Source organism: Oratosquilla oratoria, chromosome 12 (assembly GCF_046742065.1).
Source record: "Oratosquilla oratoria isolate Oo_2021 chromosome 12, ASM4674206v1, whole genome shotgun sequence".
Classification (NCBI taxonomy): domain Eukaryota; kingdom Metazoa; phylum Arthropoda; class Malacostraca; order Stomatopoda; family Squillidae; genus Oratosquilla; species Oratosquilla oratoria.
Window position 1 is genome coordinate 58534081 of NC_134788.1, and position 72089 is coordinate 58606169.

Below are 72089 nucleotides of genomic sequence, written 5' to 3' on the forward strand. Positions count from 1 at the left end.
GGTGTTTGTGCAGAAATCTACTTGTTTTCCGGGAAAATGGGAAACAAGTGATTTGCTGTAGAAATCAATATCAGATTCTCATAAATCTCTCAAGTGTTGATTTATGACATCTTTGATTGGTGCGTGTGTGGTGGTCCAATGTAAACATATGACAATGAATTCTTGTTGGAAACAATGCTATTGTATCTTACATTATACACCAGTCCTTACCTGTGTCCTATTTCTTCTTTGAAGTGTTCATTTAGCTACTCTTTCACCTTATCATTTTGGGATTAATTTTTACTGGTCCAGTCTTTTTCTATGCTTCTTTGAAACAAATTGTTTGTTCCCCTCCCCTGCTGCATTTTGATTAATGCCTCACAATATTTGTATACACTCATGTTACTCCTATAACATACAGTACTCCCAAAAGGTTAGATGTTAAACTTATTATATGTTTTCTTTCAGGACGAGGGTAAATATCAACATTTCCTTGGAAAATTTATCCAAAGATTTCATATATTAGTCATATGATAAAGAGAATCTCCTGTGGCATATGCAGCATACCTATCTCATGAGTCATTATAAGTGTCACACGATGGCCCACACTGGAGAGAAACTTTTCCAGTGTGACCTTTGTGATGCAGCTTTCTCAGGAACGACTGCTGTCAAATACCACATGATGACCCACACTGGAGAGAAGCCTTTCCAATGTGACCTGTGTGATGCAGCTTTCATACAAAAGGGTAATCTCAAACGACATGTGGTGAACCACACTGGAGAGAAGCCTTTCAAGTGTGACCTGTGTGATGCAGCTTTCTCAGGAACATCTGTCTTCAAATATCACATGAGGACCCATACTGGAGAGAAGCCTTTTCTATGTGAACTGTGTGATGCAGCTTTCTCAGGAACAACTGCTCTCAAATATCATGTGATGACCCACACTGGAGAGAAGCATTTTCAGTGTGACCTGTGTGATGCAACTTTCTCTGGAAAGAGTCATCTTAAATATATGATGACCCTTACTGGAGAGAAGCCTTTCAAGTGTGACCTGTGTATTGCAACTTTCTCACAAAAGAGCAATCTCAAGCGACATGTAGTAACCCACACAGTGAGAAGCCTTTCAAGCATGACCTGTGCGATGCAGTTTTCTCACGAAAGAGTCATCTTAGAAATCACCCTTGAGGAAAGCTTTTCCAATGTGACTTGTGTGATGCAGTTTTATCAGGAAAGACTATTCTCAAATATCACATGATAAACGACACCAGAGAGAAACCTCTCCCATGCAACCTGTGTGATGTAGCTTTCTCCTAAAGGAGTAATTTCAAACAACATGTGATAACCCACACTGTCGAGTGATGTGTCCTGGTTCACCGCATTTGTAACAGATAGGCTCCGTCTCTCCACAGTCCCTCGCGAGATGGTCCGATCGTCCACACCTATAACAACACATCCTAAGTGCCCCCACCCCTTCATCCGCTGTAGTCACCCCTGGACTCCTGCGTTTTCCCTTTTCTTTCGGCCGGTGGACTCTGATTGAACAGGTCTCCCCTCTTCTCAGGTGAGTCATCATACTGGCATCTCGATCCTCGATCTCATATAAGGCCTTTTGATTTCTTTGTCGCTATTGCAACTAACGGCCTGTCCATCTGTATCCTTATGAAAATTCTAGCACGGAGTACCAACACGTTCATGCTCGCAGACTTGGCATAATCTATTTGCTATAGCCCCGCGAATACTTGATTTTGGAAGCCATTCGCAAACACCATTCCAACTACTTGTTCCAAGCCTTTGCCTTTAAGTCCAGCGCATTCTTTATAGCAGATCAAATGACTCGAACGCACACTGTGCGAATGCCTTTTACAGCTTTTCTGCATTTTTTTTTTACTTCTCTCTTTCATTTCTAAATAGATGGCTTATGCGTCGCCTTCCAGATTAAGGGCAATATAGCTCGCCACGTCACTACTAATTCTGCCTTTTTTAAACCACGCGATGACGTCTACATTGCCATCAAATGGCTTTAGGGCTGTATTGCTCATCTTGAATGGTTCTCTCTTTGTGCTAGTCGCCTCGTCCATGCCTAGATAGCTTGTTGTCGCGGGGCGACGTATCACTTACCTTATTCTCGTTACTTCCTGCTTCTTCGTCGATCCCAATGACGAAGACTCTCCTAGCTAATTTATCTTTTACTCATAACGCCCATCAATCCTACATTACCTAATTATTCTCTGTATTTTCTTCCCTTGCACTTTTCTCCCTCGCTCCCTTCTCTCCCCTCGTTCAACACACTGCGTCATACGTCTCAGCCGACGCCCGTTAGCCCTCTTCTACAGGTTGACCTCTGACCCCGTGCCGGGGGTGCCAACTGCACACTCACACTCGCTCCACATTCATACCCCACCTAAGAAGGATTTGGAAATATTATAATCCTTCAATAATATATTCTTTGTATGCTTATACTGTTGAATAACGTTGGTAATGCCATGTGATGTGTATGTCTTCTACGCAATGACATACTTCGAATGGATTATGGTCAAAATATCATGTTTAGGATATAGTACAATAAAAATTATAAAAATATATGTAGAGCTGTAGAAAAACTAAAATAAGAAATATTAGGTACTGGTAGACCTCACATAGAAGAAATGGCGTGAAGCCGCGGCGTCACATAAGGAGCACAAAGCGAAGGGACGCGATTTTTAAGACGACTCACACAGGTCACTCTTGAAAGGTTAATCTCTAGTGTGGGTCAACACATGTCGTTTCAGATTACTCTTTTGTGAGAAAGCTGCACCACACAGGTCACACTTGAAAGGCTTCTCTCCAGTGTGGGTCATCACATGATAATTAAGATGACTCTTTCCTGAGAAAGTTGCATCACACAGGTCACACTGAAAAGGTTTCTCTCTGGTGTGTGTCATCATGTGAAATCTGATAGAGCTCCTTCTTGAGAAAGCTGCATTGCAGACCTCACACTTGAAAGGTTTCTTTCCACTGTGGGTCATCATGTGATATTTGAGATAACTCTTTTGTGAGAAAGCTGCATCACACAGGTCACAATGGAAAGGCTTCTCTCCAGTGTGGGTCATCACATGATATTTGAGAGCACTATTTCCTGAGAAAGTTGCATCACACAGGTCACATTTGAACGGCTTCTCTCCAGTGTGGGTCATCATGTGATATTTGAGATGACTCTTTTGTGAGAAAGCTGCATCACACACGTTACATTGGAAGGGTCTCTCTCCAGTGTGGTTCATCATGTGATATTTGAGATGACTCTTCTGTGAGAAAGCTGCATCACACAGGTCACATTGGAAAGGCTTCTCTCCAGTATGGGTCATCATGTGCCGTTTGTGATTACCCTTTGTTAAGAAAGCTAAATTGCACAGGTCACACTTGAAGGGCTTCTCCCCAGTGTGGGTCATCACGTGGTATTTGAGAGCAGTTGTTCCTGAGAAAGCTGTATCACACAGGTCACATTGGAAAGGCTTCTCTCCAGTGTGGGTCCTCATGTGATATTTGAGGACAGACATTCCAGAGAAAGCTGCATCACACAGGTCACACTTGAAAGGCTTCTCTCTGGTGTGGTTCACCATGTGTCGTTTGAGATTACCCTTCTGTGAGAAAGCTGCATCACACAGGTCACATTGGAAAGGCTTCTCTCCAGTGTGGGTCATCATGTGATACTTGAGAGCAGTTGTTCCTGAGAAAGCTGCATCACACAGGTCACACTTGAAAGGCTTCTCTCCAGTGTGGTTCACCATGTGTCGTTTGAGATTACCCTTCTGTGAGAAAGCTGCATCACACAGGTCACATTGGAAAGGCTTCTCTCCAGTGTGGGTCATCATGTGAAATTTGACAGCAGTCGTTCCTGAGGAAGCTGCATCACAAAGGTCACACTGGAAAGGTTCCTCTCCAGTGTGGGCCATCGTGTGACACTTCAAATGACTCATGCCGCATATGCCACAGGAGATTCTCTTTACTGTATGACGAACATATGGAATCTTCGGATAACTTTTCCAAGGAATTTTTTATATCTATCCTCATCCTGAAAGAAAATACATAATAAATCTAACATTTAACCTTTTGAGAGTATAAGAGTAACATGAGTGTATACAAATATTGAGGGGCATTAACCAAAATGCAGTACGGGAAGGGAACAATTTGCTTCAAAGAAGCTTCAAGGAAGAAGAAAGAAATGGAAGGTTGAACAAATACTAAAAACGATGGAGTTGCACAGAAAAAAAATATCGGGACAGTCAAAATCAATCACAAAATAATGAGGCAAAAGAGTATAAACACTTCAAAGAGAAAAAGGTCACAAGGGATTGGTGTATAGTGTAGACTACAACAGCTTAGTTGGCAAAAAAAAAAAAAAAAAAAAAAAAAAAAAAAAAAAATTGCACTCGACCACTAGACACACACACACACACACACACACACACACACACACACACACACACACACACACACACACTCGGTGGCACCAGGGCCGAAATTATTTCGGTATCGCTGTGCCTCGGGTCGTTACTCTGACTCTCGTGGCCGGGGAGATGGGTGTGTGTGTGTGTGTGCAAGGTCATAGCATTACCCATAACACACACACACACACACACACACACTTGGTGGCACAGTTGGTAGAGCACTGAACTGGGAAGTAGAAGTGCTCCCAGTACCCAGTTCGAATCCTGCCCAGGGCCGAAATTATTTCGGTATCGCTGTGCCTCGGGTCGTTACTCTGACTCTCGTGGCCGGGGAGATGGGTGTGTGTGTGTGTGTGCAAGGTCATAGCATTACCCATAGATCGGACCTACGAGCTCTGAGCTCTCTTCCAGGAGGGAAATAGCTGTCGATCACGAGTCTAACACGTGATCCAAAGACCAAAGACCAAGTGAATACACACACACACACACAAAAAAAAACTTGAGGTACAGACACTAGAGCAAAGAAGAGAGAGAGGAGATTTGATAGCTATTTACAAAATCATGAAAGGCATAGACATTATTGATAGAGAGGATCTAATAAAATGGGATGATAGAAATGCCAGAGGACACGTAAAGAAAATCAAGAAAGACAGCTATAGAAGAGATCTGAAAAAGAACAGCTTTCTTCACAGAGTAATAGACAGTTGGAACAAGTTAGATGAGAAAGTGGTGTGTGCAAAAACAATACATGAATTTAAAAATAGTTTAGGTAAAATGAAATATGAAGACGGGACACCACGAGCATAGCTCCCCCTCCCGTAAAATACAACTAGGTAAATACAACTAGATAAATACACATACACACACTCACTCACACACGCACACAGACTGTGCCTATCTACACCTACAAAAAGCATTTGACAAAGTACCACACAAGAAATTAATAAGAAAACTAGAATCAATAGGTGGCATCGGAGGTAAATTATTAGAATGGATGGAAGTCTTCCTGACTGGGAGAAAAATTAGAGACAAATACTCAAAGTGGGAAGAAATGATAAGTGGTGTTCCACAGGGGTCTGTGCTGGCTCCATTCATGTTTGCCATATATATAAATGACATAGATGAAGGAGTTGAATGTTATATGAATTTCTTCATTCATGTTTGCCATATATATAAATGACATAGATGAAGGAGTTGAATGTTATATGAATTTCTTCGCAGATGACGCAAAAATATTAAAGTAAGAACAGAAGAGGACTGTGATTCATTACAATCAAACCTGGACAAAATCTGGAAATGGACTCAAAACACGGAAAGTGAACTTCAATATCAAGAAATGTAGCATAATGGAGTTTAGAGAAAGTAAAAGCAGAATTTCAAAAAATTATAAAATTGGTGAAGAAATAAAAAAGTGCACTCAGAAAAGGACCTTGGAGTAATAATCAGCAAAGACATGACACTGGATAAACATATAAACAAATTAGTCGGAGAAACCTTCAACCTATCAAGGTCAATGAAAATGCATTTCACTATTTGGATGAAGAAATTATTAAAAAAATATTAGTTACATTGATTAGACCAAAACTAGAATATGCAGAGACCCTATGGACACCCAGTTATAAAAATAATATAAGGAAATTAGAAAGAATATTGAGAGCAATGACAAAGTTGGTACCAGCTCTTTCCAAGTTAACATATGGACAAAGATTATCCAAATTAGAACTACCAACACTGGAGTAGAGAAAAGAAAGGAGATCTACTGACTATCTATAGAATCATGAAAGGAATGGAAATCCTTGATAGGAATGATTTACTAAAAAATGCCAATGGAAAAACAAGAGGTCGTGAGAAGAAACCCAAAAAGGATAACTATAGAAGAGATAGGAAAAAAATAGCTTCCCACATAGAGTGCTGGATATCTGGAATAATTTAGATAAAGAAACAGTGTGTGCAAATACTATTCAAGATTTTAAGAAAAAACTTGATGCTGAAAGATACAAAGACAGGTCACCATGAGCATAGCTCCCTTTCTGTGTAATACAACTAGGTAAATACACACAAACACACACGAACACACAAAAATGCTAGAAGATACAAGAAAATCACTAAATGAGATACTAATGGGTAAGGGTAACCTAGTAATTATGGGAGACTTCAATTGCAAAGAAATTTGTTGGGACAACATGACAGTACGAGGAGATGACGTGTGGGGCAATGTACTGCTAGACATGACCATGGAGTACACAATGACCCAGTGGGTCAGTGAAAACACAAGGTACAGAAACAATGAAGAGCCATCAAATCTAGATTTAATATTTACAACGGAACCTGAAATAGTGGACAAAGTCCACTACAAGACACCAATTGGAAAGAGTGACCATGTACTCATCGAAACTGTACTAAAGGAAGAAGTAGAGATGAAGAGGAGCGAAAAGCACAGGAAAGGAAGATTGATGTACAACAAAACAGACTTTGCAAAACTAAAGACGTTCTTCCAGAATGCAAACTGGGAAAAATTCTATATGGAAGAGACAACAGTGGAAGAGAGATGGAACATACTGTTGGCTAATTACAATGAAGGGGTAAACAGGCATGTACCAAGACAAAAGCGAGAGAGTACATTAAATGTTGGTTCAACAAAAGATGCAGTGAGGCAAAAGACAGAAGGGACAAAGCTTGGAAAAGGTGGAGAAAATACAAAAAACAAAGCAAATGGCAAATTTATATAAACTATAGAAATGAGTATCTTAATGTGAGAAGAGAGGAGAAAAGGAACCATGAGAAGGATATTATAGATAAATGCAAAGATCAGCCCAAGCTATTCTACCGGTATGTAAATGGTAAACTTAAAACCAAACAGGAACTAGTGAAACTACGCCAAGGAAATATAGAATACACAGAAGAATTAGAGATGGCCGAAATCATGAACAACCACTGTCTTCACCAGAGAAAAAATACAAAATTGGGGCATAGATAATAACAAACATTCTCCCCACATGAGTGAATTTACAACATCACAAAAAGAAATATCAGAACATCTATCAAAACTGGACGTCAGAAAATCACATGGAATTGCAAATTGGATTCTAAAAGAATGCAAAGAAGAGCTAACGGACAAAATACACATCATAATAAATAGCTCACTCAAGGAAGGAAAGATACCTAATGACTGGAAAAATGCTAACATTGTACCAATATATAAAGGAGGAAACAAGGAAGAACCCACCAACTATAGACCAGTATCACTAACAAGCACTATAGCCAAAATTTGTGAGAAAATCAAGAATAGATGGGTAAAACATCTGGAAGATAACAACATATTAAACCCAAGACAATTCAGGTTCAGACAAGGTAGATCATGCACCACAAACTTGATTTGCTTCTATTCAAGACTAATAGACATAGTGCAAGAAAGAAACGGATGGGCTGATTGTGCATTCCTAGACTTGCAAAAAGCATTTGACAAAGTACACACACAGAAAACTACTAAAAAAACTGGAACACATAGGAGGAATACAAGGAAACCTACTAAAATGGATGGAGGACTTCCTGACTGGAAGAAAGATGAGAGTAGTACTCAGAGAAAAATATTCAGATTGGAAAGAGGTGATCAGTGGAGTACCGCAAGGATCTGTACTGACTCCAATAATGTTTGCTATCTATATGAATGATATGGATGAGGGCGTGAACTGTTACATGAGCTTCTTTGCTGATGACGCCAAACTGTTAAGGAAAGTAGAAACTGATAAGGACTGTGAGGCACTGCAAGAAGATCTGAATAGGGTATGGAACTGGAGTTAGAAATGGGAAGTGGATTTTAATACTAAGAAGTGTAGCATAATGGAGTTTGGAAAAAGCAAAAACAGAATATCAAGAAATTATACAATTGGAACCAAGGAAGTAAAGAAAGTAGGATCCGAAAAAGACTTGGGAGTTATTATCACAAACGACTTGTCCTATGATACACAGATTAACAAAATTGTCGGGGAGACTTACAACTTGCTAAGATCAATAAAAGTGGCTTTTGCTTACCTGGACGAAGACACGATAAAAAAATTTTGGTTACATTGATAAGGCCTAGACTAGAGTATGCGGCGACATTGTGGTCCCCCAGTACCAAAAAGAACATAAAGAAAATAGAAAGAATCCAAAGAGCAGCTACAAAAATGGCACCTGCACTTGCAAACCTATCATACGAGGAGAGATTGGCTAAACTGGAGCTACCGACACTGGAGGAAAGAAGAGAGAGAGGAGACCTCCTGACCATCTACAGAATCATGAAAGGCACAGAGATACTTGATAGAGAAGAATTACTAAACTGGGACAAGAGAAACACAAGAGGACATGGAAGGAAATTAAGAAAACATAGCTATAGAAGAGAACTGAAGAAAAACAGTTTTCCACATGGATTTTTTAGACACTTGGAACAAACTGGATAATGAAATAGTAAGTGCAAAAACCATTCACAAGTTTAAAAGCAAACTAGACATTGAGAGATACAATGGCGGGACAACACGAGCATAGCTCCCCTTCCCGCAAAATATAACTAGGTAAATACAACTAGATAAATACACACACACACACACACACACATGGCACAGTGGTAGCATTTGCGGCCACCACTACGGTGGTCTGGGTTCAAATCCCACCCAGGGCTGAAATAATTTAAGTACCTCTATGCTGTAAGCCGTTACTACAGCTCTCGTTCGCAGGGAGTTGGGGTGTGTGTACGTGTAAGGCCACAGCATTACCCATAGATTGGTCATTCAGGAGGGTAAAAGCTGACTATGGTGAGTCACACACACACTAAACAAATACAGTATATCATACATCAACATTCGAGAGATTCATGATTCAAATGCCACCAAAAGATTATGGATAAAAGTGTAATTTATTTTTGACATATTTGTGTGAGGAGTAAATTATTTCAAGTTAATCTATCATAACCTGTCCCTACCTGCTTCTAGGTTAGGTTAGATTCACCCCTCATTTATACCAATTAATAAAACAAGCAACATGGTGGGAATAACTTATTGAGTTATAGTTACTCAATGGAAACAGCCACTTAATATGAGTTATAAGTAATTTTCATTAACAACTTATCTGTGCCTGTAGCAATCTTATTTGTAAATCAACCAAACATTTAATTTTCTATATTATGGTGAATGATGCTATTTCTAGGACATTCCAACATATGTTACTTGCCAATATTTCAGGAGTATAATGAAAATATGCAAATACATACATACATATACCAAGGCTTTTTCCCCCTTACAAGGGAGGTAGCCAAAAAGGAAAAGGCATAAAATTATTCCCACCCATTCCATCCCTGAATACATTCCACACCCCTCCACCCTCCCGCTCATCTTAGCACCTCCTGGATGATGGGTCATCCCTGCACCTTGTCTGTGGATATACAAATACAGTGAGGCATTAACCAAAGTGCAGCTACGTAAGAGAACAAACAACTCATATGAAGAAGGAAGAAGAAAAATGGAGGATCGAACAAATATAAAAATTGTGATGGAACAAATATAAAAATTGTGATGGAACAAAGAAACTGCAAAAAGAAACTGGTAACATGAAAATTGACAGATAATTAGGAAGCTACAAGAGTGGATGAATAAACATTACAAAGAGAAAGAAACCACAAGAAAAAATATATATAATTAGAGTATGATGAAGGATACAGCAACACAGTCAACTGTATTTTTTTTTAGAGGGTTATACCCACCCAACAATCAAGGATGTCAGGAATCAGTGTGTGAATCTAGCAAATCCTTTGTTGGTTTCTACAGCAAATCACTTGGTGTCCATTTGTCAGGGAACATCTTTGCCCCAACCCACTCAAACACACAAAAGATTGGTGAGTATACAAGTGAATTTTGGAAGAAATGGCACCACAATCCCATCAACAAAAATATAAAATGTTTGTCTATTTTCTTAGAATGAGAATGAATAATCTAGTCAACTGAACCTTACCTAATTTAGGCTAGACTCAACCCCCTTCCACAGCTGATTCTATCAGCTACTAAAACGAGGCACATGGTGGGAGTAGCTTATGATTATTCAGATACGGTCACTTCAAATGAATTACAATTAAAATTTTGTGAAAATCTGTTTGTGCCCATGGCAATATTTACTGATAAATCATGAAAACATCATAAACTCTATTTTTTTTAGTTAGGTTATGGTGAATGATGCTGTTTCTGGAACCTTCTAATATAAAGAAAATTACCAATTAATATTTTGTGAAGTAATAGTTCCTCTTGTTAGATGGGGCTTTCACCGAATGTATTTGAGTATTCTAGTCCAAATAAGGTATACTCCTGTAACCCTCATCCTTTCCATTAATATCGACTTGACATGAATATAGTAACCTTAGAAACACATTTAATAATTTCTGGATTTTTATCTATAGTTGCTGTAAGTCTAACATGTAAAAATATAAACAATGAATAAGCGCGTAGACAAGAATTCTGCCTACTCTATTGGCAGTGCCTATATGTGACCAGAACTAGCATCAAACAGGCAATATAAAGTGATGAACAGATGAGGAAAATAACCTCTACCGCACAATAAATACATGTACACGACTGCCCATAATAATAATATATACTTATTGATTGCATGTCTGTTGCGTTTCTAAATTCTATTTCACCTCTTGATCTTGCAGATGTCCCAAGAATCTCAGATTATTTCAAGTCTGTACTATGTAACTGCTCATATTATAATACACATTTGCATTCAGTTAAAATGAAGTGGACGTGTGGAGTGAATATAAAGAAAAGTTTTACTTGTAACAATATTATAGCCAGTGCACTCTGAATTGAGAGATTAGGCAGTGAATTTCTTTATTTTGATATTTGTATCAAGGAAAACGAAGTGGTGGCCCGCTAAAGGTACGATTACACTAGTCAACGGATAGGTAGGATTCCGAGCCTAGGGGTGGGTTTTGTTCAACGCTGGAGGATTCGAGTTGGGACCAGTGGCAGCTAAGGGGGGGCGGCACTTTTTGAGGGGCGGCATTTTTGGTCCATGTATGATTGATATAGAATTACGTTAATCAGTCTCTCATAGATGTCAGAAAAGTTTGTTTGTAGAAAGAGGTGATAATTTTAAAGTGAGTAAAATCTTATTTTAACAAGGATATTGATGATTTTGCTAACAGAAAAGCAAAAAAGTTTCTTCATAGAAATAGGTAATTTTAAAGTGATTTAAATCTGAATTTGACAAAAATTTTGTTGATTTTGTTAACAGAACAGCAAGAAAGTATCTTTGTAGAAAGCTGTGATAATTAAAATTATTCAAGGAATCATCATAATGTAATATATAATTACGTATTGTATTTTTTGTTTGTAATTTAAGTGTATATACATGTAAAGTCATGTATATAATATTTTCTTATGTATATTATTTTATACTTGATATGTTTATGGTGAAATAAAGATCTTAATGAATAACACTGGGTAACAGCCAAAAAATCGTCAGGGGTTTCTCAGCTGACTTAGACTAATTTTGGTGTTCTGAGTCCGAATATCACATTGGTTTTGCTCAATCAGGTCAACTTTTTGAGATACAGCCATAGGCCTACCTGACGAGCTATACATATGATAATTTGAAGGGTTTTGAGTTCAATCTTATTTTTCTTGAAGAATATAGCGAATTATTCATATATAAATGGTTGCTTCTGGTGTGTTTCTGTTTGAAATTGACTAATTGACTTATTTCTTTCTTTTCAGGGTATTGATATGGCTTCGGCGCGACGATCATGCAGGAATAATCCTGACATTTTCTGCTACATTTGCGGAGAATACACGCTGTCAATGCACAGGAAGAGCATCACAAGCTTTGTGAAGCGCGCATACCAGGCTTACTTTCAAGTCAAGCTGGGTGACCAAGATAAGTCCTGGGTACCGCACACGGTGTGCATGACGTGCGTGGAATACCTCCGGCGGTGGACGAAGGGCACGAAAACTTCACTGAAGTTTGGGATTCCGATGGTTTGGAGGAAGCCGTCTGACCATGAATCGGATTGTTACTTCTGCGCCATCAATACTACTGGCATCAACCGGAAGAATCGGAGCAGCCTCCAGTACCCCGACCTTCCATCTGCCCGCCGTCCAGTTGCTCACTGCGAAGAACTTCCTGTACCAGCGTGCAGAGAGCTTCCTGACAGCGACGACGAGGCCACCACTGCATATGAGGGAGGAGATACAGAAGAAGAGTATGAAACACAAGATGGTCCGCAGCCCTTTTCACAATGTGAGCTTAATGATCTGGTTCGGGATCTCAGCTTGCCGAAGACTTCCGCCGAGCTGTTGGCCTCCAGACTCAAAGAGAAAAATGTACTCGGCGAGGACGCGCGTATCACGTTCTTTCGCACGTAGAAGGCATCAGGACTACATGGGCTACTTCTGCCAGGAGGAAGACCTCGTGTACTGCCGAGATGTCGCCGGTCTTCTTGTTAAACTCGGCGCTCCTCAATATGATCCGAGAGATTGGCGACTCTTCATAGACAGTAGCAAGCGCTCTTTGAAGAGTGTGCTCATCCACAACGGGAACGAGTTCGCCTCAATTCCTCTTGCGCACTCCACAACTCTCAAAGAGAAATATGAAGCAGTCAAGTACGTGCTCGACAAAATCCAATATGAGCAGCACCAATGGCTCATCTGCGTCGACCTTAAGATGGTGAACTTTCTACTTGGTCAGCAGTCCGGGTACACAAAGTACCCATGCTTTATATGTAAGTGGGACAGTCGAGACAGAGCCCAGCACTATGTGAAGAAAGAGTGGCCGGCGCGAGAGCAGTTAGTACCTGGGGCGAGCAACATCATAAACGAACCTCTTGTTGACCGGGAAAAGATTTTGTTCCCACCGCTTCACATCAAGCTTGGGTTAATGAAACAGTTCACGCGCGCTCTGGACAAGGATGGGAGGTGCTTCAACTACCTGTGGCGAGCCTTCCCTGGAGTGACCATTGAGAAGCTGAAGGCCGGCATTTTCGATGGCCCACAGATACGGCAGCTCATCAAGGACACAGAGTTCGAAAACTCCATGAACACGCTAGAGTGCGCCGCCTGGAGGTCGTTTGTGCAGGTGGTGAACAACTTCCTGGGGAACAAGAAGGAAGCAAACCACGCCACACTCATCAACAGCATGATAAAGAACTTCCAAAACCTCGGGTGTTTGATGAGTATAAATATGCATTTCCTGTTCTCACACATGGAGAAGTTTCCTGAAAACCTTGGTGCGGTCAGCGACGAGCAGGGAGAGAGGTTCCATCAGGACATGCGTCAAATGGAGGAGAGGTACCAGGGGAGGTGGGACGCAGTCATGCTCGCGAACTACTGCTGGTCGCTGAAGAGAGACAACCCAGCAGCTGCTCACACACAGAATTCGAGGAAACGGCGATTTACGCCGTGAACTCCGAACGATAGGGTAGACAGGAAGGCACTGTGGGAGTTACTGCAGATATATGGGATAGGGGGAAAGCTGTTAAGAGCAGTCAAGAGTTTTTATGAGAGTAGTAGAGCTTGTGTTGGGATTAGAAATGGAGAGAGTGAATGGTTTGAGGTAAAGGTGGGACTTTGTCAGGGATATGTTATGTCACCCTGGCTGTTCAATCTTTACATGGATGGGGTGGTGCGAGAGGTGAATGCAAGGGTAGTGGGTCAGGGATTGAAGATGGTTAAAGAAAATGGAGAAAAGTGGGAGGTGAGCCAACTGTTGTTTGCTGATGACACTGCGCTTGTAGCAGGATCAGAGGAGGGATTGAGGAAGTTAGTGACAGAGTTTGGGAGAGTGTGTGAAAGAAGAAAGTTGAAGATAAATGTGGATAAAAGTAAGGTGATGAGATGTACAAGGGGTGAAAGTGGCAGCAGACTGGAAGTGAGCATTAAGGGAGAGCGACTGGAGGAAGTGGATAGTTTTAGATACTTGGGTGCAAATGTGGCAGGAAAGGGAGGAGTGGGGGTGGAGGTAGAATGTAGATTGAGAGAAGCGAGTAAATGCCTTGGTGGATTAAAAAATATAATGAGAAATAGACATCTGGGAATGGATGCTAAGAGGAGCTTATATGAAGGAGTGATTGTGCCAACAGTAATGTACGGGATAGAAACATGGAACATGAGAGAGGAAGAGAGAAGGAGTTTGAATGTGTTTGAGATGAGGTGTCTGAGAAGTATGATAGGGGTTACTAGGCTAGATAGAGTGAGAAATGAGGTGAGGAGGAGAACAGGGGTGGAAAGGGAACTGGGAGATAGGGTTGATGAAAGAGTATTAGGATGGTTTGGACACATGGAAAGAATGAGTGAAGAAAGATTAGTAAAAGAAGTGTGGAAGGCGGAGGTGGAAGGAGTGAATATGAGGGGGTGTCCTAGGATGAGATGGATGGATGGGATGAAAGGGATTTTACAAAAGAGAGGAATGTCTCTGGAGGAAGGATGGGAGAGGACAGAAGATAGGGGTGAATGGAGAAGGGTTGTGTATAGATGAGGCTGTGATGCATGAGCGGGAGTGGGTGGGGGATGGGGGATGAGGAAGTATGTATGAAAAAAAATTGACGCAGCCTAAAGGGATTTCTCCCCGTCTTCTCCTTTTATGCATGGGGGGGACGGAGAGGGATGGTAGCCGAATTTTATGAAGCGGCCTTGCTGTGGAGGTGCTGTGTCTTACGACACTTCTTTTGACCCAGGGCAGTGGACAGGATGCAGGGATGACCCATCATCCAGGAGGTGCCAAGATAGGAGGGAGGGAGGAGAGTGGAATATATGGGAAATGAAATGGGTGGGAGTGATTTCTATGCCTTTTTCTTTTTGGCTACCCTTACACGGGGGGTAGTGATGGAGGAGTTGGTCAAAGAGCACAGAAATGAGCTGACAACTGAAGAACTTTAAGAACTGCACAGAGAGCAGCAAGAAGAAGTGGTTGAAGAACTTTCTTCTTCAGAGGAGGAAAGTAGTAAGGGAAGCATTTCCACTTCAGAAATTAAAGAACTGTGTTATCACTGGGAGAAAACACAGAGTGGTGGGCAAATGGCATCCTAACACTGCTGTGGTCAACAGCAGCAGCAATTTGTTCAATGACAATGTTATTGACCATTTTAGAAAAATTCTGAAAAGTCGTCAAAGGCAGACAACATTAGACAGGTTTTTAAAGGGAGAATCCCAAGATTCTTTTAGTGCAAAAAGACAGAAAAAAGAAAGAACGCTAGAGAGAAAACACCTGAAGGGATGTTACCTGATGTTTATATGGAAGGTGACTCCCCTTCCAAACAGTAACATCAACATCCCTCCTCCTCCTCTCCACCTTCCACTTGTGCCATCAGCTCACCTCAGTATAGGTAAAGTGCAGTCAAGTTTTTATTTCATGCACAGTATTGTATAATTATTGTTTTTTATAGTTTTTATGTATTTCATGCTTAAAGTATTATTACAAAGTTTTAAATAAGCAACCATCTGTGGATCTGGAATGAATTAATCCAATTTACATTATATCTTATGGGAAGAAATGATTCACCATTTGTACAGCTTCCTTGAACGGATTGTGCACGAATAGCGAGGTTCCACATATATATATTTTTGCACCGATTTTCTATTTCAAGAGTCCTTTGTGTGACAATGACAGAGCTGACAGAGCTATTTAATATGTATTTTATATTCATTACATTAATACTATGAATATATATATATATATATACATACATATATAAAACACTAAGGAACAATTACATTCAACCTTTCTAACTTTCAAAATAACTCTAAGTATATATAAAAATAAGTCCAGTACCAATTCTCAACTTTAACTCTACCTTCTAACTTCTTATTTCTCCTCTCTTTCGTTTTCGGCATTCACCCACTCTTTATACACATTATCTAAATTGATTGAATTTCCATATAATTTGTAGCTTTTCACTTATATAAACATATCCAAATGACATTCTCCTAAACGGTGTCTAAGTTTTTTATTTAATTCATTGGACTAAATCCTCACCCACAGTCTGCACTAGAGACAAGACAGGCTCCTCCAATATCCATCAACTTTTCCAAGTCTCAGAACTTCATTTTATATAATCTTGAATCTAATTTTTCTTGCAACATCAAAATAAATATTTCTGTAGCATCAGCAAGAAAATCACGATAGTTGAGACAAAGGGCTGTAACATGTCGACTACCAGATGAAAAATCACATTGACCATTCTTGTACCTCATCCTCAGGGAAACTGTCCTGTTAATGGATGGAACATTTTTCATGATTTCTTCCAGTCATTCACTTGCAGTTCTTCTTCACTTCACACCCTTTGCTTCATTTCAATCTGACAAGAAGATCCACCAGTTCTATGCAATTCTGTTATTTGTATATTTTTCTACATTTGTAAATTTACAAATAGCTACAGATTACAGAATACAACCATGTCTGTGTGTACTATTTACCAAACATAGTTGTTGCCTTGTTTCGTTTTCTGTTGCTTACTTTTCAATCAAAATACAAAGTGGGGTCTTTCCAACAGCTCCCTTTTATCTTAATTATTGCATTGTTTCAATGTTCCTTTATTATCCAGATATCTCTACTATTCCAATGACTTGTAGTAGCCATTTTTCATCAGTATATTCTTTGCTCCTTTTGTTATTCTTGAAATGTAGGTTTCTGCAGGAAATTACAGTGCTTTTCTTTTCAAAATAAAAATTTGAAACATAAAAAAACCCACACACGCACATGGAGTATTCATATTTTTTTTAATTTGAGGGTACAAAACTAATAACATGCTTCTTGATTTATTTCATTGCATTGAGCTGGTGATGTGTAACTGCTGAACATACAAAACATCTCAAAACTATGTGTAAAATTATGAAATTGTACGCCTATAGTTCAAAGGTCATTGACAGATTCTCAAAATCACTTTCATTTTGTTTTGAATTCATTGTCATGATATTAAAGGATTAGTATCTTTGAAATATTTTAATATAAATTTCAAAACCTTGTGCACACACTTTTATCCTTTGTACGCTAGTTGTGAAATGTGTGCAGAAACACATGCACAAATCTTGCAGGGAATATTTTTCATCACACAGCCGTCACACGGCAATGGCTTCTTTCCAGTATGAGTCACCACCATGTGATGGTTGAGAGACCTCTTTTGTGAGAAAGCACAATCACACGGGTCACACTGGAAAGGCTACTGTCCTGTATTTACCTAGTTGTATTTTATGGGAAGAGAGCTATGCTCATAGTGACCCGCTTTTGTACCTTTCAGCATCCAGTTTGATCTTAAATTTTTGTATAGTTTTTTGCACTCACTGTTTCTTCATTCATTTCATTTCAGATATCTATCACTTTGTGTGGGAAGCTATTCTTTTTCAGATCTCTTCTATAACTATCATTTTTAAGTTTCTTTTCATGTCCTCTGGTTTTTCTTCTATCCCACTTTAATGTCTACTCTATCAAGGACTTCCATCCCTTTCCTAGTTCTGTATACGGTTAGCAGGTCTCCTCTTTCTCTTCTTTGTTCCAGGGTTGGTGGTTCGAGTTTGTCCAATCTTTGTTCGTATGTCAAATTGGAGAGTGTTGGTGCCACCTTTGTTGTTGCTCTTTGAACTCTTTCTAATTTCTTTATGTTCTTTTTCATACTAGGTGTCCATAGTGTCACGACATACTCCAATTTTGGTCTTATCAATGTAACTAATATTTTCTTTACCATTTCTTCATTCATGTTGTCAAAAGCCACTTTCATTATTTTGATCAATTGAAAGTTTCTCCAACTAATTTGTTGATATGTTTGTCTGGTGTCATGTCATTGGTGATAGTTACGCTTCTGTGAGAAAACAGAATCACAAAGGTCACACTAGAAAGGCTTCTCTCTTGTGTGGGTCCTCATATGCTTTGTAAGATGACCCTTTAGTGAGAAAGCAGATTCACACAGGTCACACTGGAAAGGCTTCTCTCCTGTGTGGGTCACCATATGCTTCGTGAGAGCACCCTTATGTGAGAAAGCATGATCACAAAGGTCACACTTGAAAAGGCTTCTCTCCTGTGTGGGTCCTCATATGCACCTTGAGATAACTCTTTTGTGAGAAAGCAGAATCGCACAGGGCACACTGGAAAGGCTTCTCTCCTGTGTGGGTTCTCCTATGCCCTGTAAGATTTCTCTTTTCTGAGAAAACAGAATCACAAAGGTCACACTGGAAAGGCTTCTCTCCTGTGTGGGTCCTCATATGCGCTATGAGATCACTCTTTCGTGGGAAAGCAGAAGTGCACAGGGCACACTGGAAAGGCTTCTCTCCTGTGTGGGTCATCATATGCTTAGTGAGACCACCCATCCGTGAGAAAGTAGAATCACACAGGTCACAATGGAAAGGCTTCTCTCCTGTGTGGACCCTCATATGGTTTGTGAGAACACTCTTTTGTGAGAAAGCAGATTCACACAGGCCACACTGGAAAGGCTTCTCTCCTGTGTGGGTCCTCATATGCTGTGTGAGATGACCCTTTTGTGAGAAAGCAGAAACACACAGGCCACACTGGAAAGGCTTCTCTCCCGTGTGGGTTCTCACATGTTTTGTGAAAACACTTCTTAGTGAGAACGCAGACTCACACAAGCCACACTTGAAGGGCTTCTCTCCTGTGTGGGTCCTCATATGCCGTGTGAGACGACCCTTTTCTGAGAAAGCAGATTCACACAGGTCACAATCGAAAGGCTTCTCTCCTGTGTGGGTCCTCATATGCTGTGTGAGATAAGCCTTTCGTGAGAAAAAAGAATCACACAGGTCACAATGGAAAGGCTTCTCTCCTGTGTGGGTCTTTATATGCTGTACCAGACTATCCTTCAGTGAGAAAGCAGAATCGCACAGGTCACACTGGAAAGGCTTCTCTCCTGTGTGGGTCCTCATATGCTTTGTAAGATTACTCTTTAGTGAGAAAGCAGAATCACACAGATCACACTGGAAAGGCTTCTCTCCTGTGTGGGTCCTCATATGCTGTGTGAGATGATATTTTCGTGAGAAAGCAGAATCACACAGGTCACAATGGAAAGGCTTTTCTCCTGTGTGGGTCCTCATATGCAGTGTGAGAGCTTTAGTGAGAAAGCAAAATCACACAGGTCACATTGGAAAGGCTTCTCTCCTGTGTGGGTCCTCATATGCTGTGCGAGAGAACCCTTTTGTGAGAAAGCAGAATCACACAGGTCACACTGGAAAGGCTTCTCTCCTGTGTGGGTCCTCATATGCAGTTTGAGAGAACCCTTTTGTGAGAAAGCAGAATCACACAGGTCACACTGGAAAGGCTTCTCTCCTGTGTGGGTCATCATATGCTGTGCGAGAGGACCCTTTCGTGAGAAATTAGAATCACACAGGTCACACTGGAAAGGCTTCTCTCCTGTATGGGTCATCATATGCTGTGTGAGTAAACACTTTCGTGAGAAAGTAGAATCACACAGGTCACACTGGAAAGGCTTCTCTCCTGTGTGGGTCATTATATGGAATGTGAGTAAACACTTTCGTGAGAAAGTAGAATCACACAGGTCACAATGGAAAGGCTTCTCTCCTGTGTGGGTCCTCATATACTGTGTGAGAGAACCCTTTTCCAAGGAAGCAGAAACACACAGGCCACACTGGAAAGGCTTCTCTCTTGTGTGCCTCCTTGCATGCTTTATGAGAGCATCCTTTTTTGAGAAAGCTGAATCACACAAGTCACACTGGAAAGGCTTCTCTTCTGTGTGGGTCATAAAGTTATTTTTAAGGTGACATTTTTGTGTGATAGCTTTATCTCACAGGTTACACTGGAATGGCTTTTCTCCAATGTGGGTTATCATATGAAATTTGAAGAGATTCTTTTGTCAGAAAGCTACATTACACAGATCATATTGGAGAGGCTTCACTCCTGTGTGGCTCATCGTATGTTTTGTAAGAGAACCCTTTTGTGAAAAGGCACAACTTCACAGGTCACACAGGAAGGGCTTCCCTCCAGTGTGGGTCATCATATGAAATCTAAAATGATTAGTGATATGATTGTGCCACAGATGTCACACTGGGTCCTTTTCATCGTATGACAAGTATGGAATTTGTAGATAGCTCTTCCAAAGAAGTGATGATATTTACCCTCATCCTGAAAAAAAAATGTAATTATATTAGTGACATCTATCTCTGAATGAATGTGTGCAATATATTCTAATAGGAGAATGGAAGTTTTGTGCACAAACTCTTTCATACTCAAGTTTGTACCTAAACCAACCATTCGCACATGCCATGACCTACCATAAAATAGGGTGAAACACTATCATATATTCCATTCTACTTTGTCATTAGAAATGAGGTGAAAATCATCCTATAGCTACATGCATACTCATTCCCCACAACCACAATGACTCAAATTTTGCTCTAGGCTTTTTCATCATGTCATGGGATTTGGAAGTGGGCAATGGCCCAGCTGGCTACAATTATATTTCAATACAACTTCATAACATACCATGTTTGGGCTCACAAGACCTGAATCTAAACCAACTCAAGGAAGATTTATTCAGTTCATCTGACTCAAATAAGTTATACAAGTCACATCGTTTAAGACACACAAACTACAGTTTAGAATGGACATCTAGAACGAGCTCTGGAGTGCAGTGCTTTTTTCGATAAGTTGGAGGAAACACCTAGGTGGTGTCATACTGGCATAGGGGAGCTTTATCAAGTGACCAAAATGATATATTAGAGTAAATTCACTTAGTGGTTAAAGTATAAAATGGAGAATGATGAAGGTAGACGAAAATATAATAAACCAACAAAGAAAAGACTAGAAGCAGGGTTGAATCACCATCAGGTGTCATCACAAAAAAGGGTTGCAACGTGGAAACATCCAGGAGGAATCAAAGGTATGAAAATATAACATTTTCAGGGTTTCCAAAAGTGGAATACTAGGTAGAGGTATAGATTTGGAAAGGGAAACTTTTCTCCCCTTTTTTCTCACCATACACCAGGTAGGGTTTCCCCTGTCAGTCATGCTTTCCACTCTCCTCTGTCTGCAAACAACTCTGTCTCCTCAACGTGGTCTAGCGTCTCCCCTCGGGCAGCCACTGCTTCACGTATTCCATCTTTCCATCGCTTCCTTGGCCTTCCGACGGGTCTCTTACCAGCTGGATTCCATTTGTAGTATTTCAACGGTCCTCTATTTTCCTCCATTTGCATGACATGCCCATACCATCTTAACTGAGCTCTTTCGATAAAATGTAGTATCGCTTCCACGTCCAACTCTTCCCTTATGTCATCATTCCTTAGCCTGTCTCTACGTGTCACTCCCTTGATGAGGCTTAGTACTCTCATCTCAGCCGCCTGTACTCTACTTTTTAATTTTATTGTCAGCACCCAGCACTCACAACCATATACTAGTAGTGGTCTCAGTATACTCTTATATATAAGTATTTTAACTCTGGTAGATATGTGTTTTTCTTTAAATAGAGGGTACATTAGCCCAACATTTTGTGAAAACTTGGCTGTTCGATTGTTTATTTCAAATTCCATACTGCATTTTTCATTTATCATCACTCCCAAGTATTTGAAGTTGTCTACCAGCTCCATTACAGCATCTCCCAATCTCACCTCTATTTCGTCTTTTGCCTGCTCACCATCATTACCTCAGTCTTTCTCTTGTTAATCTTCATGCCTGCATCTTCTAGTTCAGAATTCCATTTGTTAAGCACTTCTTGTAGTTCCGTGACAGTTCTTGTGACCAATGCCACATCATCAGCATATGCCAAGGTCAGTGGTTCATCCTCCCCTACGTTTATTCTTTTTACAATTCTGTCCATGCATATAATGAACGGGATAGGGGATAGCACCCCTCCTTGCCTCACACCTGAATCCACACTAAACTATTTCTCGGATTCCTGAGACCTAACCGCACTTGAGCAATTTTGGTACATACTTATTATAGCTCTTATCAATGGTGGTGGTACTCTATAAACCAGGGCTGCGGAGTCGGATGGTATAAGGTCCGACTCCGACTCCTTTGATTCCTCTGACTCTGACTCCCGACTTCTTAACTCCTTGACTCCTATGTGGAAATCTATTCTGCAGATCCATATACCAGCTTCCCACACCTATTCAGCAAGCATTTTATAAAAAAAATTCATGTACTGTATAATATCTTTTATGTGAAACATTCACTTGTATGATAAATATACTCACATACACACTCAACCAGCTTTATATATATATATATGCACACAAGCACGTACATTCATATAAACATATATATATTAAATATATAATGGTATTATTTATGCTCATGATCATCTACCAGCTTATGAGCACTTTCAAATCTGTCATGGCAGAGTTGCCACTTCAAGCTATATATTTTCTTTTTCCTTTGTGCCCCTCCCCTCCCCCCCAAAAAAAAATCATCTGTTATTTCATTTGTCCAATCTCATAAACCTTCTATCACAATATTAGGGGAAAATGTGACAAATCATGATGAGGAAAAGTTAATGGAGGAAGCCCTACCTAGTACTTACTGTGGAATTAATTTCACCATGTTATCATAAAAACCAGGAATCAGTTCAGGGAGAGAGAACCTTCCCCTGTGCACACTGTTCATAGCTGCTGTTGTTCCTCACCTTTGCAAGTCATCATCAAATGCTGTGACATATGCTCTAATGTCATTCCTATCTGGCCTCTGAGACTGGTCAAAGTTTATCTCAGGCCATTATTCCAGCATGACATAGCTCCTACAAAACAGTAAACCACACAAAAACACTTCCATTGAGTTTTACATACATGAAGACGTACGTGCATAGTGCATACGTAGTGGATATATACTACTGTCTACACTGTCATGTACATGTGTACATGATGGAGTTCTAGATGTTAACATAATTTGAATTAATTAGACTGTCAACAAAGGTAAAGTAGCTAGTTTAAATTAGTTAAAGATAAAAATCATCTCTGTCACTTGACAGTTGACAAATTATTCTGGAATTTGAATTAATAATTATATCTATCAGAAATACATTCCACTGGCTATAACTCCCATAATATAGAATGAATGAAACATTAATACAAACTACATTCTGGAAACTTCTATAAATGGTACATATCCTGTAACTAGCTATAAAAATATTCTATACTGGACAATTATTAAATTTTCTCAACACGAAACATGAATTTTTTTTTAGATTTTTTAAACTTGGAATAATGAGACCTACTGCTTTCTATTTGCACAATAGCAACAAATCATTTCAAAGTGCACATCTATAGACAGTATTTTACAGCTATTGTTGGCTTGCCAATTACTGTAATGGTAAAAATTCAGACAAAGCTTTCAAGAATATAACAAAATATATGTACTGTACCTTGAATACACCCGTATTATTACATTAATAACTAGGTGAAATAGGCTTTATTCATAATTATGCAATTTATAGACTACTCAATTGAAATTTGCAAAAAAAAAAAAAAAAAAAAATGGTAGTTTGCACTTTATATAAGTAGGGTAAACTGATATCATCTTAATGTGATGAAAATGGGTGGTTAGACTAGCCTATGAGAAATATAGGTTAGAGTCCTAGACTACCCTTATGAATAGAGGTAGCCTATAGTCTAGGAAAAACAATTTTGACTATGATTTATGGTTAAAAGAAAGGTAAATGCGGATTATAAGGTTATTTTGGGATTATCTTTTTCTTTTCTTTTCTTTAAAAAAAATAGAATAATCTTTTTTTTTATTATTGCATTAGTTTTATTTTTTATTTTCTTTATTTATCTTTTTCATTTTCATTTTTTTTAAAGAACCCGATAATCAACATGTACCAAAAGAAATAGGTTTTATCTGTATATATATATATATATATATATACATACACACTGTATATATACTATATATACACCCTCTTCATCAAAATTTTAAAAATAATACAAACTGCTAATGATTCGCTAGGTTAGCCTATGGAGATTGCCTAGGCCAACAAACTGAGAGGCTAGTTTAGCCTATCTCATAATCAGCATTTATCATACAACAGGTAGGACCTTACAATTGGCCTAGGCTACATCACTGGGAAAAGTAGGAAACTTTGGCAAAGTAATCTAAATTGTTCTTGCATCCAATTCTTATTGTTTACCAATTCTTCCAAAAAAACATGGCCAAATCATGCAAACTGTATATCTTGTAGGTAATATTTAAGGTCCGGTAGTCACTCAATAGGCTACTATCAATAGTAGGGTTTTACAGACTATTCCGTATACCGGTATATCAATATTTGTCTTTACCAAGGTCACATTACACAATGTACAAGATTTGGCCTAAATATTTTCTTTTTACTATTATTAAAAGATTAAAAGAGGAAGGGAAGTTGATTCAAGTAGGGAAGAAAAGGTAAAAGGCAAAGATGAAAAGATGATAATGGAAGAGGAAGCGATAAGGGGAAGATGGGCAGAATATTTTAGGGAACTGTTGAATGTAGAGGAGGATAGGAAGGGAATGATGATAGCAGTGGGAGGCACAAAGAAAATGACAGTGATGGGTGAGGAAAATGAGGGAAAAATAAGAAAAGATGAGGTAGAAGTAGCGATTAAAATGATGAGAGCAGGTAAGGCACCTGGGTTAGATGGTTGTCATGCGGAGTGTCTGAAGAAGGGAGGTAAAGTAATAGTAGACTGGTTAGTGAGGTTGTTTATTGTGTGTCTAAGGGAGGGTAGAGTACCAGAGGACTGGAGGAGTGCATGTATAGTTCTGCTTTTCAAAGGAAAAGTGTGAATGTAGTAGTTTCAGAGGGAACGGTTTGTTGAGTGTAGTTGGGAAGGCGTATGGGAGGGTTATAATTGAGAGAATTAGGAGAGGAACAGAGGAAGTAATTGGTGAGGAGCAGTGTGGGTTTAGGAGAGGTAGGGGCTGTGTGGATCAGATTTTTGTAATAAGACAGATTTATGAGAAAGCTTTAGGAAAGGGTAAGGATGTCTTTTGGGCCTTTATGGATTTGGAAAAGGCTTATGATAGGGTAGACAGGTACTTGGGGAAAGCTGTTAAGAGCAGTCAAGAGTTTTTATGAGAGTAGTAGAGCCTGTGTTCGAATCGGAAATGGAGAGAGTGAATGGTTTGAGGTAAAGGTGGGACTATGTCAGGGATGTGTCATGTCGCCATGGTTGTTCAATGTGTATATGGATGGGGTGGTACATGAGGTAAATGCAAGAGTAATGGGCAGGGTACTGGAGTTGGTTGCGGAAAATGGAGAAAAGTGTGAGGTAAGTCAGTTGTTGTTTGCTGATGACACTGCACTTGTGGCAGGGTCAGAGGAGGCATTGGGAGAATTAGTGACTGAGTTTGGGAGGGTGTGTGATAGGAGAAAGTTGAAGGTGAATGTGGGTAAAAGTAAGGTGATGAGGTGTACAAGAGGAGAGGATGCTGGAGAGTTGGAAGTAAGTCTTAAAGGGGAGAGGCTGGAGGAAGTGGATAGTTTTAGGTACTTGGGGTCATATGTGGCTGCAAAGGGAGGAGTGGAGGTAGAGGTAAGCTGTAGATTGAGAGAAGCAAATAAATGCCTTGGGGGATTAAAAAAGTAATGAGAAATAGACATTTGGGAATTAATGCAAAGAGGAGATTGTATGAAGGGGTGATTATGCCGACAGTGCTGTGTGGGGCAGAGACATGGAATTTGAGAGAGGAAGAGAGGAAGAGTTTAAATGTGTTTGAAATGAAATGTCTGAGAAGTATGGTGAGGGTTACAAGGCTGGATAGAGTGAGAAACAAGGAAGTGAGAAGGAGAGCTGGGGTGGAAAAGGAGTTGGCTGAGAGGGCTGATGAAAGACTATTAGGATGGTTTGGACACATGGAAAGAATGGATGAAGGAAGACTGGTGAAAGGGGTGTGGAAGGCAGAGATGGAGGGAGTGAATTTGAGAGGATGACCGAGGATGAGATGGATGGATGGGGTGACAGGGAAGTTGAGCAAGAGGGGAATGTCTGTGGAGCAGGGAAGGGAGGTGGCAGAAGATAAGGATGAGTGGAGAAGGGCTGTGTATAGATGATACTATCATGAAAAGAAAGGGAAGGGATGGGAGGATGGGGGGATTTGGGGAGTGGGAAAGTGTGAATGATACTTTGACGCAGCCCTAAGGGACTTCTCCCTGGCCTCCATTTTCTATGTGAGGGGACGGAGAGGGGGGGTCGCCAATTAAGTGAAGCGGCCTTGCTGTGGATGTGCTGTGTCTTGCTGCATTGCTTCTGACCCAGGGTGGTTGGCGGGATGCAGGGATGACCCGTCGTCCATGAGGAGCTAAGATGTGAGGGTGGAAGGGATGATGGGTGGGAGTGGGTTTATGACTTTTGACTTGGCTACCTCCCCGATAAGGGGGGAAAAGCCTTTTGTATATAGATACAATTAAGGTTATGGGTTAAAGCATAAATATCTGGTACACTTAGGCCTAATTTGCAATTGTCTTTATGACATAATTAGTTTTAAATTAGATTAGAATGGTTCGTGATTTTCTTTACTCTGATTTCTATTTTTCATTGCTTCACTTGTAGGCCTATTGTATTCACTAGTATCCATGATCAGTAGCCCGTTTCTATTTCGTATATTTCAAACCACTAAATTTCTTTGATAAATGTATGATTTTCATATTCTGAAGTAGCTCTATCATAATCCAGCATATTTCTATTAAAGGAAAATGAGATAAAACTACCGAAAATGAAGGAAAAGAAAATTCACTGGGAGACACTGCTTCAGGCAGAATCTGCAGCTGTTGTTTGATTACATTAGTTAATACTAGTAGCACGCAATGCCATCACATGGTGGCAGCACGAATTGATGTTTATGTTTAAGTAGAAGCATTGCAGTATAGTACAAAATATTATATATATGTGTATATATACATATATATATATATATATACATATATATATATTTATATATATATATATATATTATATATAGTTTCACTCTCCTTACAGGAAACAACTACAAATACATGACCACAAACACTTTTACCCAGACTGACAATGATAGCTTGTCAGTATTGTGTATTTTTTTAATTTTTTTTTTATCATTGATGGATTGTTTTTTGTTTCCATATGGGGAGACCACTTAGTGTACATATACACTGCACACACTCACTATTGCCTCCAAAAATAAAAGCAAAACCATACAAAAACTGCTAAATTGTGCAACTGGTAAAACCAAACAGGGAAACTATGTTAAAAAAATCATCTTATTGGATTTAAGGAGTTGGAGTCGGATAAAAAATTCCGACTCCGACTCCTAGTACTCTTAGAAATCCGACTCCAACTCCGACTCCAGCTAAAACCTCCGACTCTCTTCGACCCCGACTCCACAACCCTGCTATAAACTGGATCTCTCAGAGCCTCCCAGAGTTTAACTTTTGGGACAGTATCAAAGGCTTTCTCTAGATCAATAAAAACTATGTACAAGTCCTTTGCCCATTCCCAACTCTTGTCCATTATCATTTCTATTGTGAAAATTAGATCTATCACGCCTCTGTTTGATCTGAAGCCGCACATACATATACCAAAGCCTTTTTCCCCCTTACAAGGGAGGTAGCCAAAAAACAAAGGCATAAAAACCACTCCCATTCCATCCCTAACACACTCCACTCCTCTCCACCATCTTCCCTCCCTCTTATCTTGGCACCTCCTGGATGACAGGTCACCCCTGCATCTCGCCCACTGCCCTGGGTCAAAAGCAGCCACAAGACAGCGCATCCACAGCAAGGCCACTTCATTAAATCAGCACCCCCCGCCTTGTAACTTCCACTATCCAAGCTGAGGCCATAGCAGTCCAAGGAGCATTAGAGCAGGCCCTAATATCTCAAGCTGGTCCTGTGGTGATCCACACAGACTCACAGTCTCTGCTAGGCAGCTTACATTCAACGCAGCCCAGCAACAATGTACGCCTACTGATTTAAGAAGGAAATAGGCAAGAATTGGTTTACTATTAGGATGATCGATGAATGGAATAAACTTGGTAACCATGTAGTAAGCGCTGAAACTATCAGTTATTTTAAAAAACGATTTAGACAACTTTATGGATGAGGATGACAGGTGGTGATGGATACGGAATTGCCTAGTGTAGGCCTTATGGTCTTTTGCAGTCTCCTTTATTCTTATGTTCTCCATCCTAGCACTCCTGCTAAAGCTACACCAGCAAGGCAGGAGTGTTATGCTCAACTGGGTGCCGAGCCATGTGGGCGTCCCAGGAAATGAGCTAGCCGACGCCACAGCAGAAGCGGTGTGCCAAAGACCCGAAGTCGATGTTGTTGTCCCTCTCAGCAGAAATCAGTTGTGCATACGCACCAGGGCTCTTCACCAGGTACAACGGTTCCTTCAGCACAGACTGGAGGCAGAGGTATCAGAGAGGGCGAGGTGGTACAGAGCAGTCACAGACTACGAGCCCCTTGTACTTCCTTGCTCCACACCGAGAAAACTTGAAACTCTGCTCTTCCGTCTGTGGCTGGAGGACCGTTGTTTCTGGCAAATAAAGACCAACCCCACGAAAGAAGAAAGATGTTAACATTGCCGCCACCCTGAAGCCACCCTCAAACATTACCTCCAGCATTGCCCCGCAACTGCTTTTCTGAGGAGAGGGACCCCGACAACATCTGAGGGTCTTGTGCGTCACCTATGCAGCCACCTAAGTCAATATGAACTGCGTCGGCTGGTGGAGTGTCAGTCCCCCCTTTAAATCAAATATAATTGATATGTTCCATGTATAATGTATTGCACACACCGTTCATGTAAAGAAGGGTGCATTCACTGCGATGTGCATACATATATAAGTGTGCACATATAGTGAATGTATGAGTGGACGTGGCCAAAGCCACACACTCTCATACGTTGAATTACCCTCCAAACGGGATCACCCTAAAAGCCCGTGGGAATATTATTCCCGAATTACACACATACGCACCCCTAGTAACCCCTAACATACTTCTCAGGTGCCTCATCTCAAAACACATTCAAACTCCTCTCTTCCTCTCTTATGTTCCATGTCTCTGCCCCATACATTGTTGTTGACACAATTATTTCATTTCTTAGTTTGATCAATATTTGCCACTTACCCATTTTTTCCACCTTTTCCAAGCTTTGTCTCTTCTGTCTTTTGCCTCACTACATTTTTTGTTGTACCAGAATTTAATGTACACCTTTTCCTGTTTTTGTTCTGGTACGTATTTATCCACTCCATTATAGATTTCTTTCAATATTGTCCATTTCTCTTCCATCTGTTTATCTTCATTGAAGAAGTTTTCCCGATTTACTTTTTGAAAGAATTTTCTGAGTTTCCCAAATTCTGTCTAGTTGTACATTAGCCTTCCTTTTTTGTGTTTCTCATTTCTTCCCAAATAAATTTCCTCTTTTAGTTCAAATTCAATTAGTATGTGGTCACTCTTCCCAATTGGTCTTCTTGTACATTTTATCCACAATTTCAGGCTCTGATGTAAATGTTAATTCTAGTCTCAACAGTTCCTCATTATTTCTATATCTGGTGTTCTCTTTTACCCAGTGAGTCACTGTCTATTCAATGGTCATGTCCAGTAGTATATTTCCCCAAAGGTCCTCTCCACCCTTCACTGTCATCTCCCAACATATTTCCTTAGAGCTAGTCACTCATAATTACTAAGTTTCCTCCTTTCAGTATTTCATTTAATGCATGCCTTGTGTCTTCCAACATATTATGTTATAAGTTATAGGGGAATAAGCCTACTATGTGTGTTATACAAAGTATACACAAAAATTCTAATGAAGTGGCTTAAATCATACACAGAACAGGAGTTGGGGGAATATTAGTATGGATTTTGGTGAAACAGATCAACTGCAGATCATATTCACACAGTCTGGCAACTAATGGAGAAATATTATGAATATGGTAGGACCCTATATCAGCTATTTGTAGATTTCAAACAAGCATTATGATAGTGTGCACTATCTACAGAATTATGAAAGGAATGGAAATCTTAGATAAGAATGATTCATTGAAATGGGACAATGGAAAAACAAGAGGACACGAAAAGAAACTCTAAAAAGATAGTTACAGAAGAGATCTGAAAAAAAAGAAAAAAATGGCTTCCCACACAGAGTGATAGATACTTGCAACAAATTAGACAAAGAAGCAGTGTGTACAAATACTATTCAAGATTTAAAAAAAAAAACTTGATGCTGAGAGATACAAAGATGGGTCACCACGAGCATAGCTCCCTTTCTGTATAATACAACTAAGTAAATACAGACCATCAATGTGGCACATAATGGCAGAACTAAATATTCCAGCTAAATTAATATCCCTCATTAAAATGTGCTACATAGGAAGCAGATGTACAGTAAGAGTTGGAAGGAAAGATAGAATTTCAATATACACAGTGGCCTTAGGCAGGGATGTATGCTGTCACCTTTATTATTCAATCTTGCACTGGAGAAAGCAGTCAGGCAGATTACCAACCATCCTGGTGGAGCTAAGTTATCCGATGGTCAGATAACCCACCTTGCTTACACCAATGATGTCGATGTGGTGGCTGAGACTGTGGAGGAAATTAACAAGATCTTTACAGTACTCCGGAGAACAGCAGAACAAATAGGCCTAAAATGATATGAGCAGAAAAAAGAAATTATGAAACTAAGTAGAAATGGCAATTACACACCAGGAGAAGAGTAAGCTGGATCACTAAGTGTGAAGAAAGTTGATAAGTTCAAGTACCTGGGATCCACTGTCAGTGAGAGAAATGAACTGGACATAGAAATAAACGATTGAATAGCTGTAGGAGACAGATGTTACCATGCCCTGGCACCTGTAATGAAGAGTCGGACCATCAGTAGAACCAAGATGAAAACATATAACATTGTAATAAAACCAGTCCTGTATGGATGTGAGACATGGACACTGACAAAAGAAAGGGAGAAAAGACTGGTAGTTTTTTAAGACAATATCCTGAGAAGAATCCTCGGCCCAGTATATGATGAAGGAAAAGGGAAATGGAGACAAAGACATAATAGGGAAATTAGAGATCAGACCGGACCATACATTCAGGATGAAATACGGAGAAGAGCAAGGTGGGATGGACACTGCCTCCGAATGGAGGCAGACAGACTACCAAGGAAGGTGATGGAAGGAGGAATAGAGGGCAGACAACCATTAGGGAGACCAAGGTATAGATGGATGGATGGAGTGAGAAAGGATGTGGACAGGGTGGCAGAGGATAGAACCATCTGGAGAGGCATAGCGAAAGCGGTGAAGGGCTGTCCGGCCTGACAACCAGCAGAGTAAGAGAGTAAGTTATGGAATCTCTTGATTTCATAGAATATTTCTATACCTTGTTTCCCTTTCCAAATCTATACCTTTACCTAGTATTGCACTTTCTGTTGTAAACCCTGAAAATGCAATATTTTTGTACCTTTGATTCCTCTGAAGGATTTCCATGTTGCAACTCTTTTTTGGAATGACACCTAATGGTGATGCAACCCTGCTTACATCTAGTCCTCTCTTCATTGGTTCACCATATTTCTGTCTATCTTCACCATCCTCCATTTTCAATTGTTACCACCAAGTGAATTTACCCTAATATATCATTTTGGTAATTTGATAAACATAGCTCCCGTCCCAATATGATACCAACAAGCTGAAAGTGATCAGGACATTCAGGTCATATGACCTGCATCCAGTATCTATGCAAGATTATGTAAGTGAATATTAAGAAATTTTCACTCCCAAGAATATCACAACCAGTGCATATCAAATTTAGAGTGAACTTCATAAATTCTTGATCTTTGTACTCTGGAAGACAAGATGGAGCTCCATCCCCAATAAGAATGTAGACAAACAGGATGCATATGTTGATAAACAAAGAGTCTTGCCAGTCTCATTTATTTTGTAAATCACTACCAATGTTGATGTTAATTTGAGGTACTTACACATGGGGCACATAATACTCAGAATATTAAGAGCTAGCCAGTGATTGTATTGGTCAAAATTGCAGCTGCCAGACCAGCAAACATCTTCATGACATATAAAAGTGTTTGCTTGTCTCAAATTTCTAAAAATTGCTGGAAAAATAACTATTAATTTGCACTACTCATAAATGGGGTTCAAAATACTCAATGATAAGAGAGCCAATGATAGAGGTAAGAATTGCAAATGTGAGACCTGGCCTAATCTTTTCTAGCCCCTTGGTAAATATAAAGATGTTCTACCATCTCTCTCTTTTTTTTTTTTCTAATAGCTACTGACATTACTATTAGTTTGTAGGACTTATATCTGTGGTTCAGAATACATCAGAATGATACGAGCTAGCCAATGGTACTAAAGGTAATTGACGCTGTGAGACTGGCAAACATTTTCATAAATATCCACACTACCCTTACTAGGTATGTGTGTACCTGTGGGTGGCGCTACCATTGCGAATGTAATGTTTACACCACCATCTTTTGCGGCCCGTTTGAATGGGTATGCATCAGTTTGAATGCTTGTAGCATTCAGCACTTGCGCAGGATTATCAAATTGTCTTCTTGTTCTGCAGGTGTATACCCAGTTAAAAAAAAAAAGAAAAAAAAATCACAAATTTAAATGCAAATTTGGCTATTAGCCGTTGCAAATTAGTTTTCCGAGTAAAAATCTAAAAAATAAAGTACCTATATATGAATATTTCGATGTAATATTCCTATTTTCTAGCCAGTTTTCTCCCAGAAATGAGCAACTGTAAGATTGTTGGTAATGCGACAGCTGTGTCTTAATGCATAACATGTAGGCATGTTCTCCGATACTTAGTAATGTTTGTTAAAACATGATATGTCAGAGATACTTCACATAGTAGTCATAGAGGGTGTTGTTCACAAATAATACTTACATTGTTATGGTATGAATTTTAAGATGTTGGACAAACTATGCTATGCCTATTACATAGCCAGCTATGGCTATGACTGCAAGTATATGAAATAACTATTAAATAATATGGTCAGTATTCCATGTCATGGACTATGTCCATGACCATGAGAAGTCTCAAGACTAGTAGAGGTCTAGAGAAAAGACTTGAATTTTCTTCTGGGTTTCATGATGATGATGATAGACATGAGCTGTTGAAATAAGGCTGTTTATTCAGATTATCATGATTATAGATAACATGATTAAACAAAATAACTCCTTTGAAAATAAAAAGACTTTATTAATTTTTCTATTTTAGTAATTGGTGTATAAAATAATTCACCAATTTCAACGTAAATTTAAGGTACCGTAAGTCTTAGGATAGTTGCAGTACTGACCGGTTAGTGTACTGAGAGGCAATCTAAGGGTAAGGGCTAAGGCACCTATATAGGCACTTTTAAATGTGATAATAGAGTTCTTTTAGCTACATATACATTACAGTGCACATACATTACATTGATGGAACATGTTACAAGATAGGTGTTAGTAACAATTGTATAAGAGGAAGGTCCTGCATTGTTTTTGACAAGCTCAGGTGATTTGTTGACCCATAAAACTTTCATATGCCAAGTTGCATGTCAATTGGGCCAGGGGTTTGGATTTTACTGATGATTATCTCTAAACTGACGATAGCTGCCATGACAACATGAAAGGTGTTAGTAAGCATAGTATAAAAGGAAGGTCCTACATTGTTTCTGACATGCTCAGATGATTTCTTGACCCATAAAACCTTCACATGCCAAGTTGTATGTCAATTGGGCCTGGGGTTTGGATCTTATGGATGATTATCTCTGAATTGACAAAAGTTGCCATGGCAACATGATAGGTGTTAGTCAGAATGGTATAAAATGAAGGCCCTGCATTGTTTTGACATGCTCAGATGATTTGTTAACCCATAAACCTTCACATGCTAAGTTGCATGTCAATTGGGATAGGGGTTTGGATTGTACTGATCATCTCTACATTGACAACTTAATAGTTGCCATGAAAAGGCAAATTTGGTATGATGGAGATGTTCCACATTGTTTTTGACATGCTCATGTCATTTGTTGACCCATAGAGCCCAAGTATTCCAAATCTGAATAAAATTGGACCAGTGGTTTAGAGTTTATGTGTATTTCTTTACCAAAATCTTCACAAATTACCACCCTTAATTCTAACCTTTTTTTATGGTAAAGTCTTGCAAACAATTCGGTGTGAAAAAAAAAAAAAAAAAAAATCATTCAAAAACTTGTGTCTCCCTTAATAGAGAATGGTTGTATTTGGATGATGTTGCATGGTGGAATGGGTGGGGGAATGGGGGTGAGGTAGTATGTGTGAGCAAAATTTAACGCAGCCTGAAGGGATATCTCCCCGTCTTCTCCTTTTATGCATGGGGGGACGGAGAGGGGGGGTCGCTGATTTAATGAAGCGAGCCTTGGTGTGGATGTGCTGTGCCTTGCGACACTGCTTCTGACCCAGGGCAGTGGACAGGGTGCAGGGATGACCCATCATCCAGGAGGTGCTCAGATAAGAAGGAAGGTGGAGGGAGTGGAGTGTATTTAGGGATGGAATGGGTGGGAATGATTTTCTGCCTTTTTCTTTTTGTCTACCTCCCTTGAAAGGGGGAAAACCTTGGTGTATGTATGTATGTATTTAAGAAAATTAAAAAGTATTTTGTTTCTAATGAAACTGTCTTTCATATGCAACAATAATTCAAGGGGTAATTTTTGTGCAAGTACCCATCATGAAAAGGCAAATTTGGTATGATGGAGATGCTCCACATTGTTTTTGACATGCTCTGGTGATTTGTTGACCCATAAAACCCAAGTATTCCAAATTTCAATAAAATTGGACCAGTGGTTAAGAGTTTATGTGAACTTCTTTACCAAAAAGTTTACAAATCACCACCCTTCATTCTAACCTTTTGTTATAGTATAGTATAGTCTAGCCCAGGGGTTCCCAAAGTGGTCGATATCAACCCGCAGGGGTCGATGAGACCATCCAAGGGGTCAAAAGGGGGTCAGTAGATTGCTAGGGGGTCAAAAGGGGGTCAGTAGATTGCTAGGGGGTCAAAAGGGGGTCAGTAGATTGCTAGGGGGTCAAAAGGGGTCAGTAAATTACTATGGGATCGAAAGGCAGTCTTTAAAATTAAATGGTTGGTATGAAATGATCCTGTTCTCTTCCAGTACTTAAAGAGTGGAGAATAATCAACCAACCAATATCTAAACCGAGTTGAAAATCCTTCCCATTCTGTGCATGTAGGAAGAATCTCACATACACACAACCACATTGTGAATGAACATCAAGATGACAAGCTTGTGTAATATTATTGGCTTAAATATCACTTACAGTTATATAGTACAAAATATATAATATCACTCTTCAAGCTATTGGTAAATTATGAATATTTATCTTAAAACACTTATGTTTATGTATATGTGAAAGTATCTGTATTATAATTATTAGAACGCCGTCGCCTTGATGAATGTTGCCATTTGGTCCTTTCATAATGGATCAAAATAAAAAAATAAAAAAATAGAATAAGTACAACCCACAAACACGAAAATTGTGACTATGGTACTTTAGAATTACCATAAGTGATTTATGAGACCAATCAAGAACTACAATTAAGAATTAAAACCAATATTTCAACAACAAAAATGATAATCATAATGATGATAATAACACTATTGATAACTAAAATAATAATAATAATAATGATAATAACTATGATAATAATAATAATAATAGCATTAATAACAATAACACCAATAATAATAATAAACCGACATAAATCGTGAATTAATAGCTTGGGGGTCTATAGAAAATTTTAAACTTTACTAGGGGGTCGATGAGCTGAAAAGTTTGGGAACCCCTGGTCTAACCAAAAATTCGTGATAAAAAAAAATAATTAAAAAAAAAAACGCATCTCCCTCATTTTTCAAGCTATCTAAAAAAATTAAAAAGTATTTTGTTTCTAATGAAATTGTCTTTCATATGCAAACAATCTTTTAAGGGTTAAAAAAAATTGCGCCGTACCTACCCTTGCTCAGAATGCCAAATGAAAATTGAAGAGTGGCAAATGCAAACATACTACGCATGCACTAAGCTATCTTACCCCCATATCGCTGCACTTACGAATTCAAGAAGACACACTTGTTTAACCAGTTTAAATCACAGCTACGAAAACAAGCGCTTTAAATAGCTGAAGGAGTGCAACTTAAGGCTTGACGGGCTATGACGTCATATGTAAACATACAAGGTGAAGGTTTAATTTCTTTTATACATCTTCTCTATTTTTCTATTCATATTTTCTGTTGTTTTATATTTTATATCTATTATCTTTATAGATCATATTTCATAGTTCATAGTTATTTATTTCATATATACATTTGTATTTTATATCTATATTTTCATTTCATATTTGTATTTTCTGTGAGAAATGCAAAGACTATTTACAAAAGACAGGAAGGCACCGAAAAGGTGTGTAAATAGCCTAACTGATTACTCATGAGTTTAGTTACTTCAATCAACGCTAGAGATTGCTGTGCTTCATTCGGAAAGAATTAGCGGGCTTTTTGAATCGTCTGCATGTTTACATTTGAGCCATCTGTCACTTGGAACACATGGTTAGTTCAAACCAATCATGGTGCGAGACGGTAATCCCTGTGTTAATTGCAAACGGTGCAAAAGTTCTCATCCTGAATTCATGTATCATTGGTTTCCTAAAGAACCACAAAGGTAAGTGTATATTATACTGCCAACATTAAGTATAATAGACATATAAGTGTCATTTTATTGATTAAGTAAAAATGTAAATCAACATTCTCTTCTTTTTGATAGATGTTCAAAGTGGATACAAGTAACCGGTATATCAACATTAAGGAAGAAAACACCTACACAATTAAATAAAAGTCAAAGGATATGTAGCCATCATTTTTCTCAATGGCAGTATGCATCATCAACCCGTTTGTGCCCCAGTGCATACCCAGATCAAAATTTGCCTGGTGAGTCAATGCAGTTTTATATAATATACATTATCATAAGATTACAATGATTAACATTGTTTGGTAAGAAGTAATGATTTTCATTATGCATTCTATTATCTATCAGATCCAGCACACCCAGATGAGTCAGTAATAACCAGTATGGATGCAGGTAAGTGCTTGATCAATGTGAAAATAATATAGCACAGTTCTGAGATTAATTGAAATTACTTTATCTTATTATCACATTGCATTTGAAACAAAACATTGCTTGTCTCTATATATTATATATTTCTGTATTACTTTAAAGTTGAACATTATTTAGAATATTCTTTCATTGTCATTAGCTAATTTTTGTATGTGCACAAGACATATTTCAACTTGAAATTACAAATTAAATTCTGAGCATAGATACCTTACATACATTATCTGTTTATAACAGTACAAAACATCACATATATTATTTTACAGATATTGACCAGCACTTGGATACTACAAGTACTTTGCATCACCAGCAAATTGAAATGGAAATCTTGTCAAGTTCATTGGATGAACTGATGGTCTGTAAATCATAAAAAAATTAGCAACATATGTCAAATTGTAACAACAGATATTAGTACCACAATTGAGTCCACAGTTATATAGATGTTTTATAGACCTGTTTCACACTCTTGACATAAATGTGATAATGTGATAAGAATAGAGATTGAGTTAGAGATTGCTGGAGTTTTGGATGCAGTCTAAGGAAGATAAAGTCATCTCTTATAAGATTACTTAGTAGTATTTAATAAACATATATGAATGAAGTTATAACTCGGTTTTAGATTTATTCCACATGCTCTCTTACGTGAATGTGAGTTGGATGCAATGTGTCATGGGGGGTATTGGAGATGTAGCCCCCATCAACCTGTAGGACATATTCTAATTAGAGTATTTCACATTCCACAAATTTTCTTCATAATGAGCTGTTAATGTGAAAGATGCAAAAGTATTAAAGAAAATGCTGCTGATTGGCATATAATGTGGATCATGTCTGGTGCTGACATTGGCATATGCAGTATAATGACATAAATTCACCAATTAACAGGTACATTCTGTCGGGAATAAATCCCGACAGATGCATTTTTTAGAGTAAATAGACTATTATTACATATTAATATAGACATCTGTGGTTACGGCCTCAGTTAATCTAGTGAATTGATAGCTGTAGAATTAGGATTAAGATTGAAATACAGCAATTAAGCATATCAAGCTGTATGAAATTTGTATTCTAGAAACTTTGTTTATGAAAACATGCATAACAAATTATACTGTCTTACTTTTTCCATTTAGATAGAGTGGCCTATCATTTTTGTTTCTATATACGAAAACATTATATAAAACATTATGTAAGGACTCGACACCCCTTAGTTACCACAAGCCGGTTGTTCTAACCCCTCTCAGGAATGTCGAGTTACCAATACGTCATTTTCATTATTAATCATATTATTTACCACTTGGTGTCTTCTCTGTCTTGAGTATTGGTTCTGGTGCATTACCCATCCATAGTTCCTTTGCATGGGGATCATATATGTATCGTGCAACATTTTCACTTCAGTTAAGGTGAAGTTGTACTTCCCATAGACCCTTGGCAATGAGAGGTCAAAGGTCACTAGGCGTTCGGGACCAAGAGAGGCCCCTCTCGCCCCCATATACACAGTTGGGTAGTAGTTGAATAGGAGTTGAGTACTAGTTGAGGACAAGACAAGTCCAAGACAAGTCCAAGACAAGAAATGTAATTGACCAAAGTGTTAGTGATTCGTGACTAGGGGATGATATGAATTCACCCCAATCACAGACCTCATATATATCATGTGTGAAGTGCATATACGACGAAGCGTGTCTTAAACCAGTGAGGGGATTCTGTGAGAGAACCATTCCCCTCAACATACCTTTATCCTTTCCCATTCCCATACTCACCCTCCATGCTGCGCCTGAAGTTCATTGCGCACATCACCGTCATTAACCAGAACAAAGACGAGGAAGATTTCCAAGTGGCCCCAAGGCCACGTTAAGTCATAAATTGAGTTACACGAAATATCCAAACCAATATGAATAATTGAAATAATAATATATTCATAAAGATACATGATGCCATTGTATGTTTCAGGGTTCGATGAGTTCCCTACCGTTCACAGGTGCGTAGTTTTGTAGTGTTGAAAGTTGTATACAAGTTCACACAGAGTATTTCAGTATTAACTCGGTGGGACGGTCACTTAGATTAACTTACACCGTCAGCATTACGTATTAAAAGAGATGGGAAATCTGTCGGAAGTCATAATATTCTCCACACATTTCAGGTTTTTACAAAATGGACAAAACTCATCCTTCTGACTGTAGGATAGCACCTAAACTTACAGACCATCATCTAATAAGCAACTCATTTGAGAAAATGAGAGTGTGCTATGCTTCTCAGCTTTTTAGCAGAACGGTTGCATGTGGCATTTATATATATGCCACTTTTGGGTTTTTACCTAAAGAAGCTGTAGCAGCGTCAACATTCATAGATAATATGAATGATTTGTTTGACGTTTTTAATTCTAGTTCAATAAATTATTATAGAGATAGGAAAAGTGCCATCAGCAAAGACGGCAGTAATATCCAATTCCTTAAAAGTATTAAAGAGTGGATAAGATCTTGGCAAATAATAGGAACACATAGACAAATACCAAATATACAAGGTTGGCTCCTAAATATTTATCTAATGGCATTATAGGAAGATGTATCTGAAAATTGCAAATTCAATTATTTACTAACTCGACGCATCAATCAAGATTGTCTTGAAAACTTTTTTAGCTGCGTTAGAAAAGCAGGAGGTAATAATTACACACCCAATGCTCAACAATTTAAAACTTCTATGAAAAATCTGGCATATAAAGTAATCTTTCTATATGTGCTGAAAATTCTAATTGTAAGAATGCTCTGACTCCTTTTTCTAATTATCTAAAGATTTCAGAAATGCCAGATGAATCCCATGATAACACCCCAAATGCAGTGCAGTCTGTCAATTTCATAGAACAGGCAAACCCTGTTGAAAATGAGTGTCAACAATTAATTGATCATATAATGAAGGGGTAAACAGGCATGTACCAAGACAAAAGCGAGAGAGAGAGTACATTAAATGTTGGTTCAACAAAAGATGCAGTGAGGCAAAAGACAGAAGGGACAAAGCTTGGAAAAAGTGGAGAAAAGACGAAAAACAAAGCAAATGGCAAATTTATGTTAACTATAGAAATGAGTATGTTAATGTGAGAAGAGAGGAGAAAAGGAACCATGAGAAGGATATTATAGACAAATGCAAAGAGCAACCCAAACTATTCTATCGGTATGTGAATGGTAAACTTAAAAACAAACAGGAATTGGTGAAACTATGCCAAGGAAACATAGAATACACAGAAGATTTAGAGATGGCCGAAGTCATGAACAATCACTTTAAATCCGTTTTCACCAGAGAGAAAATACCGAATTGTGACATAGACAAAAACAAGAAATCTCCCCTCATGAATGAGTTTACAGCATCACTAAAGGAAATATCAGAACATTTATCAAGGCTGGATGTCAGAAAATCACATGGCCCGGATGGTATTGCAAATTGGATTCTAAAGGAGTGCAAAGAAGAACTAACAGACAAAATACACATCTTAATAAACAGCTCACTCAAAGAAGGAAAGATACCCGAGGACTGGAAAAACGCTAACATTGTACCAATACACAAAGGAGGAAACAAAGAAGAACCCACCAACTATAGGCCAGTATCACTAACAAGCACCATTGCCAAAATTTGTGAGAAAATAATCAAGAATAGATGGGTAAAACATCTGGAAGACAATGACATATTAATCCCAAGACAATTTGGATTCAGACAAGGAAGATCATGCTCCACAAACTTAATATGCTTTTACTCAAGACTAATAGACATAGTGCAAGAAAGAAATGGATGGGCTGATTGTGCATTCCTAGACTTGCAAAAAGCCTTTGACAAAGTACCACACAGAAAACTACTAAAAAAACTGGAACACATAGGAGGAATACAGGGAAACCTACTAAAATGGATAGAGAACTTTCTGACTGGTAGAAAGATGAGAGTAGTGCTCAGAGAAAAATATTCAGACTGGAAAGAGGTGATCAGTGGAGTACCGCAAGGATCTGTGCTGGCACCAATAATGTTTGCTATCTATATGAATGACATGGATGAGGACGTGAACTGCTACATGAGCTTCTTTGCCGATGACGCCAAACTGCTAAGGAAAATAGAAACTGATGAGGACTGTGAAGCACTGCAAGAAGACCTAAATAGGGTATGGAACTGGAGTCAGAAATGGGAAGTGGACTTTAATACTAAGAAGTGTAGCATAATGGAGTTTGGAAAAAGCAAAAACAGAATATCAGGAAAATATACAATTGGAACCAAAGAAGTAAAGAAAGTAGGATCCGAAAAAGATTTGGGAGTAATTATCACGAACGACTTGTCCTATGATATACAGATTAACAAAATTGTCGGGGAGACTTACAACTTGCTAAGATCAATAAAAGTGGCGTTTACATACTTGGACGAAGACATGATGAAAAAAATATTGGTTACATTGATAAGGCCTAGACTAGAGTATGCAGCGACATTGTGGTCCTCCAGTACCAAAAAGAATATAAAGAAAATAGAAAGAATCCAAAGAGCAGCTACAAAAATGGCACCTGCACTTGCAAACCTATCATACGAAGAGAGATTGGCTAAACTGGAGTTACCGACACTGGAGCAAAGAAGAGAGAGAGGTGATCTATTGACCATCTACAGAATCATGAAAGGCACAGAGGTACTCGATAGTGAGAACTTACTTAACTGGGACAAAAGAAACACAAGAGGACATGGAAAGAAAATAAAAAAACATAGCTATAGAAGAGAACTGAAGAAAAACAGTTTTCCTCATAGAGTTTTGGACACTTGGAACAAACTGGACAATGAAATAGTATGCGCAAAAACCATTCATGAGTTTAAAAACAAACTAGACACTGCAAGATACAAAGGCGGGACAACACGAGCATAGCTCCCCTTCCCGCAAAATACAACTAGGTAAATACAACTAGGTAAATAATGAATTTTTATTATAATCTTGAAAATGAAAACATTTTAAATGATCAAAATAATGATGATGAATTTAAAAATATTGACGATTTCATTACACATTTTGATTATGAAGTGGACAGTTTGGAATCATGTGAATCATTAATGACTCAATTTGATTTTTCTGCCATCAGTCAATATGATTTATTTATTATTACTGACTTGATTAAAGATAGCATAATAATATATATTGCTGGTTATTGTTGTCACAAAATTAAAAAAAATCCATGACTGCCAAACTTGCAATAATTCATTAATTGGAGATATCCAAACCTTGTGCCACCTAAGCTTACGTTAAACTTTTATCAGTAGTAAAGGTGATAATACTATTAACTCTCTTTGTTGTCCCACTGATAAAATGTTTTGTTTGATAAAGTCTTTTGAAGCAATTTTTCAAAAGGAGATAATGAGGGTTATGTGTATGAATGGTGTAAAGTGTAAATTATCCTCCATTATACAGGAAAAGCCACTTACAAATCTGTCTATATGTGAGGAAACCTATAAATTGATTATCAACACATTTTTGAAGATTATGATATTTTATTTTGTTAAGTTCCATAACAGAGCATTCAAAGGGAAACATAAATTAGAAAATGTTAGTATGCCACCAAAGAAATGCAGAAAACTGATGAAAATCACACATGTGTGAATAGTCAGTCTCCTTCCCTCCCTCTCTCTCTGTCTTTCTCTTTCTGTCTCTCTTTATTTATTTCTCTCTTTCTCTTTCACCCTCTCTCCCTCTCCCTCTACATGTGACAAAATATATTGAAATTAATTGAGTTTGTTTTCATTCTATAGCGTGAAAATGGCAGCAAGGCATTGTAATGCAATATATAGCAGGTATTTGGTAAGTGAAGATATTTCCATTTTCATAGTTTTGTACTTCTGGATTAGTTTCATTAACAGGTTATGCACAATTATGATTTAGTAGATAATCCTTTTATTTGTATTACTTTGCATTACCTGTGTTAAGTGTTTTTATTTATGAAGGCATGTTAGGCTTTGGTAAATGTTTCAGCCATGCAAGTTTTTGCTTTTTATTTTTACTGAATAGGTTTGCTTTATTATGTGTCATTCTATTATTGATAATGATTATTTCATTTGCACAATTATTTCTTTTACAATGCATGAATTTCTGCTCTCTGGACTGGTACTTATACAAGTGTATAATTAATTTTCAAATATGTGACCATGCATGATTCATTTTACATTTATTATAGATATGATGTTATCATTTAATTTATGCTTTGTTTTTGTTTTTTGTTAAGTTGTTCTGTTTTGTTTGCTTGCTTTTGCACGACTTGCTCTTTGATATATGTTGGTTGTTTTAATTTTCTGTGCACTGTTCTCTTGTATCTTTGCAAGTTGGAGGTAAATAAACCTTTATATTAAGTTTTAAATATGTGTTCTTTGGAATAAATAAAATTATGAAATAAAACCTAAGCTTTCATTTGCCCATATTACCACATATGATACCCATGAAAACTAATGATAAAGAAATTCATATGTACATAAATCAAATAAGAGAATCACATATATATATATATATATATGTGTGTGTGTGTGTGTGTGTGTGTGTGCACGTGTGTGTATGTATATGTATATATATATATACGTGTGTATGTATATGTATATATATATATGTGTGTGTGTGTATGTATATGTATATATATATATATATGTGTATATGTATAATATATATATATATGTGTATATATATATATATATATATATATATATATATATATATATATATATATATATATATATATATATATACCTATATATATATATATATTATAATTTTTTCTTTATATTTTATGAAAATTTCAGAGGTATGAAAAATATTATATACTGTATATGAGATATTGTCAAATGTCAAGTACCGTATGTGAACGCAAATACTATTTTCACAGTAATGGTTACAATTGAAGAAAAAAAAAAAAGTATTGAGCTAAAACAATAACCATATACAAGGCCGAAAATATCAATCAATATATAATTTTAAAAATATATAAAGTACAATAAAATGGCAACAATAGCTATCGCTTCGATTTTTAATTTTTCAACCGCTCAATAGATGGCGTTGAAACCACAGTAATCTAGCGGTGTTTGGCATCAATTCTGGCTACATATTTTTGCTATTCACCTTACGAAGCCTTCCTGTCTTTCTTATATAGTCTTTGCTTGGGATGCAGTACGTGTGCCACAAGATAGCATGGTCGTATAACCTGCTCAAATCATTTCTTCACAGCTTGCCGATATTGAGCTAGAATAGGATCCTCCAGGAAACTGAGTCAAGCATCACATACCACTGCAAGGCCCGAGTTGTCCTACTGACACACCTAAAGTGCATTTACAATGGGAGAGAGTTACTCTTTCAGATGCCAGGCCTAGCAAGACAAATTGGAGTCCATGATCTGTCTCACAATGCCCAAGACCATCTCAGATTCATGTTGTACTATACATATGTAGTGGACACAGTTGTTGATGAATATATCAATACTGGTTAACTGGGACTTCCAGCAAGAATCACCAGGCAGCTGAGGTTTCTGGGTGCTAGGGAATGCCTTCAGTCATCCAGAAGGAGCATGATGATTACATAAAAATTAAGAAATTTCACTGATGCATTTCATAATGGATTCTGGAGTGATGTCCCCATCAAGGAGATCAAGCCAGTGTGCTGAGAGATCATACACATTGAGGTGTGGGTCTTCAATCTGCAGAGCTTCCTGCATCTTCTCCATATTCTTCTTGTCAGTGACAGCGTTAGAACTCAATCCAAACTTTTTTTAGCATTGCAGATTGATGACTAACCTTGCAGTTTCATTCTGTCTTGTTAAGGACTCCTGTATCATTTGCATCCAAGAAGCTGGTAGTACTCTCAGTCTAGTAGTATGGACTAGATCATAATGGATATTTAACCAGCCATCCTCAATAAGTGTGACAGTCTTTCCCTTAAGGTGGTTCTTCATCTGGATCTGAAGATCTTGTGTGACCTCATGTAGAAGAGGTCGAATGAGTTGACTATGACTGGGTGGGTGATAGTTAGGACCAAGAGCCTGGATGAGTTCAAAGAAGGAGGGATGATCCTTAGCCATGAATGACAAGTTGCAAGAGAAGAAAAACTTGGCAACAAGTTCATCTAGCTTGTCCTCCACAGCTACTCTGGTCTTGACAAAGTGAGAGGATGCGTCATTTTGGATGGGGAGTTTGGCAGGTGGCTAAGTAACAGGATCTTCAGAGTCCAAAGAAGTAAATGGATGGTTGACATCACATCTAGTTAGTTGACTGGGGTCATTTCAAACATTTGGGCCATTTACTGAAAAACTGTATTTCAGCGATAATTTTTAGGGGCAAGGCCATATGGTTTTTCATTGAGGTGTGCAGTTTTCTTGTGCATATTTCACGGAGTGTGTTCTTTTATTCTTGTTTTGAGGTCTCTTTCTGTTTGGCCCCAATAAACTCGTTCACAATCTCTACAAGGTATTTTGTAAACTCCTTGGCTGTCATCCCTCTTAACTCTATGATGGACATTTACCACTTTACTGAATAGACTGTTGGGATAGTTGAAGACAATTGATTTTATCCTTACATACTTTTGAAATGTATTATATGGTAGAATGAATGATACAAACAAACTTATTACTAGGGTTAGGAGTAATTTTGTAGAAACTCATTTTAGTTTTGGTGAATGCTTTTGATAGGAACCAATTTGGATAACCTATTTTTGTAAGCTGGGAACGTATCGTGGCTAATTCAGTTTAAAAAAAAGGTGGACTGCAAATTCTGAGGGCTCTAAGAAATAGACCCAAAGCTACACAGTATTTAATTTTGTCTGGGTGATGGGTGAAAAAATGTAGATAGCTTCCTGTATATGTGGGTTTTCTGTAACTCTCCTTCACAGTGTACAGAAAACCCACAGCTAGTTTGAGGGGTTTTGCCTCTCCTTAAAAGGGCTACCTAGGACTGTACTCCCAGTGTTGATTGAGGAGCTTCCAGCAGTCACCAAAGCACCATTAACAGGAAAAGTTACTGCATACAGACGCTCCTCTACTTACATTAATTCGTTTTATGTTTTTTCGATTTTACGTTTGAACTGACTGTAAAAGAAAAAAAAAGAAAAGAAAAAAAAACTGTCAAAAAAAAAAAATTGAGTGATTTTTTTTAGTTTAGCGCGCATGACACTGCGTCCATTGTTTACATGGCACAAACGACAGACTGAACGTGCCTGGCCTCCTCCACCATCTCAATTTATGTTGCTTGAATTTAATTTATTTGAAATTAATGTTATTATTTTACAATGTTATGTGTATAATTAATGATTTAGGGGTGTTTTATAAGATTCGGTAATGGAATTTACGGATGTATAGTACAGTAACAACTTACGTTCATTTTCAACTCACGTTCGGCCGTTCGGAATGTAATTAAAACGTAAGTTGAGGAGCGTTTGTACTTAGAATAATGCTAAACACATTATCCAAACCTTTGAGTCGCTGAATGGATTGGTTTCAGTTGTGCCTTGATTTCCCATATTAGCTTCAAGTGCAAAGGTGGGCAGATCCGCATTTTTTAATCTGATAACCAAATTTAACCACCATTAAAATGTTGGACTGCCAAAAATTATGATTTGCAATTAACCCAGATCAACTTTTTTTGCAACCTTTTGATAAAAATGTCCATTTTTCAAGTAATCATATTCTACCTTCATTCCTTTCATTATGGTTTAAAGTCACAAACCCCACTACCAGAAGGCTTTGTAGCATGGAATTTAATGAACCATGCCCTTGGTTCAACTTCGCTGATGGCAGGATTTGAACCCCCATAACCCACTCAGCCTGCGAGCTTCATTGCCTTTGTAGCATTTTAATCAAAAATGTATTTTTGACCTTAAATGCTTGGTTTCCTTGAGTTAGAAATGGCTTAAAGGGGAAAAAACATCAAATCACCTTTGGAAACATTTTAAACCACAAAAAATTGAAACGCTTAAAAATCTAATCCAATCTGACTTGACATGCTGGTGAATCTGTAATCAGACTTCAATCTCTGAGTTGTGCCTATGTCTATGACTGGAAACTGTTGCAGTGTCTGGGCAAGTGGAAGGTGTAAAGGGGTGCCAGTTGTAAGCTACAGGAATGAAAAGGTATAAAAGTTTCAAGTCTCGGTCTGGAGCGATTACCAACATCTTCTTGGATCATCAATTGCAGGTACCTGCAATTGATGATCCATGAAGATGTTGGTAATCGCTCCAGACCGAGACTTGAAACTTTTATACCTTTTCATTCCTGTAGCTTACAACTGGCACCCCTTTACACCTTCCACTTGTCCAGACACTGGTCTTGAAACATTTTCATGTAAAACAGGAAAGGGGAGGAAATAGATCATGTTTACTACAGCTGTAGGAACATAAGAATTTAATTGTCTGTGATTCTACTATCATTCATACCACAGTTTCAGGTTCATTTAGAAGCATAGAAACTCTTCAGATATTATTAGAATAACCTTACACAATTCTGTTACACAAGTGGAACACTGAATACTAACTTGCCATGCTCAACACCACCCCAGGTCTATCAAATGCAAAACTGGTTTATCGTGAAAGAGCATAGGAGTCGTGCAAAGCTAAACAAGTGCAAGAAAAGTAGGACAGACGCAAACTTCATAGGTCTTCCTTGAGCAATTTGTGGGCTGGTCCAGTAGTGGTTACCTTAGTGCTGTGGGTCTCCTGTAGAGATCTGGACTGCAGACAGATTAATTGATGAATTATATCAACCTGTGGTTAAAAGTATTTTAAAACAAAACTATTCGCTAGCTTCCTACACCTCAGGAGGCTAGAAAGTCCCTTCATAAATCAGGGAATACGTCTGTACACCCTTATACTGCTGGCCAGATTTGAACTGACCAACTCTACCTTCACCATAAGTAGTACTATCTAACATAACATGTTCAGGTATGTTAAAAAATCATGCAAGGTGTAATGTCTTAATTTCAAACATGCCACTATTTGTGGCTAAAGGCACAACACTAAAGCTGCAGCCACAAGAGGTGACTTTACTCACTGCTAGAGGTAGTGGCAACTACTTGCCACATGACAGTCACTCCTACAGAGTCGATCACACAAGACTACTCACCACTGCACCTTGTCCACTGCCCTGGGTCAGAGGCAGTGTCGCAAGTCACAGCACATCCACAGCAAGGCCGCTTCATTAAATTGGCGACCCCCCCATGCATAAAAGGAGAAGACGGGGAGAAATCCCTTTGGGCTGCGTCAAATTTTGCTCACACATACCTCACCCCTCATCCCCCCACCCATTCCACCTCATACATCACAACATCATCCATATACAACCATTCTCCATTCACTCCTGTCTTCTGTCCTCTCCCATCCTTCTTCAACAGACATACCCCTCTTCCCCAAAGCCCCCATCACCCCATCCATCCACCTCATCCTAGGACGTCCCCTCATGTTCACTCCCTCCACATCTGCCTTCCATACCTCTTTTACTAGTCTTTCTTCACTCATTCTTTCCATGTGTCCAAACCATCCTAATACTCTTTCATCAACCCTATCTCCCCACTCCCTTTCCACCCCTGTTCTCCTCCTCACCTCCTCATTTCTCACTCTCTCTAGCCTAGTAACCCCCATCATACTTCTGAGACACCTCATCTCAAACACATTCAAAGTCCTTCTCTCTTTCTCTCTTATGTTCCATGTTTCTGCCCCATACAGTGCTGTTGGCACAATCACTCCTTCATATAGTCTCCTCATAGCATCCCTTCCCAAACGTCTATTTCTCATTACACTTTTTAATCCACCAAGGCATTTACTCGCTTCTCTCAATCTACATTCTACCTCCACTCCACCTTTTCCTGCCACATCTGCACCCAAGTATCTAAAACTATCCACTTCCTCCAGCCACTCTCCCTTAATGCTCACTTCCAGCAGTCTGCTGCCACTTTCACCCTTTGAACATCTCATTACCTTACTTTTACCCACATTTATCTTCAGCTTTCTTCTATCACACACTCTCCCAAACTCTGTCATCAACTTCCTCAATCCCTCCTCCGATCCTGCCACAAGCGCAGTGTCATCCACAAACAACAGCTGGCTCACCTCCCACTTTTCTCCATTTCCTTTAACCATCTCCAATCCCTGACCCACCACCCCTGCATTTACCTCTCGCACCACCCCATCTATGTACAAGTTGAACAGCCAGGGCAACATAACGCATCCCTGATGAAGTCCCACCTTTACCTCAAACCACCACTCTCTCCATTTCTAATCCTGACACAAGCTCTACTACTCTCATAAAAACTCTTGACAGCTCCTAGAAGCTTTCCTCCTATCCTCTATATCCGCAATACCTCCCACAGTGCCTTTCTGTCTACCCTGTCATAAGCCTTTTCCAGATCCATAAAAGCCCAAAAAACATCCTTCCCCTTTCCTATAGCTTTCTCACATATCTGTCTTAACACAAAAATCTGATCTACACAACCTCTACCCGTCCTAAATCCACACTGTTCCTCACCAATTACTCCCTCTGTTCCTCTCCTAATCCTCTCAATCAAGATCCTCCCATAATCCTTCCCAACTACACTTAACAAGCTGATCCCTCTGAAACTACTACATTCACACTTGTCCCCTTTTCCCTTGTAAAGTGGAACAATACAGGCACTCCTCCAGTCCTTCAGCACTCTACCCTCTCTCCAGCTCTTATGGGGAGCTACTAGGTAAAATTCTTAACTAACCTAATATCAACATTAAACAATAGTTAGGACAGACCCAAGCTGTTGAATAGGGAGATATAAAAGAGGGGGTTAGGAAGAAATAATGGGACAACTACAAATTGGGGTGCAACCAGAAGTAACTGGCCAAACTTTACTAAGAGTCAAACCCAACTGGCTACAACTAAATTCAAACAGCAACCAGACAAGTGAATGGTTGTAAAGGTCTACTGAGTAGGTTCTCATAGAGTTGGTGAATTTTTGCTAGATGTATGGCCTAGTCACTTTTTGATAAAATAATGCAAAAATAAATCCAATGCAATGTAAAAAAAAAAAAAAAAAAGGCCTATCAAAATATCAGTAGCATATGAACTTTTCCTTTGCCAACTTTCGGTTTTTCTCATAAGGCTGTGATGTCAAGCTTGCTAATTACATCCTGATGCTTGCCATGTGCATGCATTATAAAATGCCGTGCCATGCTGCCAATTTGATCAGTGATCTGTCATATTTCATGTGTTAGCAAGGTTTTATAAAGTATTTAGTTCGAAAATCGTTTACTGTGTCAGCGCAAGTTGCAACAGTGATTCAACGAAACAAACATAAGTGCTGGAATCTTGTCACAAAGTTGTGCGCTTCTTTGTTCCCAAGTCCCAGCACTTTTTTTTTTTTTATGAAGTATGAAAATTATAAATTCATTGATTAACATTCAAGAAGTTACCAGTCACAGTTTTCAACCTGGTTGGGTTCTCAAACAGTGGTATTTGAAATAAGATTAAGACCTTTGAGTGGTTGAATTTTCGAAGATGTAGGTCCCTTGCCTTGACGTTTCTAGTCTTGATGTCCGTTAGGTACTAGAGCTCTGGGTAGTCTGTGGCGACAGTTAGTGCAGACAGTGTATTTGGCACGTCTCTTCTGAGTTCGTAAAGCTTGAAAAGGCCATGGGTTAATATTGACTTTTTAAGTAAATTCTCAAAAGTTCAATCCCCGATTTATTAAACCAGTACTTATTATATAAAAAGAGATTTAACGAGCAATAAAAGAGGAAGGGAGTTAAATCGTATATCATTTAAAGTTACAATAGGCGCGGTTCAAAGCTTCAGGAAATGCTCCCCATTCGAAAAAAAAAAAAATTAGAGAGGTGCAATGGGCTATCTTATCCCAAAGTCAAAACAGATGTTGGAGTGGTGAAGGAGAAGGTTGATCTAAAATATGGTGAGTGTATAAAGCATTACTGTGCTACATATTGCATTCAAACTGTGAAACTGTATAGGACTTCCTACAGGAGCAATGTGATAACTTCAAAATACTTACCTAAAAATTTGGTATTGTCCTGATATGACAAACTAAATAAAATGCACAAAATATAAACCTCAATTTTTTATTTACAGAATACATACAAATTCTACTTGGTGAATTACTGAGGTTATGATCTGAATATCCATCATACAAACTTGCAAGAGATGCCAAACTTCAGTCCACTATAAAAGTTCCTGAACCAGTCTGTTCCAAGTATGAAAAACAAGAGAAGTTTGACATCATCCTGAAACGAAGGTCCAGGTTTAATTGTCCAACAAAGTAAATTTTTCCATATACCAAAAACAAATAGTACATACATATACCAAAGGCTTTTTCCCCCTTACACGGAAGGTAGCCTCCTGGGTGATGGGTCCACTGCCCTGGGTTAGAGGCAGTGTCACAAGACACAGCACATCCACAGCAAGGCTGCTTCATTCAACCCTCCCTCTCTGTCTCTTCATGTAGAAAAGGAGAAGATGGGGAGAAATCCCTTCAGGCTGAGTCCATTTTTTTTCTCTTACATACTCCCTCACCCCCCCCATTCCCCACCCACTTCCCCTCATGCATCACAGCATCATCCATACACAACCATTCTCCATTCACCCCTACCTTCTGTCCTCTCCTGTCCTTCCTCAACAGACATTCCCTTCTTTCCCAATGCCCCCTTTTACCCCTTCCATCCATCTCATCCTAGGTCACCTCCTCATGTTCACTCCTTCCACCTCTGCCTTCCACACCTGTTTTAATAATCTTTCATCACTCATTCTCTCCATGTGTCCAAACCATCCCAATACTCTTTCATCAACCCTATCTCCCAGTTCCCTTTCCACCCCTGTTCTCCTCCTCACCTCATTTCTCACTCTATCTAGCCTAGTAACCCCTATCATACTTCTCAGTCATTTCATCCCAAACACATTCAAACTCCTCTCTTATGTTCCATGTTTCTGCCTCGTATTGTGCTGCTGGCACAATCAATCCTTCATACAATCTCCTCATAGCATCCATTCCCAAATGTCTATTTCTCATTACACATCTTAATCCACCAAAGTATTTACTCGCTTCTCTTAATCTACATTCTACCTCCACCCCCACTGCTCCTTTTCCTGCCACATTCGCACCCAAGTATCTAAAACTATCCACTTCCTCCAGTTTCTTTCCCTTAATACTCACTTTCAGTCTGCTGCCACTTTCTCCCCTTGTATATCTCATCACCTTACTTTTACCCACATTCATTTTCAACTTCCTTCTTTTGCACATCTTCCCAAACTATCACTAACTTCCTCAATCCCTCCTCTGATCCTGCCACAAGTGCAGTGTCATCAGCAAACAACAACTGGCTTATCTACCCCTTTTCTCCATTTTCTTTAACTATCTCCAATCCCTGACCCACTACCCTTGGATTCACCACTTGCACCACCCCATCCATGTATAAATTGAACAGTCAGGATGACCTAACACATCCCTGATAAAATCCCACCTTTACCTCAAACCACTCACTCTCTCCATTTCTAATCCTAACACAAGCTGTACTACTCTCATAAAAACTCCTTACTGCTCTTAACAGCTTTCCTCCTATCCCGTATATCTGCAAAACCTCCCACAGTGCCTTACTGTCTACCCTGTCATAAGCCTTTTCCAAATCCATAAAAGCCCAAAATACATCCTTACCTTTTCCTACAGCTTTCTTACATATCTGTCTTAACACAAAAATCTGATCTACACAACCCCTACCTATCCTAAAACCACACTGTTCCTAACCAATTACTCCCTCTGTTCCTCTCCTAATCCTCTCAACCAAGACCCTCTCATAAGCCTTTCCAGCTACACTTAACAAGCTGATCCCTCTGAAACTACTACACTCACACTTGTCCCCCTTTCCCTTGTAGAGTGGAGCTATACAGGCACTCCTCCAGTCCTCTGGCACTCTACCCTCTCTTAAACCACTAAAAAACCTCACCAGACCTCCTTTTTTCAGACATTTTGTATGGTATCCATCCAACCCAGGTGCCTTACCAGCTCTCATCATCTTAACAGCTGCTTTCACTTCATCTTCCCTTATTTCTCCTCCATTTTCCTCACTCATCATGGTCATTTTCTTAGTGCTTCCCACTGCAACTGCCTTTCCCTCCCTATCCTCCTTCAAATGTAGCAACTCCCTAAAATACTCTAACCACCTTTCCCTCACTGCCTTCTCTTCCATTATCATCTCTCCATCTGTATCACCTTTTCTTCTCTACTTGATTCATCTCCTATTCCTCTTTTAATTTCTTTCCAAAACATTTTTCATTACTTTCAAAACTTTCTGTCATACTCTTACCCCATTTCATATCTGCTCTCCTCTTTTATGCTTTACTTGTCTTCTCTTTTCTTTGTACCTCTCATATGATTTTCTCATCCTATTTTGTAACAAATCTGTGAAAGCCTGCTTCTTCTCTTCTACACCCTTCTTTCCTTCCTCATCACACCACTCACTACTTTTCCTTCTATTTTCTCCCATCCTCCTTGTTCCATGCACCACCTTTGCACACCTTATGACTCCCTCCTTGAACCATCCCTATCCCTCCTCCACTTCTGGTTTTACTCCCTCCCACTCCTCTCTCAGCTTCTTCTTGTACTCCTTCTCCTTTTCTTTCTAATTTAAGCAGTTCACTCAAAGTACCTCCCAATCTTCTACCCTTTTCCTCTTTCTCCACCTATTCTCCACTCTCAACTTACCTTCCACCAGAAAGTGATCTGATATTTCCCCACTCTCTCCCCTTTGAACATGTACATCCAACTATACTCTTGGTTATCACTATAAAGTCCATTAATGCTCTATCTGCCACACTTCCATCCACCACCCTCTCCCATGTGCACTTATGCTTGACTTTCCTCCTAAACACTATATTTGCTATCAACTCCCTAGACACATCTCCACCATCAACTCTCCACTACGATTTTTTCATGGAACTTCATATTTCCCAATCACTCCATCTAATGGTTCATTTCCTACCCTAGCATTAGGGTCTCCCAATACAACTATATTGACATTTCTCCCTAATACCTCTATACAGGTAAAACAAAGGGAACACCATGCTGGACTCTAAGTGTGTAGGCATCACTTGTGTATGCCTTTCTGCTTGTTTAATCCAAGCCGTCGGAAGAGTGTGATCTTTTCATCATACAAATCATACAGGAATGGCTTCCCTCCAATGTCTATCCTCATATACCTTGTGAGAGAAGTCTTATGTGAAAAACCAGAATCAAAGAGGTCACACTGGAAAGGCTTCTCTTTCTCCTGTGGGAGTCTTCATCTGCTGTGTGGGATAACCCTTTTGTGAAAAAGCAGAATCGTACAGGTCACACTAGAAGAACTCTCCTGTGTGGCTCTTCATATGCTCTGTGAGAGAATCCTGTTTTGAGAAAGCTGCATTGCACAGGTCACATTGGAAAGGCGTCTCTCCTGCGTGGGTCTTCATATGCTTTGTCAGATCACCCTTTCTTGAAAAAACAGAATTGCACAGGTCGCACTGGAAAGGCTTCTCTCCTGTGTGGGTCCTCATATGGTTTGTGAGATTACCCTTTTGTGAAAAAGCAGATTTACACAGGTCACACTGGAAAGGCTTTTCTCCTGTGTGGGTCCTCATATGTATTGTAAAAGAATGCTTTTTTGAGTAAGCAGAATCGCACAGGTCGCATTGGAAAGGTTTCTCTCCTGTGTGAGTCCTCATATGATTTGTAAGATGACCCTTTTGTGAGAAAGCAGAATCACACAGGTCACACTGGAAAGGCTTCTCTCCTGTGTGGGTCCTCATATGACTTGTAAGAGAACCCTTTATTGAGAAAGCAGAATCACACAGGTCGCATTGGAGAGGCTTCTCTCCTGAGTGGGTCCTCATATGCTTTATAAGATGACCCTTTCTTGAGAAAGCAGAATCACACAGGTCGCATTGGAAAGGCTTCTCTCCTGTGTGGGTCCTCATATGCTTTGTAAGATCACTCTTTTGTGAGAAAGCAGAATCACACAGGTTACACTGGAAATACTTCTCTCTTGTGTGGGTCATCATGTGATATCTAAAACAAATCATGATATAGCTGTGCTAAAGATGTCACACCAGATCCTCTTCATTACATGACACCTATGGATTCTATGGATAGCTCTTCCAAAGGAATGGTGATAGTTACCCTCCTGGAAAATATGTAATCACAAGATTGTCATCTAATTCTTTGAAATTGTGTAATATACTGTTATAGGATTGTGAGTGTTGTGTACACAAACCATTTAATATTCAAGTCCCTTTGTACCTAAACAGACCCCTTGTACTTGCCATAATGTAACATGAAATATAAATACTAACAGATATAGTGCTATTATATATTGCATTCTACCTTTACATTAGAAATATGCTGAAAACCATCCAATAGCTACATGCATACTCACCCCACCACAACTGGAATGACTAAAATTTTGCTCTGGCTTTTTCATCATGTCATGAGATTTGGAAGTAGGAAACAGCCCAGATGGCCAAAGCAGTCATATTTTAACATAATTCCACAACATTCCATGTTTGGGCTCACAAGACCAGAGTCTAAATATGACAAACCCTAGGAGGGCTTATTCAGTTCATCTCATCTGACCCAAATAAGTGATGCAAGTCGTCACATCCTTTCAGATAAACTGGTAAGTGATGTACCTGTGTTATTATTTCTAAATAACATAAATGAAATTGTAGAGGAAATTTCCATATTTTTTCTTGTCACATTAAGTAAAATACCTGTTTGTCTAATCAAAAATACACATTGGATATACCTACTAAAACAATCTCAACAATCATAATGTAATCAGGAAGGAACTGGTATTCATGGTTCAATCCCAGTAAATGTGGAAATAGCAAGAGGACAATGTATAATATCAGAATTAGTGCTTTCACATATTCAACCTACAGGTCCTTTAAACATACACAATCTCAGTCATCTTCCAGGAAGCCTGTGACTCCTGTACCAGTTGTGACACTTGTGTGATATATATACATATACCAAAGGCTTTTTCCCCTTTACAAGGAAGGTAGCCAAAAAAAAAAAAAAAAAAAAAAGACATAGAATCCACTCCCACTCATTCCATCCCCACATACTCCACTCCCATCCACCACCCTCCTCCCCTCATATCTTGGCTCCTCAGTAACCCCTGCATCTCGCCCACTGCCCTGGGTCAGAAGCAGTGTCACAAGACATAGCACTTCCTCATTAAAATGGTGATCCCCCCCCTCTTCATCCCCTCATTTAGAAATGGAAAAGATGGCTTACAAATCCCTTCAGGATATATAAATTCATTTTTCACACCCACTTCCTCACCCCCCCATCCCCCACCCACTCCCTTTCATGTATTACAGTATCATCCATACACAACCATTCTCCATTCACCCAAATCTTCTGTCTTCTGTCCTTCCTCAACAGACATTCCCCTCTTTCCCAATGCCCCTTTTACCCCATCCATCCATCTCTTCCTTGATCATTCCCACATGTCAACTCCTACCTCTGCCTTCCACAGGTGTTTTGATAATCTTTCTTCACTCATTCTCTCCTTGTGTCCAAACCATCCCAATACTCTTCCATCAACCCTATCTCCCAAAACCCTTTCCATCCCCGTTCTCCTCCTCACCTCTCACTCTATCCTGCCTAGTAACCCCTATCATACTTCTCAGGCACCTCATCTCAAACACATTCAATCTCCTCCTCTCCTATGTTTCATGTTTCTGCTCCATAAAGTGCTGTTGGCACAATCACTCTTTCATACAATCTTCTTGTAGCATTCATTCCCAAATGTCTATTTCTCAGTACATTTTTTAATCCCTCTATGTATTTAATTGCTCTCAATCTACATTCTATGTCCACCACTCCTTCCTTTCCTGCCACATTTGCACCCAAGTATCTAAAACTATTCACTTCCTCCAGTCTCTCTCCCTTAATACTCAGTTCCAGTCTGTTGCCACTTTCTCCTCTTGTATATCTCATCATCTTATTTTTACCCACATTCATCTTCGAACAACAACTGGCTTATCTCCCACTTTCCTCCATTTTCTTTAACCATCTCTAATACCCAACCCATTATCCTTGCATCTACCTCTCTCACCACCCCATTCATATATAAATTGAACAACCAAGGTGACATAACACATCCCTGGTGAAGTCCCACCTTTACCTCAAACTACTCACTCCATTTCTGAATTTAACACAAGCTCTACTACTCTCATAAAAACTCTTGACTGCTCTTATCCCATATATCTGCAATACCTCCCACAGTGCCTTCCTGTCTACCCTGTCATAAGCCTTTTCCAAATCCATAAAGGCCCAAAAAGCATCTTTACCTTTTCCTATAACTTCCTCACATATCTGTCTTACCACAAAAATCTGATCCACACAACTCCTACCTGTCCTAAATCAACACTATTCCTCACCAATTACTATCTCTGTTCTTTTCTTAATCCACTCAATCAAGATTCTCCCATAAGCCTTCAACTACACTTAACAAACTGATCCCTCTGAAACTACTAAACTCACACATGTCCCCTTTTCCCTTGTAGAGTGGAACTATACAGGCACTCCTCCAGTCCTCTGGCACTCTACCCTCTCTTAAGTTAACATTGAATAACCTCACCAGCCACTGCACCATCACCGTACCTCTTTTTTTTTTTTTTTTACATTCTACATGACACCCATCTAACCCAGGTCTTTTCCCTGCTCTCATCATCTTAACAACTGCCTTCACCTCATCTTTTCCTTAATTCTCTTCAATTTCCCTCAGTTACTGTCATTTTCTTAGCATTTTCCACTGCAATTACCTTTCCCTCCCTATCCTCCTTTACATTTAGCAACTCCCTAAAATACTCTGCCCATCTTCCTCTCACTGCCGTCTCTTCCATTATCATCTCTCCATCTGCACCTTTTACCTTTTCTTCTCTACTTGATTTGCCTCCTCTTTCTCTCTTAATTTCTTTCCAAAACATCTTTTAATTTCAAAACTTTCTGTTATACTCTTACCCCATTTCATATCTGCTCTCTTCTTTGCCTCTTTTATGCTTTACTTGTCTTCTCTTTTCTTTGTACCTCTCATATGATTCTCTCATCCTATTTTGTAACCAATCTGTGAATGCTTGCTTCTTCTCTTCTACCTTCTTTGCTTCTTCATCCCACCACTCACTACTTTTCCTTCTATTTCCTCATGTCCTCCTTGTTCCACACACCATCTTTGCACATTTTGTGTATCCCTCCTTGAATTATCCCCATTCCTTCTCCACTCCTAATTCTACTCTATCCTTCACTCCTTCCCACTCCTCTCTCAGCTTCTTCTTGTACTCCTCCTTTTCTTTCTCATTTAAGGGACTGTGGGAAGTGCTTATAGGTGAACGTGTCATAAAAGTTGTTCAATTTCTTTGGTGAACTTATGTATACTTACTCTATCGGAAAGAGTATTATTGCATACTAAATTGTTTTAGTAACATGTATATATTACGTGTAGTTAATTTTTTTCTTTTTTTTTATGATAGTATCTGTAATAATTAAAGTATCCACAGGCATAGGTAATCAGCCTACTATGTAGGAAATGAAAGATTAGAGTCTTGGAAACAACTTCATCAAGTTAGATTTTTTCCTACTCTCTTTTATTTTTTTTTTTATAATTTTTTTATTTTGAATAGTAGAAACTTCAGTGAAAATCTGCTATGATAAATAAAAAAAAAATAAGTTACAGTTTCCTTTGTTTTTTTCTGATCAAATTAAAGAATTACTCTTTCTCTTTACAAATTCGAAAGAATGAATGAAATCGGACAAAAAGAAACAGAGCTATGGCTATTTAAATATAAAAAACATAAACTTTTCAGGAGAGGCATTTAAAGTTTAAAGGAGCGCACCGGCATTTAAAATCCTCCGGCCGCGTACTCACTCGTGACATTGTCTATTTTTTTACGTTTCCGTTTAAAACTTTAAACAAAACTGAACTGGCTATCGAAAATTTGACTTAATTTCAATATACAGAATGTTTTTTCATGCAATGGGGTTGCCAGATGTCGCCAATAATTTATCTATTTCATTTTATATATAAGAACAGAAACGGAATTGAGCTGTAATATTTGGTCGAAGTGTTACAGCCATCATAGAGAATATTTTGAATACCTGTTGGTAGAAAAAAAGATAATACGATCGCATGCATGACTGGTAGGCTAACAGATACGCGACAGGGCGACATCCTTTCTCCTTTAGCTTTGAAGAGATACTGAGATCCTTGTGGTGATTGACGATTAGTGTTGGGCAAGTTGCCAGATATCTCCATATATATTAATTATAGTAAACAAAACAGAACTGGGTATCAAAATTTTGACTTTATTTCAATATACAGAATGTTTTTTCATGCAATAGGGTTGCCAGAGGTTGCCAAAAATTTATCTATTTTATTTTATATATAAGAAAAGAAACGGAATTGAGCTGTAATATTTGGCTAAAGTGTTACCACCATCATAGAGAATCTTTTGAAATGTTTACCTAAAATTCGTTGATTTTCCAGAATTTTTCGTGTTTTCGCGCCCTACAGTCCCTTAAGCACTTCACTTTACGCACCTCCCTACCTTCTGTCCTTTTCCTCTTTCTCCATCTATCCTCCACTCTCAGCTTACCTTCCACCAAAAAATAATCTGATATTCCCCCACTCTCTCCCCTTAGAACATGTACATCCTTAACTATTCCTACTATTCTCCTGGTTACCACTATACAGTAGACCATTAATGTTCTATCTACCACCCTCTCCCAAGTGCTGTCATGCTTGACTTTCTTCCTCACTGATTTTGGTATTATCAACTCTCTTTCAAGACACATCTCCACCATCAATTCTGCACTACAATTTTTCCTGGAACTCCACACTTTCCAACCACTCCATCTGTTGGTTCATTTCCTACCCTAGCATTAAGGTCTGCCAATACCACTACATTGACATTTCTCCCTAAACCCTCTATGCACTCATTTAAATCAATCCAAAAGGCCTCCCTCTCCTCTACACCCTTCTCACTACCAGGCCCATATGCACTTACAAAAACCCACATGTCCCTTCCCAGTTTCACGCAGTACCAACACATCCATCTTTCTTCTCACAAACATACTACCTACCTCTTCCCTTTTACTCTCATCTGTACCACATCCATGCACATTAAAAGACCCAAACCTTAGGTTACTGGTCAGAAAACTATCAGACTCTCTTATGCCTTTACTTTTTTTAGGAATGTCCTCTTTGTGGAACTTTTATTTGATATTAGTATTATCTCAGTTTAGAATGTGTCCCTGCCTATTAACATTAATCAAAGTAAAGTTGGACATTTTATGAGTTTTGGTCCCATTTGAGCATTTCCCACCTTGAAGATGACAGCATATTTGCCGAGATCATTTGATCAAATAATGTGGTTGACAGCAAGAATGATTCCTGTCCCAACCTCTTCAATGATGCTGAAGAATATGCTACCAAAGAACATGCCCCTACATCTTACTGGTTTGTGACATACTATAAGGATAACAGAGGTAACTTTATCCATGCTACTAAGTATCTAGAGAGACTGGAGTGTTCCCTACAAATACCCTAAATAAATATGGTAAAGATGATCTGAGGTAAGGACTTAACACCGGCCATGTCGATGCTCCTCCATCTACCTTGTCCTTCAGATGGATTTTTCAAATCCATCAAACAACACCGAACATTCAATTACTACAAAGCACATTTCCACAATCAAGACCTACATAAATTCTCAGAAATATCAATTGTACCCTGACAATGCTTACAGAGTGACAAAAAACAAGAGAAAATAGTAGCATGCTCACATTTCATGGTCCATATCTCCCTGAGTGAGTAAATATTGGTCCTCTCTCTCTCCCAATAAAAGATTTCATCAATTGTCTTTTACAGTGTTACCAGTGTTACGAGTTTCACCATGGAAGAAAGAACTGTACAAATGGTCCACGATGTGGTCATTGCTCTGTCCTTGATTCACTTCCTACTATTGATTGTGAATCAGAACTTCATTGTTTCCATAGCAGAGAAGCTCACTTAATACATTTTCAAAAATGCAAAGAGTACTGTCTTGAACAAGACATTCTTCAACTGGTTAGTCTTGGTAGTGCCAGGCAAGTACTTCATTTTAGACAGATGGATGGCGGAGCAAAGACATATGCCTTCTCCTTCCACTCCATCCCTGTCCTCCACTCCTATGAGAATCCTGCTTCCGCTGTTCAGTCCAGAGCAAGTTATCTATTTTGTAAAGTTACAATGTATCATCAACAGATCCCTCCACCTCGTCTTTAGCAATGCATCCCATTGCATTTTCAACAAATCCCTCTTCTACATCATTAGCAAAACCCTCAGTAATATCACAGACTCCCAAAACACAAGCCCATGCTCACACAGATTTCCAATCAAGAACCCATGCTAAGGATAGTGAATCAATACAGACACATTTTCAACAACAAAATCTGGTATGCAGCAATGTGTTACCAGAATTTGTTCTTAGATTCTCTGATATCCATCCGTCAAAATCCTTTCTCTCTACAAAAGGACATAGTCCACCACGCCAGACTACAGCGCTGCTACCATCCAACCCTTTTGATTTAACACAAGAGGTTGGACGACAGCATTGCAAATAATCATCCAGGATGCAACACTTCACCCCATACTAGACAACACATTATGAAAGACTACACTGTACACAATCATGAACACCAACAACACAAAATACACTCTATAAAGGATTTGTGGGAAAACCCTGTTCCAGCTGTAGTGTTCCTCAGGGAGATGGGACTGCTTGGTTTGACAGTCTAAGGAACAACTATTGCCTATCATGATGTAAATAAGCTTCTCAGCAAAGATAGGTTTCCTGAAGAAGCACCTGCTGAATAGGTGCATTCAAAAGAGCTGTAATTGCTTTGCTTTGCTGTGTAGTACATTACATCATCACCTGATTCATTGTACAGCACAAATAATTAACCTTCAACAGCATTAATCAAGTTACATATCTTTCCGAGTCCATTATGTGTTATGTAAGTAGACTTTTTACAATATACCTCCATTCTATTATCTGTATACAGTATTTACCTAGTTGTATTTTACGGGACTGGAGCTATGCTCGTTGTGACCCGTTTTTGTATCTCTCCACGTCCAGTTTAATTTTGAACCTGTGTATGGTTTTGGCATTCACTGTTTCACACACATGCACACACACACACAGACAGTAACAAAAGAGACCTGAAAAACAACAGCTTTCCACACAGAGTAATAGATATATGGAACAAACTGAAAGAGGAAACAGTGAGTGCTAAAACTATAAATGACTTTAAGAAAAAACAGGATGCGGAAAGATACAACTGCGGGTCACTACGAGCATAGCTCTCCTCCTGCAAAATACAACTAGGTAAATACACACACACATAGATATATGACTAAGTGGAGTATGAAACACAGGAGTCTTACATACATATATCCTGTGTTTCATACTCCACTTAGTCATATATCTATGTGTGTGTGTATTTACCTAGTTGTATTTTGCAGGAGGAGAGCTATGCCCGTAGTGACCCGCAGTTGTATCTTTCCGCATCCTGTTTTTTCTTAAAGTCATTTATAGTTTTAAGTGCGTATGGGCCTGGTAGTGAAAAGAGCGTAAAGGAAAGGGAGGCTTTTTGGGTAGATATAAATGAGTACATAGAGGGATTAGGGAGAAATGTCAATGTAGTTGTGTAGGGAGACCTAAATGCTAGGGTAGGAAATGAACCAATTGACGGAGTGATTGGGAAGTATGGAGTTCCAGGTAAAAATCGTAGTGAATTGATGGTGGAGATGTGTCTTGAAAGAGAGTTGATGATAGCAAATACAGTGTTTCAGAAGAAAGTCAAGCATAAGTACACATGGGAGAGGGTGGTGGATGGAAGGGTGGCAGATAGAGTGTTAATGAACTATATAATGGTGACCAGGAGTATGGTAGGAAGAGTTAAGGATGTACATGTTCTAAGGGGAGAGAGTGGGGGAATATCAGATCATTTCCTGGTGGAAGGTAAATTGAGAGTGGAGAATAGGTGGAGAAAGAGGAAAAGGGCAGAAGGTAGGGAGGTACTTAAAGTGAACTACTTAAATGAGGAAAAAAAAGGAGAATGAGTATAAGAAGAAGTTGAGAGAAGGGTGGGAGAGAGTAAAGGATAGAGTAGAACTAGGAGTGGAGGAGGAATGGAGAGGGTTCAAGGAGTGAGTCATAAGGTGTGCAAAGATGGTGTGTGGAACAATGAGGGTGGGAGGAAATAGAAGGAAGGGTAGTGAGTGGTGGGATGAGGAAGCAAAGAAAGGTGTAGAAGAGAAGCAGGCATTCATAGATTGGCTACAAATTGGGACGAGGGAATCATATGAGAGGTACAAAGAAATGAGAAGGGAAGTTAAGCATAAGATAAAGTAAGCTCAGACGAGAGCAGATGTGAAATGGGGTAAGAGTATGACAGAAAATTTTGAAAGTAATAAAAAGATGTTTTGGAAGGAAATTGAAAGAGGAGGCGAATCAAGTAGAGAAGAAAAGGTAAAAGGTGCAGATGGAGAGATGATAATGGAAGAGAAGGCAGTGAGAGGAAGGTGGGCAGAGTATTTTAGGGAGTTGCTAAATGTGAAGGAGGATAGGGAGGGAAAGGTAGTTGCAGTGGGAAACGCTAAGAAAATGAGGGTGATGAGTGAGGAAAATGGAGCAGAAATAGGGAAGGATGAAGTGAAAGCAACCGTTAAGATGATGAGAGCAGGTAAGGCACCTGGGTTGGATGGATGCCATGCAGTATGTCTGAAGAAAGGAGGTACAGTTATGTGGACTGGCTGGTGAAGTTATTTAATGTTTGTTTAAGAGAGGGGAGAGGGTAGAGTACCGGAGGACTGGAGGAATGTCTGTATAGTTCTGCTTTTCAAAGGAAAGGGGGACAAGTGTGAGTGTAATAGTTACAGAGAGATCAGCTTGTTGAGTGTAGTTGGAAAGGCTTATGGGAGGGTCTTGATTGAGAGGATTAGGAGAGGAACAGAGGGAGTAATTGGTGAGGAACAGCGTGGTTTTAGGACAGGTAGGGGATGTGTAGATCAGATTTTTGTGGTAAGGCAGATATGTGAGAAAGCTATAGGAAAAGGTAAGGATGTTTTTTGGGCTTTTATGGATCTGGAAAAGGCTTACGATAGGGTAGACAGGAAGGCACTGTGGGAGGTACTGCAGATATATGGGATAGGGGGAAAGCTGTTAAGAGCAGTCAAGAGTTTTTATGAGAGTAGTAGAGCTTGTGTTAGGATTAGAAATGGAGAGATTGAATGATTTGAGGTAAAGGTGGGACTTTGTCAGGGATATGTTATGTCACCCTGGCTGTTCAATCTTTACATGGATGGGGTGGTGCGAGAGGTGAATGCAAGGGTAGTGGGTCAGGGATTGGAGATGGTTAAAGAAAATGGAGAAAAGTGGGAGGTGAGCCAGCTGTTGTTTGCTGATGACACTGCACTTGTAGCAGGATCAGAGGAGGGATTGAGGAAGTTAGTGACAGAGTTTGGGAGAGTGTGTGAAAGAAGAAAGTTGAAGATAAATGTGGATAAAAGTAAGGTGATGAGATGTACAAGGGGTGAAAGTGGCAGCAGACTGGAAGTGAGCATTAAGGGAGAGCGACTGGAGGAAGTGGATAGTTTTAGATACTTGGGTGCAAATGTGGCAGGAAAGGGAGTGGGGGTGGAGGTAGAATGTAGATTGAGAGAAGCGAGTAAATGCCTTGGTGGATTAAAAAATATAATGAGAAATAGACATCTGGGAATGGATGCTAAGAGGAGCTTATATGAAGGAGTGATTGTGCCAACAGTAATGTACAGGATAGAAACATGGAACATGAGAGAGGAAGAGAGAGGGAGTTTGAATGTGTTTGAGATGAGGTGTCTGAGAAGTATGATAGGGGTTACTAGGCTAGATAGAGTGAGAAATGAGGTGAGGAGGAGAACGGGTGGAAAGGGAACTGGGAGATAGGGTTGATGAAAGAGTATTAGGATGGTTTGGACACATGGAAAGAATGAGTGAAGAAAGATTAGTAAAAGAAGTGTGGAAGGCGGAGGTGGAAGGAGTGAATATGAGGGGGTGTCCTAGGATGAGATGGATGGATGGGATGAAAGGGATTTTACAAAAGAGAGGAATGTCTATGGAGGAAGGATGGGAGAGGACAGAAGATAGGGGTGAATGGAGAAGGGTTGTGTATAGATGAGGCTGTGATGCATGAGCGGGAGTGGGTGGGGGATGGGGGGTGAGGAAGTATGTATGAAAAAAAATTGACGCAGCCCAAAGGGATTTCTCCCCGTCTTCTCCTTTTATGCATGGGGGGACGGAGAGGGGGGGTCGCCGAATTTATGAAGCAGCCTTGCTGTGGATGTGCTGTGTCTTACAACACTGCTTCTGACCCAGGGCAGTGGATAGGGTGCAGGGATGACCCATCATCCAGGAGGTGCCAAGATAGGAGGGAGGGAGGAGAGTGGAATATATGGGAAATGAAATGGGTGGGAGTGATTTCTATGCCTTTTTCTTTTTGGCTACCCTTACACGGGGGGTAGTGGTGGAGGAGTTGGTCGAAGACCACAGAAATGAGCTGACAACTGAAGAACTTTAAGAACTACACAGGGAGCAGCAAGAAGTGGTTGAAGAACTTTCTTCTTCAGAGGAGGAAAGTAGTAAGGGAAGCATTTCCACTTCAGAAATTAAAGAACTGTGTCATCACTGGGAGAAAACACAGTGGTGGGAAAATGGCATCCTAACACTGCTGTGGTCAACAGCAGCAGCAATTTGTTCAATGACAATGTTATTGACCATTTTAGAAAAATTCTGAAAAGTCGTCAAAGGCAGACAACATTAGACAGGTTTTTAAAGGGAGAATCCCAAGATTCTTTTAGTGCAAAAAGACAGAAAAAAGAAAGAACGCTAAAGAGAAAACACCTGAAGGGATGTTACCTGATGTTTATATAGAAGGTGACTCCCCTTCCAAACAGTAACATCAACATCCCTCCACCTCTCCACCTTCCACTTGTGCCATCAGCTCACCTTAGTACAGGTAAAGTGCAGTTAAGTTTTTATTTCATGCACAGTATTGTATAATTGTTTTTTATACTTTTTATGTATTTCATGCTTAAAGTATTATTACAAAGTTTTAAATAAGCAACCATCTGTGGATCTGGAATGAATTAATCCAATTTATATTATATCATATGGGAAGAAATGATTCACCATTTGTACAGCCTCCTGGAACGGATTGTGTACAAATAGCAAGGTTCCACTATATATATTTTTGCACTGATTTTCTATTTCAAGAGTCCTTTGTGTGACAATGACAGAGCTGACAGAAATAATTAATATGTATTTTATATTCATTACATTAATAGTATGAACATATATATATATACATATATATATATAACACTACGGAACAATTACATTTAACCTTTCTAACTTTAAAAATAACTCTAAGTATATATAAAAATAAGTCCAGTACCAATTCTCAACTTTAACTCTACCTTCTAATTTCTTATTTCTCTTCTCTTTTGTTTTCGGCATTCACCCACTCTTTATACACATTATCTATATTAAATTTCCATATAATTAGTAGCTTTTCACTCTCATAAACATATCTAAATGACATTCTCCTAAACGGATTCTACGTTTCATTTTCATTTGATTCATTGGACTAAAATCTCGCTCACAGTCTGCACTTGAGACAAGAAAGGCTGCTCCGATATCAATCAACTTTTCCAAGTCTCAGAACTTCATTTTATATAATCTTGTATCTAATTTTTCTTGCAACATTAAAACAAATATTTCTGTGGCATCAGCAAGAAAATCATGATAGTTGAGACAAAGGGCTGTAACATGTCCACTACCAGATGAAAAATCACATTGACCATTCTTGTACCTCTTCCTCAGGGAAACTGTCCTGTAAATGGGTGGAACATTTTTCATTATTTCATCCAGCCATTCTTCACTTGCAGTTCTTCTTCACTTCACACCCTTTGCTTCATTTCAATCTGACAAGAAGATCCACCAGTTCTATGCAATTCTGTTATTTGTATATATATTTTTTTACATTTGTAAATTTACAAATAGCTACAGATTACAGAATACAACCATGTCTGTGTGTACTATTTACCAAACATAGTTGTTGCCTTGTTTCGTTTTCTGTTGCTTACTTTTCAATCAAAATACAAAGTGGGGTCTTTCCAACAGCTCCCTTTTATCTTAATTATTGCATTGTTTCAATGTTCCTTTATTATCCAGATATCTCTACTATTCCAATGACTTGTAGTAGCCATTTTTCATCAGTATATTCTTTGCTCCTTTTGTTATTCTTGAAATGTAGGTTTCTGCAGGAAATTACAGTGCTTTTCTTTTCAAAATAAAATTTGAAACAAAAAAAAACACACACACACACATGGAGTATTCATATTTTTTTTAATTTGAGGGTACAAAACTAATAACATGCTTCTTGATTTATTTCATTGCATTGAGCTGGTGATGTATAACTGCTGAACATACAAAATATCTCAAAACTATGTGTAAAATTATGAAATTGTACGCCTATAGTTCAAAGGTCATTGACAGATTCTCAAAATCACTTTCATTTTGTTTTGAATTCATTGTCATGATATTAAAGGATTAGTATCTTTGAAATATTTTAATATAAATTTCAAAACCTTGTGCACACACTTTTATCCTTTGTACGCTAGTTGTGAAATGTGTGCAGAAACACATGCACAAATCTTGCAGGGAATATTTTTCATCACACAGCCGTCACACGGCAATGGCTTCTTTCCAGTATGAGTCACCATGTGATGGTTGAGAGACCTCTTTTGTGAGAAAGCACAATCACACGGGTCACACTGGAAAGGCTACTGTCCTGTATTTACCTAGTTGTATTTTATGGGAAGAGAGCTATGCTCATAGTGACCCGCTTTTGTACCTTTCAGCATCCAGTTTGATCTTAAATTTTTGTATAGTTTTTTGCACTCACTGTTTCTTCATTCATTTCATTTCAGATATCTATCACTTTGTGTGGGAAGCTATTCTTTTTCAGATCTCTTCTATAACTATCATTTTTAAGTTTCTTTTCATGTCCTCTGGTTTTTCTTCTATCCCACTTTAATGTCTACTCTATGAAGGACTTGCATCCCTTTCATAGTTCTGTATACGGTTAGCAGGTCTCCTCTTTCTCTTCTTTGTTCCAGGGTTGGTGGTTCGAGTTTGTCCAATCTTTGTTCGTATGTCAAATTGGAGAGTGTTGGTGCCATCTTTGTTGTTGCTCTTTGAACTCTTTCTAATTTCTTTATGTTCTTTTTCATACTAGGTGTCTATAGTGTCACGACATACTCCAATTTTGGTCTTATCAATGTAACTAATATTTTCTTTACCATTTCTTCATTCATGTTGTCAAAAGCCACTTTCATTATTTTGATCAATTGAAAGTTTCTCCAACTAATTTGTTGATATGTTTGTCTGGTGTCATGTCATTGGTGATAGTTACGCTTCTGTGAGAAAACAGAATCACAAAGGTCACACTAGAAAGGCTTCTCTCTTGTGTGGGTCCTCATATGCTTTGTAAGATGACCCTTTAGTGAGAAAGCAGATTCACACAGGTCACACTGGAAAGGCTTCTCTCCTGTGTGGGTCACCATATGCTTCGTGAGAGCACCCTTATGTGAGAAAGCATGATCACAAAGGTCACACTTGAAAAGGCTTCTATTCTGTGTGGGTCCTTATATGCCGTGTGAGAGAACTCTTATCTGAGAAAACAGAATCACAAAGGTCACACTTGAAAGGCTTCTCTCCGGTGTGGGTCCTCATATGCCGTGTGAGAGAACTCTTATCTGAGAAAACAGAATCACAAAGGTCACACTTGAAAGGCTTCTCTCCTGTGTGGGTCCTCATATGCCGTGTGAGAGAACCCTTTTGTGAGAAAGCAGAATCACACAGGTCACACTGGAAAGGCTTCTCTTCTGTGTGGGTCATCATATGCTGTGTGAGATGACCCTTCCGTGAGAAAGCAGAATCACACTGGTCACACTGGAATGGCTTCTCTCCTGTGTGGGTCATCATATGCTTAGTGAGACCACCCATCTGTGAGAAAGTAGAATCACACAGGTCACAATGGAAAGGCTTCTCTCCTGTGTGGACCCTCATATGGTTTGTGAGAACACTCTTTTGTGAGAAAGCAGAATCACACAGGCCACACTGGAAAGGCTTCTCTCCTGTGTGGGTCCTCATATGCTGTGTGAGATGACCCTTTTGTGAGAAAGCAGAAACACACAGGCCACACTGGAAAGGCTTCTCTCCTGTGTGGGTTCTCACATGTTTTGTGAAAACACTTCTTAGTGAGAACGCAGACTCACACAAGCCACACTTGAAGGGCTTCTCTCCTGTGTGGGTCCTCATATGCTGTGTGAGACGACCCTTTTCTGAGAAAGCAGATTCACACAGCTCACAATGGAAAGGCTTCTCTCCTGTGTGGGTCCTCATATGCTCTGTGAGATAAGCCTTTCGTGAGAAAAAAGAATCACACAGGTCACAATGGAAAGGCTTCTCTCCTGTGTGGGTCTTCATATGCTGTGCGAGAGAACCCTTTCGTGAGAAAGCAGAATCACACAGGTCACACTGGAAAGGCTTCTCTCCTGTGTGGGTCCTCATATGCTTTGTAAGACTACTCTTTAGTGAGAAAGCAGAATCACACAGATCACACTGGAAAGGCTTCTCTCCTGTGTGGGTCCTCATATGCTGTGTGAGATGATATTTTCGTGAGAAAGCAGAATCACACAGGTCACAATGGAAAGGCTTTTCTCCTGTGTGGGTCCTCATATGCAGTGTGAGAGAACCCTTTCGAGAGAAAGCAAAATCACACAGGTCACAATGGAAAGGCTTCTCTCCTGTGTGGGTCTTCATATGCTGTGCGAGAGAACCCTTTCGTGAGAAAGCAGAATCACACAGGTCACACTGGAAAGGCTTCTCTCCTGTGTGGGTCATCATATGCTGTGCGAGAGAACCCTTTCGTGAGAAATTAGAATCACACAGGTCACACTGGAAAGGCTTCTCTCCTGTGTGGGTCCTCATATGCAGTGTAAGAGAGCCCTTTTGTGAGAAAGCAGAGTCACACAGGTCACACTGGAAAGGCTTCTCTCCTGTATGGGTCATCATATGCTGTGTGAGTAAACACTTTCGTGAGAAAGTAGAATCACACAGGTCACACTGGAAAGGCTTCTCTCCTGTGTGGGTCATTATATGGAATGTGAGTAAACACTTTCGTGAGAAAGTAGAATCACACAGGTCACAATGGAAAGGCTTCTCTCCTGTGTGGACCCTCATATGGTTTGTGAGAGCACTCTTTTGTGAGAAAGCAGAATCACACAGGCCACACTGGAAAGGCTTTTCTCCTGTGTGGGTCCTCATATACTGTGTGAGAGAACCCTTTTCCAAGGAAGCAGAAACACACAGGCCACACTGGAAAGGCTTCTCTCTTGTGTGCCTCCTTGCATGCTTTATGAGAGGATCCTTTTTTGAGAAAGCTGAATCACACAAGTCACACTGGAAAGGCTTCTCTTCTGTGTGGGCCATAAAGTTATTTTTAAGGTGACAGTTTTGTGTGATAGCTTTATCTCACAGGTTACACTGGAATGGCTTTTCTCCAATGTGGGTTATCATATGAAATTTGAAGCGATTCTTTTGTCAGAAAGCTACATTACACAGATCATATTGGAGAGGCTTCATTCCTGTGTGGCTCATCATATGCTTTGTAATAGAAACTTTTTGTGAAAAGGCACAACTTCACAGGTCACACTGGAAGGGCTTCCCTCCAGTGTGGGTCATCATGTAATATCTAAAATGACTAGTGATGTAATTGTGCCACAGATGTCACACTAAGTCCTTTTCATCATATGACAAGTATGGAATCTGTAGATAGCTCTTTCAAAGAAGTGGTGATTTTTACCCTCATCCTGAAAAAAATGTAATTATATTATTGACATCTATCTCTGAAAGTGTGCAACATATTCTAATAGGATAGTGGAAGTTTTGTGCACAAACTATTTCATACTCAAATTTGTGCCTAAACCAACCATTCATACATGCCATCACCTATCATAAAATAGGGTGAAACACTATCATATATTCCATTCTACTTTGTCATTAGAAATGAGGTGAAAATCATCCTATAGCTACATGCATACTCATTCCCCACAACCACAATGACTCAAATTTTGCTCTAGGCTTTTTCATCATGTCATGGGATTTGGAAGTGGGCAATGGCCCCACAACAATTATATTTCAATATAACTTCATAACATACCATGTTTGGGCTCACAAGACCTGAATCTAAACCAACTCAAGGAAGATTTATTCAGTTCATCTGACTCAAATAAGTTATACAAGTTACATCGTTTAAGACACACAAACTACAGTTTAGAATGGACATCTAGAATGAGCTCTGGAGTGCAGTGCTTTTTTCGATAAGTTGGAGGAAACACCTAGGTGGTGTCATACTGGCATAGGGGAGCTTTATCAAGTGACCAAAATGATATATTAGAGTAAATTCACTTAGTGGTTAAAGTATAAAATGGAGAATGATGAAGGTAGACAA

General features: G+C 39.1%; 2 protein-coding genes across 2 annotated transcripts; one reads left to right on the forward strand and one right to left on the reverse strand.

Annotated features, from left to right (window-relative positions):
- Positions 1 to 19452: 19452 nt before the first annotated feature.
- Positions 19453 to 36624, reverse strand: LOC143030428 (uncharacterized). Its single transcript, XM_076193576.1, has 2 exons — positions 36417 to 36624; positions 19453 to 20501 (listed from the first exon to the last, which is right to left on the reverse strand). The coding sequence occupies exon 2, from the start codon at positions 20119 to 20121 to the stop codon at positions 19453 to 19455; it is 669 nt and encodes a 222-aa protein (XP_076049691.1). The 5' UTR covers positions 20122 to 20501; positions 36417 to 36624.
- A 10-nt stretch (positions 36625 to 36634) lies between these two features.
- Positions 36635 to 40339, forward strand: LOC143030798 (52 kDa repressor of the inhibitor of the protein kinase-like). The gene is made up of 4 exons (XM_076194015.1): positions 36635 to 37019; positions 37122 to 37285; positions 37392 to 37436; positions 37736 to 40339. Exons 1-4 carry the CDS (start codon positions 36925 to 36927, stop codon positions 37837 to 37839), a joined length of 408 nt encoding a protein of 135 aa, XP_076050130.1. The 5' UTR covers positions 36635 to 36924; the 3' UTR covers positions 37840 to 40339.
- Positions 40340 to 72089: the final 31750 nt, after the last annotated feature.

Coding starts and splice junctions, on each gene's coding strand:
- LOC143030798 (XM_076194015.1), top strand. CDS start 36,925: ATGGTGCGAGACGGTAATCCCTGTGTTAATTGCAAACGGTGCAAAAGT. Junction 37,286..37,391: donor CCCAGATCAAAATTTGCCTG/GTGAGTCAATGC, acceptor ATTATCTATCAG/ATCCAGCACACCCAGATGAG. Junction 37,437..37,735: donor AATAACCAGTATGGATGCAG/GTAAGTGCTTGA, acceptor ATTATTTTACAG/ATATTGACCAGCACTTGGAT.
- LOC143030428 (XM_076193576.1), bottom strand. CDS start 20,121: ATGACCCACACAGAAGAGAAGCCTTTCCAGTGTGACTTGTGTGATTCA.